The sequence below is a fragment of the Zea mays genome, chromosome 1 (genome assembly GCF_902167145.1).
Source record: "Zea mays cultivar B73 chromosome 1, Zm-B73-REFERENCE-NAM-5.0, whole genome shotgun sequence".
NCBI lineage: Eukaryota > Viridiplantae > Streptophyta > Magnoliopsida > Poales > Poaceae > Zea > Zea mays.
The window spans coordinates 43,599,782-43,669,974 of NC_050096.1; the positions used below are offsets into that span (position 1 = coordinate 43,599,782).

The 70,193-nt window shown below is 48.2% G+C and overlaps 3 protein-coding genes across 8 annotated transcripts; 2 read left to right on the plus strand and 1 right to left on the minus strand.

The window, feature by feature from the left end:
- Positions 1-22,808: 22,808 nt before the first annotated feature.
- LOC100281744 (uncharacterized) lies at positions 22,809-30,378 on the plus strand. Of its 6 annotated transcripts, XR_564775.3 has the most exons (14): positions 22,809-23,285; positions 23,391-23,452; positions 23,561-23,653; positions 25,030-25,230; positions 25,326-25,409; positions 25,565-25,660; positions 25,744-25,821; positions 25,909-25,998; positions 26,086-26,150; positions 26,282-26,363; positions 26,427-26,513; positions 29,822-29,865; positions 29,956-29,978; positions 30,053-30,378. XR_564775.3 is itself a non-coding variant. In XM_008677142.3 (12 exons), the coding sequence occupies exons 1-11, from the start codon at positions 23,015-23,017 to the stop codon at positions 26,484-26,486; spliced, it is 1,182 nt and encodes a 393-aa protein (XP_008675364.1). In that variant the 5' UTR covers positions 22,809-23,014; the 3' UTR covers positions 26,487-26,513; positions 30,053-30,378. The 6 variants fall into 6 exon arrangements, 3 of the variants coding, with proteins under 3 accessions (XP_008675364.1, NP_001338023.1, NP_001148136.1); XR_564769.3 differs by having other exon boundaries at positions 29,956-30,378; XR_564772.3 differs by lacking the exon at positions 29,822-29,865.
- Positions 30,379-33,352: 2,974 nt separating this feature from the next.
- Positions 33,353-36,482, plus strand: LOC100191287 (uncharacterized). The gene is made up of 4 exons (NM_001136721.1): positions 33,353-33,978; positions 34,843-34,946; positions 35,061-35,289; positions 35,922-36,482. Exons 1-4 carry the CDS (start codon positions 33,490-33,492, stop codon positions 36,072-36,074), a joined length of 975 nt encoding a protein of 324 aa, NP_001130193.1. The 5' UTR covers positions 33,353-33,489; the 3' UTR covers positions 36,075-36,482.
- Positions 36,483-37,393: 911 nt separating this feature from the next.
- Positions 37,394-39,968, minus strand: LOC100191956 (uncharacterized). The gene is made up of 6 exons (NM_001349819.1): positions 39,685-39,968; positions 39,343-39,541; positions 39,073-39,229; positions 38,356-38,395; positions 37,988-38,246; positions 37,394-37,725 (listed from the first exon to the last, which is right to left on the minus strand). The coding sequence occupies exons 1-6, from the start codon at positions 39,895-39,897 to the stop codon at positions 37,700-37,702; spliced, it is 894 nt and encodes a 297-aa protein (NP_001336748.1). The 5' UTR covers positions 39,898-39,968; the 3' UTR covers positions 37,394-37,699.
- Positions 39,969-70,193: the final 30,225 nt, after the last annotated feature.

Genomic DNA, 70,193 nt, shown 5'->3' on the forward strand with positions numbered 1-70,193 from the left:
CTTGAGCTTGATCCTCATCTTGAGTTGGTGGAGATGCTTGCATGGAGGAAGATGGTTGAACTTGTGCTTGTGGAGGCTCTTCGGATTCCTTAGGACACACATCCCCAATGAACATGTTCCTTAGCGCGACGCATGGAGCCTCTTCATCATCTAGCTCATCAAGATCAACTTGCTCTACTTGAGAGCCGTTAGGCTCATCAAACACAATGTCACAAGAAACTTCAACTAGTCCAGTGGACTTGTTAAAGACTCTATATGCCCTTGTGTTTGAATCATATTCTAGTAAAAAGCCTTCTACGGCCTTAGGAGCAAATTTAGATTTTCTACCTCTTTTAACAAGAATAAAGCATTTGCTACCAAAGACTTTAAAATATGAAACATTGGGCTTTTTACCGGTGAGGAGTTCATACGATGTCTTCTTGAGGATTCGGTGTAGATATAACCGGTTGATGGCGTAGCAAGCGGTGTTGACCGCCTCGACCCAAAACTGATCCAAAGTCTTGTACTCATCAAGCATGGTCCTTGCCATGTCCAATAGAGTTCTATTCTTCCTCTCCACTACACCATTTTGTTGTGGTGTGTAGGGAGAAGAGAACTCATGCTTGATGTCCTCCTCCTCAAGAAAGCTTTCGATTTGTGAGTTCTTGAACTCCGTCCCGTTGTCGCTTCTAATCTTTTTGATCCTTAAGCCGAACTCATTTTGAGCCCGTCTCAAGAATCCCTTTAAAGTCTCTTGGGTTTGAGATTTTTCCTGCAAAAAGAACACCCAAGTGAAGCGAGAATAATCATCCACAATTACAAGACAATACTTACTCCCGCTGATGCTTATGTAAGCAATCAGGCCGAATAGGTCCATGTGGAGTAGCTCAAGCGGCCCGTCGGTCGTCATGATGTTCTTGTGTGGATGATGGGCACCAACTTGCTTTCCTGCTTGTCATGCGCTACAAACCCTGTCTTTCTCAAAATGAACATTGGTTAGTCCCAAAATGTGTTCTCCCTTTAGAAGCTTATGAAGATTCTTCATCCCAACATGGGCTAGTCGGTGGTGCCAGAGCCAACCCATGTTAGTCTTAGCAATTAAGCAAGTGTCGAGTTCAGCTCTATCAAAATCGACTAAGTATAGCTGACCCTCTAACACCCTCTTAAATGTTACTGAATCATCACTTCTTCTAAAGACAGTAACACCTATATCCGTAAAAAGACAGTTGTAGCCCATTTTACATAATTGAGAAACGGAAAGCAAATTGTAATCTAAAGAGTCTACAAGAAAAACATTGGAAATAGAATGGTCAGGAGATATAGCAAATTTACCCAATCCTTTGACCAAACCTTGATTTCCATCCCAGAATGTGATAGCTCTTTGGGGATCATGGTTTTTCTCATAGGAGGAGAACATCCTTTTCTCCCCTATCATGTGGTTTGTGCACCCGCTATCGATGATCTAACTTGAGCCCTCGGATGCATAAACCTACAAAACAAATTTAGGCCTTGTTCTTAGGTACCCAAACGGTCTTGGGTCCTTTCACATTAGAAACAAGCACCTTGGGTACCCAAACACAAGTCTTTGACCCCTTGTGTTTGCCCCCAACATATTTGGCAACTACTTTGCCTGATTTGTTAGTTAAAACATATGATGCATCAAAAGTCTTAAATTAAATGTTAGGTTCATTTGATGCAATAGGAGTTTTTTTCTTAGGCAATTTAGCACGGGTTGATTGCCTAGAACTAGATGCCTCACTCTTATACATAAAAGCATGATTAGAGCCAGAGTGAGACTTCCTAGAGTGAATTCTCCTAATTTTATGCAGAACTAGATGCCTCAGTAGTGGGCGCGGAGCCCGAGTGGCCTGAGGCGGCCGTTAAACCCTTCCGAGGGGCCGGCCTTCGAACCTATGACCAGTAGTGGGCGCGGAGCCCGAGCGCTCTGAGGCGGCTGTTGAACCCTTCCGAGGGGCCAGCCTTCGAACCTCTGATCAGTAAGGGGGCTCGGGGCCCGCTTCCTTCATGGAGAAGGATCCCTTTCGGAATATCCCCTTTCCCAGTCCCTGTTGTAAGAGAGAGAAAGAGGAAAAGGAAAAGGATACGAAATCGAACGACGTGGCGCACCTTTTTTGACGCGGTCATTTTGGCGGAGGTGAAGCGTCGCCTGCCAAAGGTGTCGCATGTCCTGCCGCGGAGTTAATGCGACAGGACGAGTGGCTCGCGGGGCGACCGTTGTGCGTGCGCTAGCTGTTCGAGGAACGGAACACGGGCGCGTCGTCTTCACGCTGTGGGAGAGGGTTCTCTCGCTGTCCCAGGAGGGGACGTGAGCTTGCTGATGACTTGACCGCTGCTTCCGCCCGTCTGCCACCGCCATTACTACCGGCCCATTTCTGGCCGTATCGACTGTCGCGCCTTCTCCCGCGGCTGACTGACCCGTGACCGATGTGCTCGGTTGGCACTGCTGGGCCGTGCGCAGGGTCACCTCGAGTCGCGGCACTGGTTCCGCAGTCGAGGAGGCGCGGTACTGGCGCAAGTGGCGGTGCAGTTTCTCGCACGTAGTAACCGGCGCGCCAGTTACATGACGTGTGGGCCTAGGCCTCCACGCTGGACGCGTCGAAGTCGAAAGGGTGCGCCCCCTTGGTGTGGTTGCATGTCGCCTGCATGGCGGTCCACCCTTTCACCCGCTGGTCTGGGCGAAAGTGGAAGAATGCTCGTAACCGCTGGGCAGTTGCGCGCATCGCGCGCGGCGGTTTTGGCTCCTTCTGTCCTGGGCCAGCTTGCACGATGCGTGGGACCCAGCCCCCGTGTCGTAGGGGGAGGACCTTGGAGCATGTTGGAGAAGACTCAGTCCGCGACGGCTGAGGACGCAAGTGGCGAGAGTTGCCTTTAAAAGGAGGGTGACCCCCTTGAAAGGCAACCATGTCTTCGCGCTCCCCTCATGCACCGCGTCTTTCCAGCTTCCGTGCCCCCGGATGGGGGGCGCCCGCAGTTCTTCTGCCTTGTCGTCGTTGGAGGAACGCAACTTCGCGGAAGTTGGTACCTTTCAGCCATCGTTCGGCTTCAAGGATTTTCATCAGGCAGCCCGGCTGCATCCCCTCGCCGGTGGTCACCCAAGACGGTGACCACCAGTTCCAGGGTGGGGAGAAGCAAGCTGGGCTATGGCCTCTGCCCCTCCCTCAGCTTCAAGGATCTTCATCCTCTTGGCTGGGGTGGAGGCCGGGCTGAGCCGGAGCTCTACCTCCCGCGTGGGTTCGTGGGTCACCTTCTCCCTCAGCATTCAAGGGAGAGGGCGCTCACCGGCCTAGCGGGAGGGTCGGACTTCGACAACGTGGGGCTGGTCGGCGACGAGCGTCGTCAGCTTCAGCGCGTTGGGCTCGCTGGCACCGCTGGCTCAGCTTGGCTCCCGGTGCCCCCTCCTACCGCGGGAGCGGTTGTCGCGCCGCGCGCATCGGAGGACCGCCCAAGACGTCGCGCGCTGCTAGGGCGGCGTTCGTGTTCTGGGGCTGTCCTGCCTTTGCCCCGGTACGGCGCCTCTGCGCTCGTCCGGGAGGATCCGAGTGGGGATCTACCGGTGGGCGGATGGCTTCCATCGTCGGCGCTGAGGTGGTGGCGGCTGAAGAAGTCCTCGTCGCCGTCGGGATCACCGCCACCATCCGCGCTCCGGGCCTTCGGCTCTTTGGCTTTGATAGCTTGTCCTCGCCCCTCAAGCGGGGACGTGGGCGAGGGCCTTGTTGCAGCAGCGTCCGTCCTGAGGCCATCACTGCTGCTGTTTGGCCACCTAGAGCGGAGGTTGTTGTCGCTGCTGCCGGAGCGGGCGTCAGCAAGCCATCTGTCGGCCTTCTGTTGCTCCGTAGGCCCTCCAACGTGGGGGGTTGTTCGTACCTGCGGAGGTGGAACCGGAGTTCCGTTTGTAATGGCACCTTGAGTGCCGGTGTCTGTTCATTGTGGCTGTCGGGGCCTGAACATGTATGTATTTTTGGCACGGAGCCGTGTTTTTTCCTCATTTTGAGCACTAGGACTCGCCTGTCGGCTAACTGAACCGCTTCACCAAGCGTGAGTTGCCTCGTGCGAAGGTGACGAGTGAGGTATCCGTATCCCGGAGGCGTAGGAGTTCCTCGGCTCGGTCGGCCTTGCCGCCCGAGGCTTCTCTTGCTTAGTTAAAGGAAACCTCGGCCGCTCTTCGATCAGCCAAAGCCGGAGGCAGCGGTGTTAGCATGGACAGAGGCAGAGTTGGCTCGAAAAGAAGACTTCGTCGACCGGAGCCTGGCCGGGCCGTCCACTGGCGGGACCAGCGCCGGAGTCGAGTTGCCGAAGCCACGAGCCGGGCTGGTGTCCTCGGAGGACAGCTGGGTGAGGCTTCGGAGCGGCCGGTCGAGCCGTCTGCTTGGGCCGGATTCCTGGAGGAGACCCTGGCGGCGATGGCCCGGGCGCGGTGCTGACGTCGTCCTTCGGAGTGGAGACCCTCCGACCGTGTTGCCGTCCGAGGCTCGGTCGGACTTCGCCGAAGGTGGAGTCGACGCCGAGGGTGCTGCTGCTCCCCTTTCGTCGACGTCTGAGCCTGCAAGATCGATTCATCTTGTAGTGTGCGTATATTTTCTGCGGCCGCTGAGGCCCAAACATACCGTCGTCGCGTTGTAAAGCTGTGTTTCTTTTTCTCTTGTTTCGAGTATCTGGACTTATTCGTCGGTAACAGAATTGTTTGTCCGAGCAAGAGTTACTTTTCACGGAAGGTGATGAGTGAGGTATCCGTATCCCGGAGGCGTAGGAGTCCCTCGGCTCGGTCGGCCTTGCCGCTTACGTGTACTCTTACTCGTCCGTAGGATTCTGCTATCGATATAGTCGAGAAGGCACGAAAAATCGTTTTGGCAGAAGAGTTTTCGAGCGTTAAGACTTGTTCGGTCTGCGGAATCGCTTATCCGAGCGTGAGTTACTTATCGCAGAAGGTGATGAGTGAGGTATCTGTATCCCGGAGGCGTAGGAGTCCCTCGGCTCGGTCAGCCTTGGCTGCTTACGTGTACTCCGTCGTTTTCAGGATCCCACTTTTGAAGTAGTCGAAAAGCACGAAAGATGTTCTGTCAAAAAGACTTTTTCCGAGAAAATTTTGACGCATAGGGGTTGCCCCCCTTCTAGCCCCCGAGGGAGGGTCGAGCTTTGCCGAGGCAAGGCTGACCCTTCCTTGATGGTTAGACTTTGTATGTGAACGAGGTGTACGAACGACTTGAAAGCATCTTAAGGGTAGAAGCGACGTAGCTGTCGGATGTTCCAAGCGTTGCTGTAGACCTCGCCTTGACTGTTGGCCAGCTTGTATGTCCCGGGCTTCAGAACCTTGGCGATGACGAACGGCCCTTCCCAGGGAGGCGTGAGCTTGTGCCGCCCTCGGGCGTCTTGTCGCAGCCAAAGCACCAAGTCGCCCACCTGGAGGTCTCGGGACCGAACCCCTCGGGCGTGGTAGCGTCGCAGGGACTGCTGATACCGCGCCGAGTGTAGTAAGGCCATGTCCCGAGCCTCTTCCAGGTGGTCCAGTGAGTCTTCTCGGTTTGTTCGATTGCTTTGGTCATCGTAGGCCCTCGCCCTCGGGGAACCGTATTCTAAGTCTGTGGGCAAGATAGCCTCGGCCCCATAGGCTAGAAAGAACGGTGTGAAGCCCGTGGCTCGGCTCGGCGTTGTCCTCAGACTCCAGACCACCGAGGGGAGCTCCTTCATCCATCGCTTGCCGAACTTGTTGAGGTTGTTGTAGATCCTCGGCTTGAGTCCTTGCAGAATCATGCCGTTGGCACGCTCTACTTGCCCATTCGTCATGGGGTGAGCCACGGCGGCCCAGTCCACCCAGATGTGGTGATCCTCGCAGAAGTCCAGGAACTTTCTGCCGGTGAACTGGGTGTCATTGTCGGTGATGATGGAGTTCGGGACCCCGAAGCGATGGATGATGTTGGTGAAGAATGCCACCGCCTGTTCGGACCTGATGCTGTTTATGGGTCGGACCTCGATCCACTTGGAGAATTTGTCGATGGCGACCAGCAGGTGCGTGAAGCCCCCGGGTGCCTTCTGCAAGGGACCGACGAGGTCCAGACCCCACACAGCAAACGACCAGGTGATGGGTATCGTCTGCAGAGCCTGAGCGGGCAGGTGGGTCTGCCTTGCATAGAATTGACACCCTTGGCAGGTGCGGACAATTCTAGTGGCGTCGGCCACCGCGGTCGGCCAGTAGAAACCTTGTCGGAAGGCGTTTCCAACAAGGGCTCGAGGCGCGGCGTGATGACCGCAAGCCCCCGAGTGTATTTCTTGTAAGAGCTCCTGGCCTTCGGCGATGGATATGCATCGCAGGAGGATGCCTGAGGGGCTGCGGTGGTAGAGCTCCTTCTCGTCCCCCAGCAAGACGAACGACCTGGCGCGCCGCGCCAGTCGCCGAGCTTCGGCTCGGTCGAGGGGCACTCTCCTCGGTGGAGATATTGCAGGTACGGGGTCTGCCAGTTTCGATTAGGCGTGACCCCGCTCCGCTCTTCCTCGATGCGCAGTGTCTCACCCTCGGGGGCCGAGGGTGCCTCGGGCTGAGCCGATGGCGCCTCGGGCTGAGCCGAGGGTGCCTCGGGCTGGGCCGAGGCCTTCTCGGGCTCGGGCGTGTCGTCGGTCTTGACTGAGGGTTGATGTAGGTCTCGGGAGAAGACGTACGGGGGAACCGTTGTTCGCCCCGAGGCTATCTTAGCCAGCTCGTCCGCAGTCTCGTTGTATCGTCGGGCGACGTGGTTGAGCTCGAGCCCGTAGAACTTGTCTTCCAGGCGCCGAACCTCGTCGCAGTAGGCTTCCATCTTTGGGTCGCGGTAGTGGGAATTCTTCATGACTTGGTCGATGACAAGGTGCGAGTCACCGCGAGCGTCGAGGCGTCGGACCCCTAGCTCGATTGCGATGCGCAACCCGTTGACCAGAGCCTCGTATTCAGCCACGTTGTTGGACGCCGGGAAATGGAGGCGCAGCACGTAGCGGAGGTGCTTCCCGAGGGGCGAGATGAAGAGCAGGCCCGCGCTCGCTCCTGTTTTCATCAGCGACCCGTCGAAAAACATGGTCCAGAGTTCCGGTTGCATCGGAGCTGCTGGAAGCTGGGTGTCGACCCATTCAGCCACAAAGTCTGCCAAGATTTGGGACTTGATGGCCTTCCGAGGGGCGAACGAGATTGTCTCGCCCATGATTTCCACCACCCACTTTGCAATTCTACCCGAGGCCTCTCAGCACTGGATGATCTCCCGTAGGGGGAAGGATGACACCACAGTCACCGGATGAGACTCGAAGTAGTGTCGTAACTTCCGTCGTGTCAGAATCACCGCGTACAACAGCTTCTGAATTTATGGGTAGCGGATCTTGGTCTCGGACAGTACCTCACTGATGAAGTAGACTGGCCTCTGGACGGGCAATGCATGCCCTTCTTCTCGTCTCTCAACCACGATCGCGGCGCTGACCACTTGAGTGGTAGCAGCGACGTAGATCAAGAGGGCTTCTCCGGCAGTGGGGGGCACCAAGATGGGCGCGTTCGTGAGGAGCGCCTTCAGGTTCCCGAGGGCTTCCTCGACCTCGGGGGTCCAAGTGAAGCACTCGGCCTTTCTCAAGAGGCGGTACAGAGGTAGGCCTCTTTCACCGAGGCGTGAGATGAAGCGGAACAGAGCCACAAGGCATCCCATGACCCTCTGTACGCCTTTCAAGTCTTTGATGGGGCCCACGTTGGTGATGGCCGCAATTTTCTCCGGGTTGGCCTCGATGCCCCGCTTGGAGACGATGAACCCCAAGAGCATGCCTTGGGGGACTCCAAAGACGCACTTCTCGGGATTGAGTTTTACACCTTTCGCCTTGAGACACCGGAATGTCGTTTCGAGGTCGGAAAGGAGGTCGGAGGCTTTCCTCGTCTTGACTACGATGTCATCGACGTAAGCCTCGACCGTCGACCAATGTGTTCACCGAACACGTGGTTCATGCACCTTTGGTACGTCGCACCCGCATTCCTCAAACCAAATGGCACAGTAACGTAGCAGTACATGCCAAAAGGTGTGATGAAAGAAGTCGCGAGCTGGTCAGACTCTTTCATCCTGATTTGGTGATACCCTGAGTAGGCATCGAGGAAAGACAGGGTTTCGCACCCAGCAGTGGAATCCATGATTTGATCGATGCGAGGCAGAGGGTAGGGAACCTTCGGACATGCTTTGTTTAGACCAGTGTAGTCTACACACATCCGCCATTTCCCTCCTTTCTTTCTCACAAGCACAGGGTTGGCAAGCCATTCGGGATGGAATACCTCTTTGATGAATCCTGCAGCCATCAGCTTGTGGATCTCCTCGCCTATGGCTCTGCGCTTTTCTTCGTCGAATCGGCGCAGAGACTGCTTCACGGGTCGGGCTCCAGCTCGGATATCCAGCGAGTGCTCGGCTACCTCCCTCGGTATGCCAGGCATGTCCGAGGGACTCCACGCAAAGACTTCGGTGTTTGCACGGAGAAAGTCGATGAGCACTGCTTCCTATTTGGGGTCGAGCTCGGAGCCGATCCGAATCTGCTTGGAGGCATCGTTGCTGGGGTCGAGAGGGACGGATTTGACCGTCTCTGTTGGCTCGAAATTGCCAGCATGGCGCTTCACGTCTGGCGCCTCCTTGGAGAGGCTCTCCAGGTCGGCGATGAGGGCCTCGGATTCGGCGAGGGCCTCGGCGTACTCCATGCACTCCACGTCGCATTCGTACGTGTGTCGGTACGTGGGGCCGACGGTGATGACCCCGTTGGGGCCCGGCATCTTGAGCTTGAGGTAGGTGTAGTTGGGGACGGCCATGAACTTGGCGTAGCATGGCCTCCCCAGCACTGTGTGGTAGGTTCCTCGGAACCCGACCACCTCGAACGTGAGGGTTTCCCTTCGGAAGTTGGAGGGAGTCCCGAAGCAGACGGGCAGATCGAGTTGTCCAAGGGGCTAGACGTGTTTCTCGGGAATGATCCCGTGAAAAGGCGTCGCGCCTGCCCGGACCAAGGACAGATCGATCCGCAGGAGCCCGAGGGTTTCGGCGTAGATGATGTTGAGGCTGCTGCCTCCGTCCATGAGGACCTTGGTGAGCCTGACGTTGCCGATGACGGGGTCGACAACGAGCGGATATTTCCCCAGGCTCGGCACGCGGTCGGGGTGGTCGCCCTGGTCGAAGGTGATGGGCTTGTCGGACCAGTCTAGGTAGACTGGCGCCGCCACCTTTACCGAGTAGACCTCCCGACGCTCTTGCTTGCGGTGCCGAGCCGAGGCGTTCGCCACTGGCCCACCGTAGATCATAAAGCAGTCGTGGACCTCGGGAAACTCCTCTGCCTTGTGATCCTCCTTCTTGTCGTTGTTGTGGGCCCTGCCACCTTCCGCAGGTGGCCCGGCCTTGTGAAAGTGGCGCCGAAGCATGACGCACTCCTCGAGGGTGTGCTTGACGGGCCCCTGATGATAGGGGCACGACTCCTTGAGCATTTTATCGAAGAGATTGGCACCTTCGGTAGGTTTCTGAGGGTTCTTGTATTCAGCGGCGGCGACAAGGTCCGCGTCGGCGGCGTCGTGTTTCGCTTGCGACTTCTTCTTGCCTTTCTTCTTGGTGTCGCGTTGAGTGGACGCCTCGGGGACATCTTCCGGCCGGCGGCCCTGGGGCTGCTTGTCCTTCTGAAAGATGGCCTCAACCGCCTCCTGGCCAAAGGCGAACTTGGTGGCGATGTCCATCAGCTCGCTCGCCCTGGTGGGGGTCTTGCGACCTAGCTTGCTCACCAGGTCGCGGCAGGTGGTGCCGGCGAGGAACGCGCCGATGACATCCAAGTCGGTAACGTTGGGTAGCTCGGTGCACTGCTTCAAGAATCATCGGATGTAGTCCCGGAGAGACTCTCCCGGCTGCTGGCGGCAGCTGCGGAGATCCCAAGAGTTCCCAGGGTGCACGTACGTGCCCTGGAAGTTGTCGGCGAAGGCTTGAACTAGGTCGTCCCAGTTGGAGATCTGCCCCGGAGGCAGGTGCTCCAGCCAGGCTCGAGCGGTGTCGGAGAGGAACAGGGGGAGGTTGCGGATGATGAGGTTGTCATTGTCTGTTCCACTCAGTTGGCAGGCCAGCCGGTAGTCCACAAGCCACAGTTCCGACCTCGTCTCCCCCGAGTACTTTGTGACAGTAGTCGGGGTTCGGAACCGGGTCGGGAACGGCGCCCGTCGTATGGCCCGGCTGAAAGCCTGCGGACCGGGTGGTTCGGGCGAGGGACTCTGATCCTCCCCGCTGTCGTAGCGTCCCCCACGCCTGGGGTGGTAGCCTCGGTGCACCCTCTCGTCGAGGTGGGTTCGACGGTTGCGGTGGTGGTGCTCGTTGCCGAGGCGACCCGGGGCCGCAGGCGCTGTGTTGCGCGTGCGCCCGGTGTGGACCGAGGCTTCCCGCATGAATCGGGAAGTCGCGGCGCGATGCTCCGAGGGGTATCCCTGCCTTCGGGAGGCAGAGCTTTCGGCCCGTCGGACCGCGGCATCCTCCAGGAGATTCTTGAGCTCTCTCTGGATACGCCGCCCTTCGGTGGTCGATGGTTCCGGCATCGCGCAGAGTAGTATTGCTGCCGCAGCCAGGTTCTGGCCGACCCCACTAGAAGCCGGTGGCGGCCTTGCCCTGACGCCGTCGGCAATGCGGAGCTAGATGCCCTGGGGCAGATGACGCGCTTCTCCGGGCGAAGCTCGGTCTGCCCATTCCTGCCTGGTGTTCCGCCGGAACTGCTCAAGTGTTCCTGCTCCCTCGTCGAGCCTGGCCTGCCCCTCGCGGATTTGCTCGAGCTGTGAGTCCTGACCCCCCGTAGGGACTGGGACCACAGCTAGCTCCCGAAGGATGTCAACGCGAGGCGCAGGCCTAGGGGGATCACCGTTTTCCGGTATACCAAGATGGTTGCCTTCGCTGGGACCCCCTAGATCGACGTGGAAGCATTCACGACTTGAGCCGCAGTCCTCGTCACCGAAGCTGCGGCTACCGTTGGAACAATCGGAAAGGCAGTAGTCGCATGCGGTCATGAAGTCCCGCATGGCACTGGGGTTACCGAGCCCGGAGAAATCCCAACAAAGGTCGGGCTCATCGTCTTCCTCGGAACCCGAGGGTCCGTAGGTCGAGACGACCGTCAGTCGGTCCCAGGGTGACCGCATATGATACCCCGGAGGGTTTGGACATGCCTCTATGAAGGCTTCCACCGAAGCGAAGTCGCTTGGTGGGTCGAGGCTGAATCCAAAAGGCACGAGATGGGAATCGGTCGGTACCTCCTGGTCGATGGGCGGTGACAAAGTCACGTCAGGGGCAGACTGCACCGTCGTCCCGGGTACGAGGGTGACGCCCAGTAGGTCCTTTGCGAGCGTGCTGGCGTCGTCCGTCCGCTTGGAGTTGGCGTGTTGCGGGGAAACGGCGCTTGTCTTCGTCTCAGACGCGAGGTCGACGCCCGACGTGTCCCCCGTTGGGGCGCCGGTGCCGTCGACTCGCTCGATAGCCGACGAGGTGTCGCCTCCTGCTTGGCCTTGGTTGCCCCGCCTCCTCCTCCGTCGGCGAGGGAGGCGACGGGACAAACCCGGATGTTGTTCTTCCGCCACGTGGGAAAGACGTTGTTGATTCCGCCGCCGGCGGGCGGGTTGTCGGCCGCCATTGTCGCTGTCGCGCGGCGGAGGAAGGAGTACCATGTCGTAGCCGCCGTCGAGGGACATGAACTCGAGACTCCCGAAACGGAGCACTGTCCCGGGCTGGAAAGGTTGCTGGAGACTACCCATCTGGAGCTTGACGGGAAGCTGTTCGTCAACACGCAGCAGGCCCCTACCTGGCGCGCCAACTGTCGGCGTTTTGACCCCGGGGGGTCCCTGGACCGACGAGTAAATCGTCGCCGCGTGTCCCAGCCCAGATGGGTCGGCGCGAGACGGAGCACGAAGGAGGGCAAAAAAGGGGAGACAGACAAAAGGGGAAACTCGTGGCCTTCGTGTTGCCCTGCGCCCAGGTCGGGTGCGCTTGCAGTAGGGGGTTACAAGCGTCCGCGTGGGAGAGAGCGAGAGACTTTACGCGTCGTCCCGTTCCCCCGCGCGGCCAACCTTCTCGTACGAGAGCCCTGGACCTTCCTTTTATAGGCATAAGGAGAGGGCCCAGGTGTACAATAGGAGATGTAGCAGTGTGCTAACGTGTCTAGCAGAGAGGAGCTAGCACCCTAAGTACATGCCGTCGTGGCAGCCGGAGAGGTCTTGGCACCCTGTTCATGTGATGTCGTGGCCGTCGGAGGAGCACTGGAGCCTTGCAGAAGGACAGCTGTCGGGGCTGTCGAGTCTTTGTTGACGTCTTCTTGCTTCCGTAAGGGGCTGAGAGCCGCCGTCGTCATGGAGCACGTGGGGCGCCATCTTTATTTGTTTACCGGGGCGAGCCAGATGGGATGTCGGTCTTGTTCCCCGTAGCCTGAGCTAGCTAGGGGAGGATAATGATGGCCCCCTGTGACGTGGTCGGTCCGAGCCCTGGGTCGGGCGAGGCGGAGGCTCCTCCGAGGTCGAGATCGAGTCTGTCTTCTGAGGTCGAGGTCGAGTCCGAGCCCCGGGTCGGGCGAAGCGGAGACCATCGTCTGAGGCCAAGGTCGAGTCCGAGCCCTGGGGTCGGGCGAGGCGGAGTTCGTCGTCTTTCGGGGCCGAGGCCGAGTCCGAGCCCTGGGGTCGGGCGAGGCGGAGTTCGTCGTCTTCCGGGGCTGAGGCCGAGTCCGAGCCCTGGGGTCGGGCGAGGCGGAGTTCGTCGTCTTCCGGGGCCGAGGCCGAGTCCGAGCCCTGGGGTCGGGTGAGGCGGAGCTTCCTATGGCGCCCGAGGCCGGACTTGGCTATTGTCAGCCTCACTCTGTCGAGTGGCACAGCAGTCGGAGCGGCGCAGGCGGCGCTGTCTTCTTGTCAGGCCGGTCAGTGGAGCGGCGAAGTGATTGCGGTCACTTTGGCTCTGTCGACTGAAAGGCGCGCGTCAGGATAAGGTGTCAGGCCATCCTTGCAATAAATTCTCCTGCGATACGGTCGGTCGGTGTGGCAATCCGGCCAAGGTTGCTTCTTGGCGAAGACTGGGCCTCGGGCGAACCGAAGGTGTGTCCGTTGCTTGAGGGGGCCCTCGGGCGAGACGTGGATCCTCCGGGGTCGGCTGCCCTTGCCCGAGGCTGGGCTCGGGCGAGGCGAGATCGTGTCCCTTGAGTGGATCGAGCCTTGACTTAATCGCACCCATCAGGCCTTTGCAGCTTTGTGCTGATGGGGGTTACCAGCTGAGATTAGGAGTCTTGGGGGTACCCCTAATTATGGTCCCCGACAACCTTCTTCTTCTTGCCGTCCTTTGCCATGAGGCACTTGTGGCCGACGTTGGGGAAGAGGAAGCCTTTGGTGACGGCGATGTTGGCGGCATCCTTGTCGGAGGAGGAGTCGGTGGAGCTCTCGTCGGAGTCCCACTCCTGGCAAACATGGGCATCGCCGCCCTTCTTCTTGTAGTACCTCTTCTTTTCTCTTCCATTCTTGTTGTCGCCCCTGTCACTATCACTAGACAATGGACATTTTGCAATAAAATGACCGGACTTACCACAGTTGTAGCAAACTTTCTTGGAGCGGGGCTTGTAGTCCTTCCCCCTCCTTTGCTTAAGGATTTGGCGAAAGCTCTTGATGATGAGCGTCATTTCCTCGTTGTCGAGCTTGGAGGCGTCGATGGGGACCCTACTAGGTGTAGAGTCTTCTTTATTCTCCTCAGTTGCCTTAAATGCCACGGGTTGCACATCGGGTGTGGAGGAGGCGCCTTGCTCGATGATTTTCTTGGAGCATTTGATCATCAACTCAAAGCTCACAAATTTTCCTATTACTTCCTCGGGAGACATTAGTTTGTATCTTGGATCACGATTTAATTGAACTTGAGTAGGATTAAGAAATACGAGTGTCCTAAGAATAACCTTGACCATTTCATGGTCATCCCATTTAGTGCTCCCGAGGTTGCGCACTTGGTTCACCAAGGTCTTGAGTCGGTTGTACATGGCTTGTGGATCCTCCCCTTGGTGAAGCATGAAGTGACCGAGCTCCGCCTCAATCATTTCCCTCTTGATGATCTTGGTCACCTCATCTCCTTCGTGCGCGGTCTTGAGTACATCCCAAATCTCTTTGGTGCTCTTCAACCCTTGCACCTTGTTATACTCCTCTCGACTTAGAGAGGCGAGGAGTATAGTGGTGGCTTGTGAGTTGAAGTGCTGGATTTGGGCTACTTCGTCCGAGTCATAGCCTTCATCCCCCACGGATGGTTCATGTGCACCAAACTCAACAATGTCCCAAATGCTAGCGTGGAGTGAGGTTAGATGGTGCCTCATTTTATCACTCCACATACAATAATCTTCACCGTCAAAAATCAGTGGTTTGCCTAGTGGGACGGAAAGTAAAGGGGTGTGTTTTGAAATGTGAGGATAGCGTAAGGGGATCTTACTAAACTTCTTGCGCTCATGGCGCTTATAAGTGATGGACGGCGTGTCGGAGCCAGAGGTGGATGGCGATGAAGAGTCGGTCTTGTAGTAGACTACCTTCTTCATCTTCTTTTTCTTTTCACCGCTCTGACGCGACTTGTCGTGTGAAGGGGATCCCTTCACCTTGTTGCCGGACTCCCCGAATGGAGCCTTCCCATGGCTTGTGGCGGGCTTCTCGCCGGTCACCATCTCCTTCTTGGCGTGACCTCCCGACATCACTTCGAGCGGTTAGGCTCTAATGAAGTACCGGGCTCCGATACCAATTGAAAGTCGCCTAGAGGGGGGTGAATAGGGCGAATCTGAAATTTACAAACTTTAAGCACAACTACAAGCCGGGGTTAGCGATAGAATTAAATTCGAGTCCAAAAGAGAGGGCGAAAACAAATCACGGGCAAATAAGACAGATGACACGGTGATTTGTTTTATCGAGGTTCGGTTCTTGCAAACCTACTCCCCATTGAGGTGGTCACAAAGACCGGGTCTCTTGCAACCCTTTCCCTCTCTCAAACGGTCACCTAGACCGAGTGAGCCTTTCTCTTCAATCAAATGGGACACTAAGTCCACTACAAGGACCACCACAACTTGGTGTCTCTTGTTTTGATTACAAGTGAATTGAGCACAAGAAATAGAAGGAAGAAGAAAAGCAATCCAAGCGCAAGAGCTCAAATGAACACAAGTCTCTCTCTCACGAGTCACTATTTGATTGGAATGATCTTTGTACTTGGGAGAGAATTCGATCTTTGATTGTGTCTTGTATTGAATGCTATAGCTCTTGTAAGGTGTTTGAAGGCTGAAAACTTGGATGCAATGAATGGTGGGTGGTTGGGGGTATTTATAGCCCCAACCACCAAACTAGCCATTTGGTGGAGGCTGCTGTCGCATGACGCACCAGACAGTTCGGTGCGCCACCGGACACTGTCCGGTGCGCCAGCCACGTCACCCGACCGTTAGGGTTCGACCGTTGGAGCTTCTGTCTTCTAGGCCACCAGATAGTCTGGTGGTGCACCGGACAGGTCCTGTAGACCGTTCGGTGCGCCTTCTGGCTTTGCTCTGACTTCTACGCGCACTGTAGCGCATTAACTACCGTTGCAGACGACCGTTGGCGCTGTAGTAGCCGTTACTCCGCTGGCACACCGGACAGTCCGGTGCTACACCAGACAGTCCGGTGCTACACCGGACAGTCCGATGAATTATAGCGGAGCGGCTCCCAGAAATCCCGAAGGTGGCAAGTTTAGACTGGAATCTCCTGGTGCACCGGACACTGCCCGGTGCGCCAGATCAGGGCACACTTCGGTTGTCTTTTGCTCTCTTTGTTTGAACCCTTTGTTGATCTTTTTATTGGTTTGTTGTGAACCTTTGGCACTTGTAAAACTTATAATCTAGAGCAAACTAGCTAGTCCAATTATTTGTGTTGGGCAATTCAACCACCAAAATCAATTTAGGAAAAGGTGTAAGCCTATTTCCCTTTCAGGCGCGTCCTCTCCTCAATAAATGCAGAGATCGCATGGCCTAGAGGCCTTACGTCAGGCTCCGCCCGTTGGCTTATGTCACGGGCAACAAGCCACGTGGTAGCATCGGGTCTCCGCCTGAGCGGGGAGCGCAAGCGCACAGGATAAGGCCTAAACACGTGTCAGTACCGGACCCTCGCTTACGCTAGGGTCTCCCCTGTCCCGGGACCTCGTTGTGGCCCGGACCTTACTCGGAGGGATCTGGACCCTATCCAAGGGACCCGGCATGCTTACTTGGGAGTCCCATGCCGTAATCGGGGATCCGGGTTGTGCGTACAGGGGTCCGGTGCTCCCTCGTGGAGGTCCAGTCCAACTGATACATCCTGGGATGTATCATCTTTTCTCGCCACGTGCCCCTTGAGCTGCCCACGTGGTGGGGTCGGGTGTTGTTCACCGTGCGGCTAGGGAACGTCGTACAAGCACCGCGTCTTCATACTGTAGTAGGGGGTACCCCTGATTCAAGGTACCGATAGTACCTAAGAACAAGGCCTAAACTTGTTTTCTAGGTTTATGCATCCGGGGGCTCAAGCTGGATCACTGATAGCGGGTGCACAAACCACATGACTAGGGAGAAAAGAATGTTCTCCTCCTATGAGAAAAACCATGATCTTCAAAGAGCTATCACATTCGGGGATGGAAATCAAGGTTTGGTCAAAGGACTTGGTAAAATTGCTATATCACCTGACCATTCCATTTCCAATGTTTTTCTTGTAGATTCTTTAGATTACAACTTGCTTTCAGTTTCTCAATTATGCAAAATGGGCTACAATTGTCTTTTTACGGATATAGGTGTTACTGTCTTTAGAATAAGTGATGATTCAATAGCATTTAAGGGAGTACTCGAGGGTCAGCTATACTTAGTTGATTTCAATAGAGCTAAACTCGATACTTGTTTAATTGCTAAGACTAATATGGGTTAGCTCTGGCACCGCCGACTAGCCCATGTTGGGATGAAGAATCTTCACAAGCTTCTAAAGGGAGAACACATTTTGGGACTAACCGATGTTCATTTTGAGAAAGACAGGGTTTGTAGCGCATGTCAAGCAGGGAAGCAAGTTGGTGTTCATCATCCACACAAGAACATCATGACGACCGACAGGCCGCTTGAGCTACTCCAGAGGGATCTATTCGGCTCGATCGCTTACATAAGCATCGCGCGTGAGTAAGTATTGTCTTGTGATTGTGGATGACTATTCTCGCTTCACTTGGGTGTTCTTTTTGCAGGAAAAATCACAAACCCAAGAGACCTTAAAGGGATTCTTGAGACGGGCTCAAAATGAGTTCGGCTTAAGGATCAAAAAGATTAGAAGCGACAATGGGACGGAGTTCAAGAACTCACAAATAGAAGGCTTTCTTGAGGAGGAGGGCATCAAGCATGAGTTCTCTTCTTCCTACACTCCACAACAAAATGGTGTAGTGGAGAGGAAGAATAGAACTCTACTTGACATGGCGAGGACCATGCTTGATGAGTACAAGACTTCGGACCGGTTTTGGGCAGAAGCAGTCAACACCGCTTGCTACGCCATCAACCGTCTCTACCTTCACCGAATCCTCAAGAAGACATCCTATGAACTCCTCACCGGTAAAAAGCCCAATGTTTCATATTTTAGAGTCTTTGGTAGCAAATGTTTTATTCTTGTTAAAAGAGGAAGAAAATCTAAATTTGCTCCTAAGGTTGTAGAAGGCTTTTTACTTGGTTATGACTCAAACACAAGGGCATATAGAGTCTTTAACAAGTCCACTGGACTAGTTGAAGTTTCTTGTGACATTTTGTTTGATGAGACTAACGGCTCCCAAGTGGAGCAAGTTGATCTTGATGAGCTAGATGATGAAGAGGCCTCGTGCGTCGCACTAAGGAACATGTCCATTGGGGATGTGTGTCCTAAGGAATCCGAGGAGCCTCCACATGCACAAGATCAACCTTCATCTTCCATGCAAGCATCTCCACCGACCCAAGATGAGGATCAAGCTCAAGATGATGAAAATGGAGATCAAGAGGAGCCACCTCAAGAAGAGGACAATGATCAAGGGGGAGATGTCGATGATCAAGACAAGGAAGATGATGAGGGTCCAAGACCGCCACAACCAAGCGTCCACCATGCAATACAACGAGATCACCCCGTGAACACTATCCTCGGCGATATTCATAAGGGGGTAACCACTCGATCTCGTGTTGCTCATTTTTGTGAACATTACTCCTTTGTGTCTTCTATTGAGCCATATAGGGTGGAAGACGCATTAAGGGATTCAGATTGGGTGTTGGCAATGCAAGAGGAACTCAATAACTTCACGAGGAATGAGGTATGGCATCTTGTTCCACATCCTAATCAAAATGTTGTAGGAACCAAGTGGGTCTTCCGCAACAAGCAAGATGAGCATGGTGTGGTGACAAGGAACAAAGCCCGACTTGTGGCCAAGGGATATTCACAAGTCGAAGGTTTGGATTTCGGTGAAACCTATGCACCCGTAGCTAGGCTTGAGTCAATTTGTATATTACTTGCCTATGCTACTTACCATGGCTTCAAGCTTTACCAAATGGACGTGAAAAGTGCCTTCCTCAATGGACCAATCAAGGAGGATGTCTATGTTGAGCAACCTCTCGGCTTTGAAGATAGTGAGTACCCTAACCATGTCTATAAACTCTTAAAGGCGCTTTATGGGCTCAAGCAAGCCCCAAGAGCATGGTATGAATGCCTAAGAGATTTTCTTATCGCTAATGGCTTCAAAGTCGGAAAAGCCGATCCTACTCTCTTTACTAAAACTATTCAAATGATTTCTTTGTATGCCAAATTTATGTTGATGATATCATATTTGGGTCTACTAACAAATCTACTTGTGAAGAGTTTAGTAGGATCATGGTACAAAAATTCGAGATGTCTATGATGGGGGAGTTGAAGTATTTCTTAGGATTTCAAGTCAAGCAACTCCAAGAGGGCACCTTCATCAGCCAAACGAAGTACATTCAAGACATACTCACCAAGTTTGGGATGAAGGATGCCAAGCCCATCAAGACACCCATGAGAACTAATGGGCATCTTGACCTCGACACGGGAGGTAAATCCATAGATCAAAAGGTATATCAGTCGATGATAGGATCTCTACCCTATTTATGTGCATCTCGACCGGATATTATGCTTTCCGTATGCATGTGCAAGATTCCAAGCCAATCCTAAGGAAGTTCACCTTAGGGCCGTAAAACGAATCTTGAGATATTTAGTTCATACACCTAAGTTTGGTCTTTGGTACCCCAAGGGATCCACTTTTGATTTAATAGGATATTCAGATGCTGACTGGGCAGGGTGTAAAATTGATAGAAAGAGGACATCAGGGACTTGTCAGTTCTTGGGAAGATCCCTGGTGTCTTGGGCTTCAAAGAAACAAAATTATGTAGCTCTTTCTACCGCCGAAGCCGAGTACATTGTCGCATGCCATTGTTGCGCGTAATTGCTTTGGATGAGGCAAACCCTTAGGGATTATGGCTACAAATTAACCAACATTCCTCTCCTATGTGATAATGAGAGTGCAATCCGCATGGCAGATAATCCCGTTGAGCACAGCCGCACTAAGCACATAGCCATTCGGTATCACTTTTTGAGGGATCACCAACAAAGGGGGGTATCGAGATTGCTTATGTTAGCACCAAAGAACAATTAGCCGATATCTTTACCAAACCACTAGATGAGAAAACCTTTACCAAACTTAGGCATGAGCTAAACATTCTTGATTCTAGGAATTTTGATTGACACTTTGCACACATAGCTCATTTATATACCTTTGATCATATCTCTTTCATTTGCTATGACTAATGTGTTTTTTAATTGTATTTCATGCTAAGTCATAGATTGAAAGGGAAATGGAGTCTTCGGTGAAAACAAGGCTTCCACTCCACTCCATCGTATTGCTAAGGCTTTCATTCGCCCTCAATCCCCCAATGATCCCTGGTCACCAAATCAGCCATAATAGGGAAAGGCACCGGGTACTCGGGAGCTGGATACCCGTATCCGCTCGTGAGTTCTAGGTACTTACCCAGTATTGGACGTCCCATATATGTCATGTATCTGGTGAACTTTTATCCAGGTTGTACTCGTATCTGTCTCGAATGGGAAAAATACCTAAATCCGTATAAAAAATCGTCCCAAATTAATACTCATATCCGATACCCGACCCGGGTACCCATTGCGTTTTCACCCATATCTCTATTAGTAGAGCAACAACTTCAGTGGTCGCCTGGTCACTTGGTGTCTCTTCCCAACTGGGCAACTTGGTGTTAGGATGTTTTCCTCACCGGGCTAGCAGAGAATTGTCGTGATTACCAATGGTAAACCACTTGGCATGCCACCCTCTTTGTATTTGTTACCACAAATCTTAGATTTGCTACATTAGCTCAAGTTTACGAGACGAATGGTTCTTAGATTGTTTTAGGCTTTCGTAGATGTTTCCTTAGAAGAAACACGTGCCAAGACTAACTTTGATAGGGAATTCAAGGGATAAGTCTACACTTGCTGGTATTGAGCGATCCATGTCGCTTATTCTACATTTGGTGCGACTTCCGTCTTCTTGTCTTCTTTGGTGACGATGATTGTCTTCAACGGGGTTTGATCTTATTGTCAAGACAGTGTAATAGTTGTGTGCTTTATAATAATAAAAGTTACTGAGCCTTTCATAAAAGGAAGTTGTTCTTGTGAGCTTCTCTGTTATCACCGGATCAAGCATTGGCATGATTGGCAACGAAGATGAAGAACTTATCAACGATTCCTTAAGAGCTAGATGTGTTTGATAGAGATGACTTTAATTACTATATAAAAATTTGTTGTCATGTTATCTTAATAAGAGGTTTTGACTCATATTTGTATTAGGAGGTTGCAATCCTTACTATATAAAGAAGAAGTTTCATCGTGCGTCGCCCCCTCCCACGTATAGCTAGCGTCGCCAACGTTTCTCATGTGACAGCGAAGAACACTCACCTCTAACCAGTGCAACTCATTTTGTTTTTTACAACGAAACCATATATCATATATAGAACTGTAGCGATGCACGAGCAACTAACTAGAATAAATATATGTTGGTTACTATTACATATTGGATTTGTTTTTTGAGCTATATAAATTAAAAACTAGTTAAATTACTATATATGCAATAAATTTTAAGTATAGAGGAGCTCTTAACTTACACGAGAGATGTGTTACTAAAGTTATGGATGAAAACAATTTCGTAGTTTTTCGGTATTCTGCAAACTAATTTTAGTTTTTTTATTGGATTCCCCGGTAACGATGTTGTTTAATAAAAAAATCGATTTACAAAATTTTCTATCGAAATCAACGTGATATTTTACCGACCATTTACTTCAGTTACCGATTTTTTATGGAAATTACAGGATTTGTGTCTCAGAATTTTCCAAAATTGTGTCTTAGAATTTTTCAGAAGGCAAGCAACTCGGGCACAGCCCATAGGCGGACCAACCAGGTCCTCCTCCTCCTAAAGGTGATTTGTCGCACCGCATGTACGTCTCTATAGCCGGATTACTTCTTTTTGTATTTTTTGGACGCGTTAAGAATTTTTAGGGATAGATGGTGGAGGCAGTTGGAATAGGTGATTTGGTATATCGAACGAATCCACCCTTTTTTATGTAGATGTTATGTATTAGTAATATACTACTATATAGTCTATGTTAACGCTACGATCTTAGGGAGGAGAGGGGTCGACGGCGGGGGCAACAACAGCGCGAGTGAGGGGAGGGGGATGGAGTCATGGAGAGGCTAGGGGCGCCAAGATTGTGAGAGAATGAGAAGGAGAGGGATGGTAGAGGATCCAAAGAATGTTGTTCACTAGATTTGAGCGTGTGAGACTATCTTCAGCAGCTTACCCATCTCATATCCATATTCAAACTCCACCCTATAAATAGTGTAGTCTAGAGTGTAAAACAATGTAAAACAGTGTTTTGGATGACCATATGGGGTAAACTGCTGGAAACAATCTAAGGGAGAGAGGGTTATCCAGCGATCTGAACCATTGGTTTTGATGATATGTGTTAAGTCTAGTGCAATTTGTTTGGTGAATTTAGTGGAGGTTATGAGTGCAAGGGTGATTTGGTTGGGTGGGGTTTTCAAAGTTTAAATTGGTGGTTTATATAGTGATATAGATAATGATAGAGAGCCGATAGCCTGCCTTTTTTAGACACTAGATTTTAGGGTTTTCCTCTGAGGATACGACATATAACTCTTTATTTGAGAAAAAATATTTTATGCGAAAATATGCCATGTCAGCTGGAGCGAGTGGATATTATGAATTGTGAAGTTTGTGAACTTACCAACTTATAAACTTTGAGTCTGTGAACTTGTGATCTCTATGAACCGAACTTGTTATACTATTAACTTGCGATCTTTGTGAATTTATTATATTATGAATTTGTGATCTTTGTGAATTTGTTATATTGCGAATGGAGAACTTGTGGTCTTTATGATCTTTGTAAACTTCTTTGTATTGTGAACTTGTTATACTGAGATATTTTCATATTGGTATCTTTTCCGATTGTATTTTAGATTTCGATTGTTACTGGTATATTTTTCGTACCGAACTTTCGTTTTCGATGTTTCCGAAATACCAATATTGTTTTCTGTAGTAATCATTTTCGATTTCATGTTCTATAAAAAAATATAAAAACGGTATTGGTACTGTTTAGACCGTGTCCATCAATTCATCCATATGATTATTTAAAATATTGTTTTATACTGTTTTGTACTGTAGACTGTATTATTCGTAGAGTAAAATTTAAATATAGATACGAGGATGTGTAAGCTAGTATACACCTCCATCATATGGTATAAATTAAACCACGACATCCTCAAGCAAGGGCGAGCCTGAATTTGTTGTGCTGGGCTAGACAGACCGGCTCATGTTGGCAAAATATTCTGGGCCGTATCATGTTGGCAAAAATATACTGACTCCGGTCCGCAACTCCGGATGTGTCGGCGACCAGGCAAAGCTCCGTGTCCTCTCGTCTCGTGTGACTGACGACCAGGTGGGAGGGCCATAAGGCCTTTAGCGCGGCGGCGGCAATGGCGCCCACGGCCTGCCTCCGGACCCCCTTCTTCCCCGCCCGTGCCCGATCCACCAACGCCACCCCGTTCTCGCCACACCGCCGCTTTTCTCTCAAATGCAGCGCCTCCAACGGTGACAACTCCAACCCCAACTCCATCTCCATCTCTCCCACCTCGCCGCCTCGGCTAACGGTGTCGGACGGCGTCGAGTCTGTGGACGTTAACGGGTTGCGTCGCCCGCCAGCGCCCGCCTCCGTCCCCGCCGCCCGCGATCCCCACTGGCTGCCTCGTAAGTCGCGCGGACGCGACGGTCCTTGCGTTTGCTAATCTCGGGTTTGATTAATCAAACGGTGCTAATCTGTGATCTGCGTGTTTTTTTTTTGGCTGTGTTTAGGTCCGCTCACAAGTGCGGACGTCATGGAGGTGGACGGGAAGGGGCTCAAGGTTGCTTACCAGGTAGGTGCTCGACGAAACGCGTCTCACGGGTGCTGTTTCAATTTCCTTAGGACTGTGCTTGTGTGTTTCAGATAATTTAAGGGAGTTTGGTTATGGTGTTAAACTTAGGGTTGTGCTGGAGCGTACAGCGAAGCAGCAGCAAAGAAGGCGTACCCGAATTGTGAGACTGTGCCCTGTGAGCACTTCGACACTGCATTTCAGGTAACAAAGGGTGTTGCCTGTTCAGCACATCCTAGTTACTTTACTTGACTCATGTTGCGATTTTGGTAGGATACCAGATTGCAAGTGGTTAAATGTTGTCTTACGAAACCTATTGAGAAGTACCAAGGCTGAATTGCAGTGGCGTACCTAGGATTTTAGTGACGGGTGGTCTAACTAGATTTTTTTGACTATATAAATGCAACACATCGGTTTCTAAATAAAAAAATTACCAAATACAATATAATCAAATAAAAAGGTCTTATAATCATCTAACATATTAAAAATAAAAGTATAACAATTATACCTTACATACTAATGATGATAGTTTAAGAAAAAATATAATTCTACTTTTTTTGTTGGACCTACACCTCTTAATAGCCATGAAAGTATTTATGATATCATCTTCACCCACTTATAAGAAAATATATCGTTCGACAAAAAATGACGAGACAATCATCAAAAGACTATCTCCATCTTATTTCTTAATTTATTCTTGACAAGTATTATTGCAGAAAATACTCTATCAACACGTGTTGTTGCGACGGGTACAAACAATACTCGTTTGACGGGGATAGTGACAACAGGCTAATTAGCTTTGTCGGTTGGAGCCTTTACAAACGTGAAACGTCAAGTCGTACTTGTACCTGCTGCCTGCTAGACTGCAGCTTGCCGCCAGGGTTGCTCACAGTTGCGTCACAGAGATGCCTACAGCCTATGGCCACGTCCGCTGCCCCGTCTGCAGTAAATTTGTTGAAGTGTCGCTCCATCCGATTGTCCCAATTGTAGACTTGTATGGACTTTGGTTGTACTGAGCGCATGGTGGTCCGTGGCCCACAAGGACCACCATGTAGCTCCGCCACTGCTGAATTGGACTGGCTCCATATTGCTTTTGTTTAACACACTAATTGGTAGAAATAATCATCACTAACACATAATATGCATTAAATGCTTCCCATGCTGTGTTAGAAAAAACAAGCTCTAGCCAGCAATGTTGTTCATACCATTTTTTGGGGGGGCTATTGCTCATACGAATTTATCGTGCTTGCGGAATGTAAAAAATGCCACATATCTGCTCTTGTGTAGTTGTGTTCTTTGAAAATTGAGATAGATGAGGCTAAATTTACTTATCATGTCAATTTCCTGAAATAGACTATAAGGGAAGCACATTTTTGTGACTTGGTAGCAGTAGGGTAATATTTTTTTCTAGCACAGGAGAGATTTGTACCATTGCACTAAAAGTAGGTTAACATGTAACATAATTTTTTTTCTTCTAAAACTATTTTTCAGAGAGGTATATGTGTTTTGTCTTAAAGATACACTTCTCTAGTTAGTGTATTGATGTGACTTTTGTTTTATCTCATGTTCTCCTTTGACAGGCTGTTCAAAACTGGGTAGCTGATAGGGCCGTACTGCCACTTGAGAATTCATTGGGAGGTAGCATACATAGGAATTATGATCTTTTGCTTCGGCATAGTTTGCACATTGTAGGAGAAGTTCGCCTTGCGGTTCGCCATTGCTTATTAGCCAATCCTGGCGTGAAGATTGAAAACCTGAAAAGTGCTATGAGTCATCCCCAGGTGAACTGCTTGGTTGATCTGTCTTTACTACTCTCATTACTGCTTGTTTTCATCGGAGGTAATCTTGCAACCATATCATTTATTTTAATTGATAGGCTCTTGCGCAATGTGAGCACACATTAACATCACTAGGAATTGAGCATAGAGAAGCTGTTGACGACACTGCTGGTGCAGCAAAGGTAGATTGAGGGGTTTTGTTCACCTAAAAATCACCTTTTAATTCAGATATCCCTTTTTTAGCAACTCTTTTTTTATTCTTTTATAGATTGTGATTTCAGTTACCCATTATGTTGAACTCTCTGTTTTTAATCATAGCAATAGCATTCTTTCCTAGATTGTTGCAGAACATATGCTCCAGGACACTGGTGCTATTGCTAGTTCGTTGGCGGCTAAACTGTATGGATTGGATGTTCTTGCTGAGAATATTCAGGTACAGCGAGTTCATGCTAAAATATTTAAATAAGATACACATTCTGATCTTTGTTCTGAAAATTAACCTGTCAATTTATTTAGGATGACAAAGATAATGTCACCCGTTTTATGATGCTAGCTCGAGAACCCATCATACCTCGCACTGATAAACCATTTAAGGTACCCATATTTGTGCAAGCTCTTTTCCATTATCACTGCTTATCCTCATTGTCACCACAGCTGATTTGTTGTATGACCATTTTTTAGACAAGCATAGTCTTTTCACTAGAAGAAGGACCTGGACAGCTCTTTAAGGCACTTGCTGTATTTGCACTGAGGGACATCAACCTCACAAAGGTCTACCAAACAACTTTGTCTTGTCAGTTCCATGCATTTTGTACAAATGATTCACTATCTGTGCTCTGTTTTTGAATGGATGTGCAGATTGAAAGTCGTCCACACAAGGAAAGGCCTCTTCGGGTATCTGATGACTGTTCCTCACTCTTAAAGTTAGATGCTAAACCTGTGGCCTTCTAAATCATTCAATTTCACTACCTGCAGTTTTGCATGAATATGAGCATTACTTGTGCTGGGCAAGTGTTTATATCTTTCTAACCCATCCAATCCTGGATTGCACCAGGAACTTTGATTACCTTTTTTATGTTGACCTTGAAGCATCAATGGCTGATCCAAAGACTCAGAATGCTCTTGGAAATCTGAAGGTGCTCTTTCTCTGTTAGTACAATCTGGTGAATGTAAACTGTGCTCATGTTGCTTTATTTCAGGAGTTTGCAACATTTTTAAGAGTTCTTGGAAGCTATCCTACAGATGTGAATGAACCTTAGATTGAAAGTACTGCAGATTACATACTGGTGAGTAATGAATAACATTGTCTACTTTTTGTGCTTTGTTACTATAGTATGGTGAACGAAAGAACATTCTTTTATTTTCAGTTTCAACGACATAATATGTTGGAGTTGGGCAAGTCACTTGAGTGACATGCTTCTTTTATAAAATGTAATGCATGGTTTGACTTGGTGCACCTTAAAACGAATGGGGAGACTACTACTAGACATTTGTGGGTGAATATCCGTTCCTTAGTTTGCTTGGGTTGAGTAGATGTAGAACAACTTTTTGGTATATGATCAGAAGTATTCTAATCAGCAAAAAAACACACATTAAAAAGGAGAATTGTTCCACATAATTCAATTCTTCCAACCAACAAAAACATTGTTCTGTTAGATTGGACGCACTAACCAGTTCAACCCAAAAGTTTAAGCTGATGGGAGAAGGTAGTCAATCCACTTATACATTTCAACACCCCACTCACGTGCAGACAGAGAGAAAAGTGCAAACGTGGAAATAAATGGGTGAAGGCATAAATAAAGCCTCTGTCATGATTCGAACTCGAGACCTCTAGCTCCGATACCATGTTAGAGTGGATGCACTAACTAGTTCAACCCAAAAGCTTAAACTGATAAAAGAAGATAACCAATCCACTTATACACTTCAACATGTTTCACATTGAAAAGGTACTGTTCTAGAATTAAATTATTCTGAACTATAAAATTGTTAGGCATTGAAAAGAAATTTGTTCCAGACTTTCAGGCATAAAATCAAATTGTTTTTTTCTCGAAAGCGCAGGAGAACTACGCAATAATGTATTAAAGAAGAGGTACATATACAAGAACAAACTAGGGGCCCCTACGGCAGCCAATAACAGGCATACAGAAACCCATCCATGACTAAAAAACTAACAAGAACTACCACAATGCTAGCTAACTAGAAGGGAGGCCCGGAATGGGGGCGGTAAGCAAAGACAACTTCTTTGCACCAGCCATCTCCCAAAGGTCAACCTCCAACCCAACTCTTCTAATACCATCAGTAATACTGGGGCTCTTGTTGTAAAAAACACAACCATTGTGCTGCTTCCATAAGGTCCAAACTCCCAGGATTACTAGAGAATTGAGGCCATCCCTTGCGATTCCAGAGACCTTAGTACATAACATTCTCCACCATTCAAGGAAGGCACTATCCTCGGATTGGGGGCAAGAAGCTGAAGGTTCACTTGATGAAGTAGTTTGAACCAAAATTCTCGAGCAAAAACACATCCAATCAACATATGATCCAAGGTTTCTTGATCCTGATCACATAATGGACATCTCTCCGGATGGTCCGTGCCTTTTTTCTGTAGCCTATCTGATGTTCAAACCTTCCTGTGTGCGACCAGCCACATAAAAAACTTAGTTTTTGGAGGAGCCCAAGTTTTCCATATTCTATGAAAAGGCTCAAACTCAGAAGATCCAATAAAGGAACCCCCTATATGCTTCCTTTGAGGAGAACTTTCCGTTTGCAGCTAGGCGATAAAAATGCTTGTCTTCAACTTGAGGTCTTAGAACAATTGAGTCAACTAAATCCCACAAGATGAGAAACTCATTGATAATTCCAACAGAAAGAGCTCCCTGAATGCCAGAAAGCCAGCTCTGATTAGAGATAGCATCCACCACTGTTCTCTTGTTAACTCTTTTCTTAGGAATGATCCCAAATAATCGAGGGGCTAAGTCTACAATTCTGTGACCCAATAGCCACCTATCGGTCCAGAAAAAAAATCAAATTGTTCTAACCCACAAAAAGTTGTTCCATGCAAAAGATAAATTGTTCTAGGACATTAAATTGAATTATTCTAATCAACAACCAAAAAAATCAAATTGTTTTAACCAGCAAAAACGTGTTCCACACAAAAGATGAATTGTTCTAGGGTATTAAATTAGATTGTTTCTAATCACCAACCAAAAAACCGTTCCATGTTAAAAAATGGCTTGTTCCAGGTATAAAACCGAATGTTGTAAAAATGAAGAATTGCATAGAGAAGATGAGTGGGTGGTGTCAAGCAGTGGAGCTTGAAGCTTTGGTAATTGAAGGATGGAGGCTCAAGCAACGTGAGGATGAAAAAGGAGCAGGCAGGCTATCATGGCTGACATTGAGTGAATTGGGCTGACGTGATGGTCCTCGGTTCTGTGGATGGACTGCGTGGGGAATAAAAAGAAGATTGTCACGTGGATGACTTTTAGTTGCCGCAGCCAAATTCACGCCTTAGAGGACTTGTCATCTTTGCTTTCTTATACATAGTCATTTTGAGTTTACTGAAAGAATCCTATAAAACTTCTAATAAACTAGGCAACTAAGTAGCAGAAGTTGATGACCATGGTTATTAAAGCACTAAAGCACTACTGAGATGTTAAAGCGCTGCAAAGCTTCACGAATTGACGTAAAGCGCCCGTTTTAAGCGCTAAAGCGCCACTTTTTAGCGTTAAAACACTTTGGGCCGTAAAAAAGCCACATTTTGTCGCTTTTTCAGATTTCCAACCCAGCACAGGCCTCCTAACCTAAAACAGGGGGCATCATTCCTTTGTCACGCCTGCAGCTAGCCGTCACGGACTCACGCTACGCGTTCGTCCGACATCCCTAGGCTTCACCGCTGGCCGGTAAGAACCTTGCTTGAGCTCGCTGCCTCCCTCCCCTCCTCCCTGAGTTGCTCCCTGCTCGCGCCACGCTCCCTCTCCCCCGCGGCCGCGCTCGGCGCTCGTTGCTCCTTGGTCCCTGCTCGCGCTCGGCGCCGCCGCTGCCTCCCTGTGATGCACTCCCTGCTCTCGTTCGGTCAGCTCGCCGGTCCTCGCTTAGTTGCCTCCCTGCTCTGCCTCTGTTAGCTTGCCAAGTCGCCTCTCTGCTCTGCCTTTGTTAGCTGCCCCTGTCCCTGCTCTCATCCTCCTCCCCTTCCCTGCTCACATTCTCCTCTGATTTTGATTATTTGCAGACTGAAAATGGCAACCAGTAGTGATGCTAATGCATCTGTGGTCGTGGACATTGCATTCCACTTTAGTTGCTTTTGTGCTATGTTTATGATTGTGGACTACTGCACATTTCATTCCACTTTGTTTGTGGTTGTCGACTTGCTAGTTGCTATTAGTTGAACACTTGAACTTGTGTTATTGTGGATTTGTGGTAGAGTGGTTGTGGACATGTTATAATTTTACGTGAAATTATGTTATATTCGTATTTTGTCCATGTTCTTTAAAAAGACGTTTTAAAGCTCGCTTAAACGTTTTAAAGTCAAAAAGTTCTCATGAGCGCTTCAACGTTTTATCGCTTCAATAACCTTGTTGATGACTACTATTTGTAGGAGAAAATACCAGAAAATAATAGATATGGAAAGGTGTATTGCATGTAATTTCCCTTCAAGAGCAACAGAAGTTACTATATTATTTGTTTATTCTCTCAAGGATCTAATTTGTTCTCAAACGTTTTCTGATCCAGGATTAGCAGGAATAGGCAAAATGGTTAGAGTTGGTTTCCTGAGCAAGTTAAAATGAGGAACTCTATTAAGGTGATGCTAACTTTTAGTCTTTTACAGAGTAAAAGGATCTACTCTAGACCAGTAGGGACCGGTGCATTCGAGGCTCACATTTGGTTGTGATATTGAGAGGAAAGTCTGATGTTTTGCTGGTGATTTTTCTGATGATTTAAGTCTTCTCCAATCTCCTATGGATACCAAAGGGTTGAATATTCGGAAATACTTCAATGTACAAGGTTTATATGTTTCATGTTGGAGAATCTGTGTCATGGTAGCATGCAGGTTGCTAAAGCACAGTTACAGTGAAATAATGGGACAATGTCTAAGAACACCGCCCTTTTTTTGTGACAATATAATAAGAACTGAATAACTGATGTTTCCATGTCTGGGCGATTGGGCCGGCGTTCCTCAAAAATCATATTTGCTGTCATTACGCGCTCCATGCACATACATCTGGCGGTGGTCACGTTGGCCAAGCATCGCCAAACTTTCCTTCTGTAGAAGGAAGTCATTTGGCGCTTCTTATTTTTTTCTATTGATGGAACGGATTTTGGTGCTCCTTGATTGCCTTGATCAGTGCCAGGTCAAATTCGGCAGTTCAAGTTTCGAGCAGGTTAGTCGGTTTGGTTCAGGTTCCTGTGAGGAGCTTTTATAAGAATCTGGGTATCATAGAGATTATATGCAGAGAAGAGATAAAAATGTTTATTGTGTTTAGGACGTAGAAACTGATGGTAATGAATGGTTTTGATTAAAGTGATTATCATAAAATCGGGTTAAAAAGGTAGACGTTAAATGATACAGAGCGGCGAATATTCCTCTAGAGACATTTTTCTGGTAGAAACATTCGAGAATATCGCATGTGATGATCGCTTAGGATATTGTTATGCTCCTGCCCATGATCTACCATGTGCTCCAGGTCCCGGTTGATTCTACTTTTGGAATCTCTGGTTGTTTTTACAGGAGGTCAAAGAATATGTCAGGGCTTACCGGTTTCCTAATGGCTGTGGGCCGGTCCCCGCGTGCGACATGACGAGGCATCAGCCAGCACCGAATATAAAAGAGAGCGTGCCCGTGCAGGGAGAGAGATCCGAATAGGGCTGGAAAATTAGCTCGAGCCTCGCGAGCCGGCTCGAGCTCGGTGCGGCTCGCGAGCCTCGAACGAGCCGAGCCGAGCCTCTTCTTCGAGCTTGTTTTTTGCAGCGAGCCGAGCCGAGCCGAGCTAACTCGCGAGCCGGCTCGCGAGCCTTGCAAAAATGATCAATTTATGGAATAATAATGAATATTAGATAATTTTATGGATAATAGATCATTTTTTAGTCTTTGATGATGAATATATAATGTTAATTCACCAAATAATGCAACGATAAGTACCAGAATATGGCTCGCGAGCCGAACCGAGCCGGCTCGCGAGCCAAGGTCGAGCCGAGCCTCTTTCGCCAGCTCGTGAAATGGACGAGCCGAGCCGAGCTCGTTCAGTCACCGAGCCGCACCGAGCCGAGCCGAGTCGAGCTCGGGTCGTTTCCAGCCCTAGATCCGAAGGTATGTTTGGTTTGTGGAGTCACTTTATTATTTATGAGATGATGCATCATAAGTTTATTTCATCAATTTTAGTGGAATCAACTCACTCATCATGTATATACTAATTATTAGCTTATGAGAAATGTGATGGTGATGAATCAAAACATTATATTTCACAAACTAAATAAAAAAGTAAAGAGTGAGAAGAAGATAGATCACTTCATTCCTCAAACTAAAAGACACTCTTAGAGTTGGAAGAAAGCTGAGTCAAACACAGGCTCGGCAGCCCTGAATGCCTGATGACCTGGGTTTCTCTGGGTCGCGTGAAGAAATGGTTCATCGTCACCCTTGATGGCGTCCCGTTTGTTTGCGTACATTTGGATACATTTCTTTTCGTTCCTGTGTTTTTTTCTGTGAAAAATAAACAGATCCGAGCCTGGAGCTGACCCCCATTTCACACGTAAAGGCGATGCAGTCCGTCCGAATATGCCTCCCTCTCGGTACTCCCATTCCTCCGGGCCTCTTCTCATCACTTGAGCTTCTATCGCTTTCTATGATGCCGAAATCTTCACCCGTAAGTTCTTCCTGATTCCCCTTCTCGTGTACAGTTGGAACAACGAACGGGCCATGGTCGCAGCCTATCGTGTACGTACTCCAGAGGGCCTCGGACACGTCAGTACGTCACCGTTGACTCGCATGAGATGAGTAGGAGTAGTAGGTGCAGCGTAGCAAGGCACCTTCCTTGTTTCCCTGCCGATGGATGGAACGGCACGCACGCGGAAACCGAACCGAGTGACGCGACACGGCGCACAGTCACCTCGCCGTGGGGCCGGGCCGGGTCGGGTCGTATTCGGCGTAGCGTTTTGTCTTGTCTTGTGCTCTGCTCCAGCACCTTCCTGCTCCGCTCGTGCGAGTGCGACCGTATCCGTGCCATCGAACGGGGGCGACAAGGTCCACGAATTAGGCAGGCCGGTGCTGAGCAAATCGTACGTAGTCGTCGCAAACGAGACCGGTGCTGCTGTCATGCTCGTTTCCATGTCGCTGCCGATTTGCGCCTCCCTGCCAAACTTCTGAGTTCTGACCAAACGCACCTGTAGATCTTGTGGCCGTAGCAGCTAGTTAGGATTAGGAATAATGATCGCTATGAGGCTACTGGCATCAAATCTATGCTTGTACTTATCCTAGTATGAGTGTATGCGGACGTTTTTTTTTTCTTCTGAAGCGATCTTACAGATGGTAGAAGAAAAGAGCTGAGGAAATATGATTCATGATGCCATTGTCGCTGTGTACCTCCAGATCTATAGAACGTTTATCTCATGACCTTCTTTAGATTAGATACATACATACATACATTAATATCAATCCATACGCTCCTTCAACACATCTGTATTGAGATACATTACATCTAAACAAGCACCCTTAGGCCCTGTTTAGATCCATATGTTTTGCCGGCTAATTTTAACACATTGGTCTTCAAACGCAGACTGATAATAAATTAGTTAATTGTTAATCGGAGAGCTAGCAAACTGTTTGTTCATTAGCTATTTGATCTTGCTAATAGATTATGTAAAGAGAAAAGATATTTATAAGCTAAGACTCTAAACATATCCTAAGCTATTTGTTGCTAGCTAATTATTTGTCGGTTAAATTGGCAAACAATTAGCCCGAGTATCAAACATAGCCTTATTAGGTTCGGAAATAAAACTGTACCCTATCTATATCACGTACATTATCTATACGTCATATGTATAGATAGATGAAATGATCAGTATCCATCTCCTCTCCGTTCTCACCACCGACAGGGGCGTCTGTCTCCTCCCCGCTGCCATAAACGCAGGCTCACGCGGACGCCTCCCTCCCGTGCCAAGCGCCCAAGACCAAACCCACCAGCACAGCACCAATTCAACCGCGACCCAACCCACCGCCCCGCACCCCATTCCCGCACCCTCCTCCCCCAGATCTCCGGCCGCGACGACGCCATGACGGCCAAGGGCGGCGCCACGCCGTCCCCCGGCGGCGCGGGCCCCGCGGCGGGGAACGGCCGCCTCTTCACCGTCGGGCTGGTCACCGCCTGGTACTCCTCCAACATCGGCGTGCTCCTGCTCAACAAGTACCTCCTCAGCAACTACGGCTTCAAGTACCCCATCTTCCTCACCATGTGCCACATGTCCGCCTGCGCCCTGCTCTCCTACGCCGCCATCGCCTGGCTGCGCGTCGTGCCCATGCAGCTCGTGCGCTCCCGCGTCCAGCTCGCCAAGATCGCCGCGCTCAGCCTCGTCTTCTGCGGCTCCGTCGTCTCCGGCAACGTCTCGCTGCGCTACCTCCCCGTCTCCTTCAACCAGGCGGTCGGCGCCACCACGCCTTTCTTCACCGCCGTCTTCGCCTACATCATGACCGTCAAGCGCGAGTCCTGGGTCACCTACCTCACCCTCGTGCCCGTCGTCACCGGAGTCATCATCGCCAGCGGCGTGAGTTATTCTGCCGCTTCTGTCTCATGCTTTCTCAGTAGATCTGTTGGAGTCGGGATTGGATCTGAGTCAGGGAGGAGTGGGATGGAGCTGACGAAACAACAGGTGGATCTGTCATCGACCGCCTCTGTCTCGGTTCGTTGGATGGTGATCCATCCCTTCGTTAGGAATAGAATTTTGGGATTATCAGATGGAAACCATTAACTGTGTGGCGTCGGCTATCTGATGCGGCCAAGTGATCAACTGGCATAACAGCTACTCGTTAACTGTGTGATCAGCTGGAGACTAATCCAGTTAGCCTAGCCAAACTTTATCACCGGGTCCAGCTAGACCGAGCTTTTACAGGAGTAGCACTTTTTTTTTTGGAAAAACATTGTCTGGAGCTGTGTTTACAAGTCAATTTTTCAAAATTGTTTTCTGGGAAGTAATCAACATTTTTAAATTCGATTGTAGAATATCCATTCTTTAATATTGAAGTGTTGGCTCACCTTTTGGAACCGACCTGATAGATTTCTATACATTCGTTGAACATGAACCGGGCCGTTAATTGCGCCATTGTTAAGTTGATTCTCTTGCATTATACATAATGTATAGCATCGTGTTACAGCTCATTTGTACAATATATGACATACTGGAGGTGGGATGTGGGAATCTTATGTTAACGTGTAGCATCTCAGTCTAGCAAGTTTATGGCTGCTATGAGGAATCTTTAGGAGGTATATGTTTCACATCAACTAATATATACATCGAAATCGAATATGAGTCAAGTGGAACCTAGAGCTTTGATTGCATACGGACTAAAGCTGCTGTTGGACCTAAGTTTCTAATACTTACTGATATGGTGCTTGCAAATCGAACTTACAGGGCGAGCCTAGCTTTCATCTGTTTGGATTCATCATGTGCATAGGAGCAACTGCAGCAAGGGCGTTGAAGACAGTATTGCAAGGAATTCTTCTGTCTTCCGATGGGTAACTTCGTCTTCTCTTTTTATATGTATTCACTGTTTACACATTTCCTTGGGTTCGTTTACTACTTTGCATTTGTGTGGATGTTGAGTGTTTCTCTGTTCTGATGCCCTGCAGGGAGAAGCTTAATTCTATGAATCTGTTGTTGTACATGGCTCCAATCGCTGTTATCTTCTTGCTTCCTGCAACTATCTTTATGGAGGATAATGTTGTCGGCGTTACAATTGAGCTTGCAAAGAAGGATTTCACGATTGTTTGGTTGCTTTTGTTCAATTCTTGCTTGTCGTATTTTGTCAATTTGACCAATTTCTTGGTGACCAAGCATACTAGTGCACTGACTCTACAGGTACCAAATGCTTTCTGACTCGCAATTCAACTTTGTGTGCATGATGTAGTTTTACATATGCCTTTCCTTGCATTATCTGTTACACTCACTATATTTAAGATGGGTTAGATAATGGTACTAAGATCTACCAGTAAGTTTTGACCTTTCTAGCCCCCTGAGTTTTGCTGTTTCTGCTGGGCTAGAAACATGCTGCTCTTATCTTGTGCAAGTGTGTTGTCTGAAGTCTGAACTTTAAAGTACATAACAGTGACTTCTAAACATACAAAGATGGGGGAACACCTTTGGTACTTTGATTTTTTTTATTCGTTGAAAAAATATATTGGAAATCTAAGGGATTAGTGGCACGTCAGAATTGAATATAAATGTTTTGTAATCGGTTTGAGCAAAGTAACATATTTACCTTACTGTCCTACGGGTTTTGAAAAAAGTAATGTCTATACTTTGCTGTCCTGCGAGTAAAGCTTTGTACCCATCTTTGTATTTTAGATGCATAAGCATCAGACTACTCTATCTTGGTTTTGTTGATCACTTGGTATGGTAGTCGTTTGTTTACCATGTTACCTTACCATCGTTGTTTTGTTTTAAGATTTTAAATCCTTCAGCTATTGACATCCATATCCATGCCCCTTCAGGTTCTCGGAAATGCAAAGGGTGCGGTGGCAGTTGTCGTCTCGATTATGATATTCAGGAATCCCGTGTCCATAACAGGAATGCTCGGTTATACTCTCACAGTTTTTGGCGTCATTCTTTACAGTGAATCGAAAAAGCGCAGCAACAAGCCATGAATACCCTAGGAGACAGTAAATATGGGAAATCATTTCTTTGTCCTGTCAGTGCCTAGAGCTAATATATGATGAGAAATCACATCGGTGGCGACCACAACAAATCCTATGCCATACTGCCTCAGCAATTGGACATCAAGGATAGAAGTCCAATAACTACCTTGGCATATGGGAGGCATTTTGTTTTATGGCGTTGATGGATAGAATATAAATATTTTTTTGTGTGTGTTAGAGAACTATGGCTCACACTGCCAGCATTGGTTGATACGTTTAGCTCTTGGGAAATTGCCTCTTGTATTCATCTTCTGCTGCTGCAGTTTCCATTTTGTTTTGTTGTGAAGACCACCTATACCACACTTTGATCCAGGTTCCGGGACCTAATTAATATATTGTGACACTGAATTGATGCTCAGTTAGCGGACTTTTGGTGACACAATGTTGTCCCATCATGACTGCCAATGTAAAGTCTACATGACTACATAGCTACATTGTTGGTTCAGATTTGCATGCAACTGCCCAGCTGTTTTGACTGTGAGTATCGTTATTCATTTTTTTTAAAAAAAGGGATGAACATCTGTCTTAGAAAACGAAGACTACGGTTCACATCATCTTGCTGGGACACCAGCAGCAAAGAACATTCAACCGATTGCATTCTCAAGAACGGAATAAGGAGCACTGACAGATTACTGAGAAACCTTCCACCCGCATTGCCTTCAATCAAGTAACAGGTGTGATAGGCCGGACTTCATTGCTTCCTCCCAGTCTTTTCCTGAACTAAACATCTCCACCATTTTGAGCTCTGGTCCCTCCCTTCCACCTGTTCGCTTGCTTAAACAACCATGCCTCCACTTGATTCTCCCACTTCTACCTTCTCAAAATACTTTCTGGTATTAACGCTAATAGCTTCATGATAAGCTCCTTTCAACAAAGATTCGCTTACTGTTTCTTCTCCTGTGCGAGTGTCGATACTGCATGATAAGAACGTTTCCAGTGTGAACTACCAACTGTACAATATTTGAACATGCAAATTTGTTCCATCAGATAACCGCGCAACGAGTTCCCCATGTGTTTGCGTTTTTTTTCCTGATACTGCACGGTACTGGAGCATTGTTTGTTGTGAAAATTGTTGAAGCAGTCCAAGGAATTGAAAGAGCAACGCTCGACTTTCTCAGCCCGTGGAGAAGAAGGTCGGAGTGCGGGCGTGGGACTGCGAGCCCACAGAACCGACGGGATGGGCCGGCGAACCATTAGTGTTCTGCTGACGCACATACATGCACGCAAAGCAGCACAGAGATGAACGGCGAAATATTATGACGATTATTATTGGGGTCCGCTGCCCCCTACAGACACTGGTAACGGGTTTACCATTGGAAAAAAATACGGTTGGTAAACGAGAGAGAGACGAATCGAATCATTTGTTACAGACTGTTCTTGCCCGGCACGGTGGCCGTGCAGCCACGCACGAAGTCAGAGGGGGGATGTAGCAATGGCCTAATGGGGGCCCGGGCCTTGCGTCGCTTCGGGCCCTCCCGACAGACGGACGACACCCTTCATGTGCAGCTCAGCCTGTTTGGCCTGCTCCTTTCGTTCCGCCGCTCGTCGTCGCCATCATCGATCGCCTCGTGCCTTCAGCTGCAGCCTGTCACCTGCTCCACTGCGGTACGCAGTACGAAAGAAAGACGAGGGGCCATTAGCTGGACTGGATCTCAATGCTGCTTTACTTAGTACTAGTTGCGTGCCCCTGCCAACTTGGCACGGCCAGAAATGTCATGGCACCGCCGGGCACATGCAAGGCAAGGCTGCACGGGTGATGCCGCATCGGCTGCACGTGCGACGTGCTGCTAGCCTGCTACAGATGCAAACTCCTTGCCTAGCTTGATAGATCTGGGTGCTATTGCTATAGTACCCCCGCTCACCTTTGGGAGCGGCCATGACGGTGTGCTTGGAGACGACGGCGGGGACGGCGGCGGCGGAGACCGGGGGGAAGAAGTGCGCGGCGGCGACTCCCCCCTGCGAGGCGTGGTACTGGTGGTAGTGGTAGAACGGGTACACCGGCACCATGCCGTTGGGCGCCGCCGCCACCATGCCGCCCTGCGCTGCCGCCGCCGCCGGGTACGCGAAGTGCCCCTGCAGGTAGGACCCGCCCGTGCCGCCAGCTGCCGCCTGGCCTACCTTCTGCACCCAAATAACATCACGATTACCACTTTGCCCCCTCCCCAAATCTGGCAGTAGCATTGTTAATTGTTACTACTCCCGAGGAAGAGGATGGGAGGAGTGCCTTTACCGCATTGTAGCTCAGGTCCGCGACGTAATTCGGGGCGTACCTGAACGGAACAGCACAGATCGATCGATCAGTACGAGTGGGGTGGGGGAGGGGCACGTAACAGTGGCGCGCCGCGCACAGTAGAACCCGATAAAAAATGGCAGAGAACAGGGACAGATCAGTCGTCTACTACTTTTATAGTAGTAATTGTTTATAACTAGGGTAATTAATGTGCCGAGTCTTAACACATGGCCATGTCCAGTACGTAGCATTGAAATGTCCACCTCCTCTCTCTTTTTTTTTGTGCCGCCGTGCAGGCCGGCACGTGGGCACGTGCGAGCACGACGAGGCAGCGCGGTCCGGTCCAGGTCCAGCCTGTGCGCGGCTGTGCCTGCGCCAGTGCCTCCCGCCAGTCCCGCCTCGCGTGCTCGGCTGCTCCAATTCCAAACCAAAGCAGCCGCTCTGCCACGCATGTGTGCGCGCGCCCACTGGACTGGTGACTGGTCCCCCTCCCCGCCCGCCGCAAGCTCGCAAGGAGCCAGCCAACCCGAAGCCAACGAGCAGAGGACACGAAATCCTCGTAGCCTCGCGCGACGTGCAGTGCAGATAGTTTGGCGGCGCTCGAGGTGCGCGAACGCCGTGCCGTGCCGGTTTCTTTTTCAATTGGGCTAGCGAAACGTACCTTGTCGCGGGCGGGGGATTGGAATTCGGAGCTGGGAGCGGCGTGCGTGTACGTACCCGTAGGTGGCGGCGGCGGCGGGGTAGAACGGGAGCACGCCGTGGTACTGCTGGTGCGCGCCGTGGGCGTAGTGGTGCGCGGCCGGTGGCGGCGGCGTCGTGGAGGGGTGGTAGTACCACGGCACCGGCGACACGCCCCTGGACCCCACGGCGATGGCTGCAAGTGAATTCGCGCCAGAAACATGCATGTGATCTCTTGTCCGGATCGGAACGCACGCTAATAATAAGAGGCACCTAGCTAGCTAGTAGCTAACTTACGTACGTACGTACCTGGCGTGGGCTGGTGTTGCGAGGGGAGCGCGGGCGCGTGCGGCGCCGGGGTGGCCGGCGGCGAAGGGCGGAGGATGTGTGGCGGGGGGCGCGGCTTGGCGCCGAGGGCGGCGAGGTTGCAGTTGGCGCGGCGGCCGTTGATGACGGGGGTGGCGTCCTCGCACGCCTTCTTGGCCGCGTCCGCCTCCTTGAACGTCACCTGCCGTGCATGCAAGCAAGCTAGGTTGGCGACGTTTCGCATATGGGTCGACCTCGCTCGTCCAGATGAAGAAAAAAAAACAACAACAACAACAAACAGGCGGAGCTAGGGGCCGGGAACGGGAGAGGAAAAGGGGGACTGACGAAGCCGTAGCCCTTGGAGCGGCCGGTGAGCTTGTCGGAGATGATGACGGCCTCGAGGATGTCGCCGTAGCGCTCGAAGTGCTCGCGGAGGGCGTCCTTGTGGGTCTCCCACGCCAGCCCGCCCACGAACACCTTGGTGAGCGTGGTGTCCCCGAACGGCGCCGGCGGCTGTGGCAGCGGCAGTGGCTGCGGATGCGGCGCCATCATCGTCATTGTCGTCGCCTGCCCGCCTTCCTGATGTGTGCGGCAAGGGGTGAATGCAAAGCAAACGGAGAGGAGAGGCGAGGCGACTGGGTCACAAGATGGGGCTGTTGGGTTTTATATAGCGCCAGCGGAGTTTGTAATTCGGTGGTAGCAGTAGGGGATAACGGACGCAGGAGAGCCTACTCTACTAGTCTGCCGTCTGGTCCGTCCTATAGCCTGGCAACAATTGGCGTCTGGGCCCTGTGAGTCTGTGAGTAGAGCGCCCCCATCTGCATCTGGCCTGTCCATCTCTCTCCTCGCCTCGGTCCTCACCTGCAGGCTGCAGCTCAGCCAGACGTACTGCAACTGTAACAGAAAAGGCAAGCATGTCGTCTTCTCCCCCCAGATCATCATAGATTAACCACAACCCTCTTATCTCGCGGCTGTGAGGAGTAGCAGTAATTACCGGCTGGCACACATCGTGACACTGCCAGCCAGGAAATAATCATCGCTCATTTGATCATTCGGGCCGGCCGGGGCGGATACACGAACAGATGGGCGAACGGATCCGCGAGGTGGTGGTGGGCGAGCTGTAAGAGCGGGGGTGGGAGATCGAACAGCTGGCCTCGCAGCTTGCCATTACCACACAACGTGCTGACGCCTTTCCCTTCCCTTCCCTTCCTTGCATTAATCTAGCGGCCGCTCTGAAAAGAAATCCTTTTTCCCGTGTGCTGCTTTCTCTTTCGCATGCAAGTAGCAGCAGCAGCAGGAGCCAGGAGGAGGGTATTATACTAGTATGTAAAGCGCCGACGCGTATTTGAATGGGGGAGTACATGTACACGGTATACACTACACTGCAAAAAGGAGACGCGCATAGCAAAAGTGCAGCACCACGTGTATGGGGGTAGGCTCGTTTGCTGACAAGAAAACATGATAGACTACTGGCCGGCCGGGACACCCAGCAAGGCTGTGCGTGCCCGTACGTGAAGTATATAGCTACACGTACGTACGGGTACGGTGGTACGATGATCCAGAGGCGTCCGCGTATATACCATGCGTGACAGCATAAACTGCATAAACGCGGGTTTATACGTAGTACTGACGACGACGACGACAACAGCCACTCTATATACGTTCGCCCGGACACGGGTGTCAGCCGAGAACGGAGGAGCTGCTGCTGGCTGGCTCTTTATTTTAAACCTCGGGCGCCCGGGCCGTGCCACAAGCGTCTATTCCCGTGGATGTGTGGATCACAGGATCAACGCCGTTTCGTCCCACGGTCCCTTGAGCATCCGTTTGGTTGGTTGGTTGGTTGGCAGGACGAGATCTGGCGTCAGCCACAGTGACAGTATGGCGTGGCCAAAGTCAGGCAGCGGATGTAGGCCGAAAGCAGATCCATGGAAGCACTTCCGGTGACGCCAACGCGGGGCCCTCCGAGGTACGCCCGCCCAGCCCCAGCCCCAGATGCAGCGCGGACGACGGACGGTCCCGGTCGGAAAACCCTCGTCGATCGATCGCACGTGAGAGGGGGGGGGGGGGCAAGACGGGGTCGCGTGACCGTCCTTTCCCTGTCCCTCTCGCTGGTAGATGGACGTAAGGATCCGTCGCTGAATCGCTGCAGGACATGCGACAGTGCGTAGCGTATACGTACTGCGCCCCGGTTGGCTAAACGCACGCAACTGCTGAAGATCCATCCCCTCGTATGCAAACTAATAAGCAACTGTTCCGTTGAGAGGCCATATGCATGCGAGACCGGCGTCCTTTTGAGAAGGCTCGTCGGCGGCGGCGGCGGCTAACGAAGCTCCAGCTATTTCAGTTTCGAAAGTGAGAGGTCAAGAGCCGACAAATCGTCAAGCGATCATATGCAGATATGCGGTTTCTTCGCTCAGATGGGAATAATCTCGATTTTAATTTTCTTAGGCTTACTATATATTAAGGCCGTGATTAAAACCCCGGCCTGCTGCATGCATGTGTTACGGAGCAAGAGATCGAGTTACATCGTACTATCAGAAAGATACGACGCAGCATGTGGCTGGAGTTTGGCTCGCTCGATTACTCATCCTTCTTTCTTGCTGCACCACCACCACGATGCATGTGGCAGCCTAGCTGTTGGATTGGATGCCTGTGTACTACACATGCATGTGGATGTGAATCTCTCTCTCTCTCTCTCTCTGGCCTGCTAGTGCTAGACTCTCGTCTAGTCTAGCTCATCAGCGCGTGCCGTCTGTTTAATTACGTCTTCCAATGCATCGGTCAGTGCCATTATTTTGACCGAGTAGTATAGTAGCGTAGACATGCAATATATATATCCTATCAGCAATCCAAAGCGATGGATGCAAATCGGCGGCAAGCAAGAGCCCAGACAGACAGCCTCCTAAAAATAGCAAGCGCCTGCCCCGCAGACCGCAGCACTATACCCTGGGTTCTGGTTCGTTAGCCATGTGTCTCATGCCTACGACGTACCTTGGTCACGTCCGTCCGATGCATGTGGTGCTGGCGCCCGACCGACAGCAGCGCAGCATCGATCGCATTCATGAACAGAGCTGCAGATCCACGAGCGTACTGCGTACGTACGTGGCACTCGATATCGTCTTCCAACGGTGCAATACAACGGCCCCTCTCCGCCGCGGTGGAACGGTGCCTGGCGCACGCAGCAAGTGGGGCGCCGGGGCACATGCATGCTTTCCCTTCCCTAGCTTGGTTCGCGAGAATAATCTCCTCCCTACCACGCCACCGGCCACCGGCGCCATCTCCCTGTCGTCCTCGATCGGCTCTCTCTTGCCTCCGCCGCGCGCCAGCCCGGCCATGCATGCAGCAGCGCCCACCCGCACTGCATGCTGTGCCCTCTCCGCCTCGCGTGGCCGCAACGTGGGACAACTGTAACTCCTGTCTACATGCCTGCCTGCCTGCCTAGACCGGATCATCATCAGCTAGCTGCCTGGCAGGGCATTACCGCTGGACTAGTGGACTGCACTGCACACACACTGGATGAGAGACGGACCGACCGATCGACCGATCACGGTGGTAGGTTTGACTGGACCGGCCGGCCAGCCGGGATCGATCACGGTGTGGTAGGGACAAGGGCGGGCTGGGAGCTAGCTGTAAGACGAGAGCCGTGAGCTGGCGGCGAAAGAAGGGCAAAGGGGAAGAAAGAGAACATTAGTACTTCCTCCGTTTTATTTTAGTTGTTGTTAGATAATACAAAATTGAATTATCCAGCGACAACTTAAAAAAAACGGAGAGAGTATTGCACTAATCAACACCAGGGTAGTAGTAATCATCATCAGATGGGGATTAGAAAAGCTGCTGCCGCCAGGACGGGCGCTGTGGCCACTGGGCATGCCGCATGCATGCAGCAGCCAGCTAGCAGGCCGATGCTGTCTTTTTTTCTGTTTACAATGTTGCGTTAGATATACGGACATGCGATGGCCCAGCCCATGCATGTATGTTGGCACATTTGGATCTCATGTGCTAAACTTTAGTATGGTGCTAATAAAGTTTAGCACACTTTGAGGAGCTAAATTAATTACTGTTAGGTGCTAAGCATCATCGATCCAAACAAGCCGTGCACCGTGATGTAACTTTTGTGCATGGTCTCTCTCGCTGATAGACTGGTGCGGTGCAGCGGTGGTGCCAGTGTGTGCCACCCTTCCCCCCCCCCCCCCCCCCCCCCCCCCCCCCCCCATATCAGCATAGTTCGTTGCCCTCGGCTAGTTGCGCTGCTGAAAGTTTTCTGACCGGTGTCTGAAACTTCTCAGCTGCTTTAACGTGCATGTAATCATGTAGGTAACTACGTGCGTAACTGTTCTGCCAGTCTGTCGCGAATAGATTATAGCGAAATAAAAAGGGTCAACTTGCATGTAGTATGTATATGTTGTAATAATAAGATCGAACACACAGAAGCTTGACGAGGAAGAGAGGGGGTATCATGGATGATGCAATTAAATTAATCCATATGGTGATGATCCCATGGCCATGGCCACACGTCGTCGTCGTCGTCGAGGCGGGCGCTCTCGGCGTGCGTGCCGTACGTACGTCTGGACTTTTAGCTCCATCGATCAGGTACCAGATGGTGCTGCGCATGTGTGAGCAAGCTGGCCGGCAGGCATAGTGGACGTGGGAAGGCATCATCAATCTGATGTACGCAATCGCATGTCTGCGCCGGCCGGCCGGTTCTGGCCACCACGTTGGAATGCACATGCATGTATATGCGATGCAAATATGGGTGCCGCTTTGAGGCCTGCTGCCACGTTCGGTCATCGGTCCACCAGTACGCATACGCATTGGTATAGTGCATGTACGTGGTGTGGGTGCACGACTGCACGCTTCTGCTTCACGGCCGGCCGGTACGAGAAAAAGAAGAAGAATAAACAAGTGGAGAGAGAGCTCAGTGCATCGCGTGTGGAGGGAGCCTGCATGCATGCTGCTGCAAGCATCGGCCGGTTTATGTGGTAGACAAACAAGTGCCAGTTAAGCCAATGGTTGGTGTCGATCAGTTCGCTCATCGCGGTCACTTGCAGTTGTTTGCCCGCCGGCTCCTGTGTGGCCTGTGGGCTACATGATGAACTGGTGGATCAGCGTGAGTTTTATTCATTTTTCAATTATGTTTATAACAATTATTTAAGAATATATCATTTAATTTGTTTAAAAGAATTATCAGCGTCAGGAATGCCGATAGAGTAGGCTTACAACAAAACTAATGATATAGAATAGGATTTATGACGTTGTCATTTCACGTATAGCCAATTAATAATAGATCACCACTTTTTTCTCATAAACTATTTTGAAGTCTGTGAGCATCCCGTTTTGCCTCCTTTCGCTCTCTTCATATGATCATAAATTTAATGTGACACATTTTAAAGCATATCTACGTCATTTTACTATACTTTCTTATCTAGATATAATAGTAGTGTTGGGGTCTGCTTCTTCACCGAAGGTACTCTAAGCAAAAACACATTCGGCAGGACGGCACATAAGCAGACACAGCACGAAGGTACAAGCCGAAGCTACGATCCAGGGAGCTTCGGCATACTGACATGCCTTGAGACGAAGGGCTGCATCGACTTAAAGAGGAAAAAACTGATTAGTCCATTGTTGGGGGTATGCTTCGTAGCCGAAGATACTAAAGAAAGAGAATATCTTCGGCAGATCCTATCAGAAGCAGCGCCGAAGCTATCACCTATAAAGCTTCGGCACAGTGACAAATCTTAAGACGAAGGGACTTAAAGATGAAATGACTTAAAGACCCATGATGTTTTGTGTCATTATTGTAATCGATTGTAAATGGCGTAGATGTCATTTTACACAGGCTGCGCCCTGTGCCTATAAATAGGTGAACAGTACCCCTGTACTGTTATGTCTGTTCACGCAATCTTGTAATCGCCGGCGCATTACGCTGGAATTATTGCTTTCTGCTAAGACGAAGGTATAAATGTACTTAAATATTATGTTTTAATATTTAGGTTCATATAATAAAATGTGCGAATTATATTATCTATTTTTGGTACATCTTTCTATAATATTTTATATTTTATATTTCATTTTACATTGTCTTATAAGTCGGATCACGAAGGTGTGACCTTCGTGGTATTTTTACTCAAGGCCTTCGTCCGAAGTTCATTAAATCCTTGGGGAGATAATGCTTCAGCGGACGAAGGACATTAACATTTAACATTTTATGTTGCCTTGTTCTTAATTCGAAGCATTTGAGAACAAGTCCCCAACATTGGCGCCCACCTCCGGTGAACTCACTTCCACTTTTTGAGCTGATGGCTTCGTCCAACAACCAAGCTGGAGCTGCTTAGGCTACGAAGCTGGTACTCCCGATAACAGGCGGTTCATGCTCAGAGCCAGCCAACAAGAAGCAGAAGAAGGAGACACAGAGAAGGGTACAACATGTCGGGGTGCAGGGACCCTTCATCAAGTCAAGATGGTCACATATCCCGATTACCTTCTCCCAAGAGGACATTCAGCTCAAAGATTACCCTCACAATGATGCTATGGTTATTTCTTGCGTTATCAAAGGGTTTCTGGTCCACAATGTTCTGGTTGATACAGGCAGTGCAACAGATATTATATTTGCTAAGGCCTTCAGACAGATGCAAGAGCCAGAGGACAAGATTCATGATGCTACACACCCTCTTTGTGGCATCGAAGGAAGGCATATTGTAGCGCTCGGCAAGATCACGATGCCAGTGACCTTTGGATTTGTTAACAATACAAGGACTGAGCAAGTTGTGTTTGATATTGTCGACATGGAGTACCCCTACAATGCAATTATTGGTCGTGGGACACTCAATGCTTTTGAAGCAATTCTTCATCCAGCATATCTTTGCATGAAGATACCTTCGGATCAAGGGCCTATTGCTATTCATGGTAGTCAGGAAGCTGCCAGAAAGGCAGAAGGAAACTGGACAGATTCAAAAGCAATCCATAATATAGATGGAACCAAAGCTTGTGAGCAATACAAGTACAAAAGGGAGAAGGCTGCTTCGGCCAATCAGCCGAAGCCCATGCTCTTATGTGAAGATATAGCAGAGCAGAAGGTGCTGCTGGGATCTCAATTGTCTGAGGAGCAGGAGAAAACCCTAACAAGGTTTCTGTTCAACAACAAAGATGTCTTCGCATGGTCAGCCAATGATCTCTGGGGTGTCAACAGGGATGTCGTTGAGCACTCGCTCAATGTTGATCCATCCTTCAGACCCAGAAAGCAGAGGCTTCGGAAAATGTTTGATGACAAAGCCGAAGGTGCTCGGAATGAAGTGAAAAGACTTCTTAGTGCTGGCGTCATTAGAGAAGTAAAGTACCCAGAATGGTTAGCCAACACTGTTATGGTGAAGAAGGCCAATGGGAAATGGAGAATGTGCATTGATTTTACTGATCTCAATAAGGCTTGTCCGAAGGATGAGTTTCCATTACCAGGAATAGATTTTGTAGTAGATGCAGCAGCTTCGTCAGAGCTCATGAGTCTACTAGATTGTTATTCAGGCTACATCAAATCTAGATGAAGAAGGAAGATGAGCCAAAAACCAGCTTCATAACCCCCAGTGATACATATTGTTATCTTCGGATGCCTGAGGGGCTCAAGAATGCTGGAGGAAGCTTCAGCAGAATGACAGCGAAAGTATTTCATTCTCAGATAGGCAGAAATGTGCTGACATATGTTGATGATATCATAGTAAAAAGCACGAAGCAAGAAAGTCACATTGCTGATCTGCAGGAAACATTTGCTAACTTTAGGCAAGCTGGCCTGAAGTTGAATCCAGAAAAAATGTGTCTTCGGAGTAAAGAAGGGCAAATTCCTTGGTTGTCTAGTTTCAACAAAAGGGATCGAAGCTAATCCAAACAAAATTAAAGTCATTCTTCGGATGGAGCCGCCAAGCACAAAGAAGGGGGCTCAACGACTGACAGGGAGATTGACATCTTTGAATCGATTTATATCTAGATCAGCAGAGAGAAATTTACCATTCTTTTAAGTGCTGAAGTCGGCCGAAGTCTTTCAATGGGGATCAGCTCAGCAGAAAGCCTTCGAAGAACTGAAGCAGTATCTGATAGATTTAACGACGCTAACTCTACCAGTGCCAGGGGCTCCTCTACTACTGTATGTGGCAGCCTCGCACTCTGCAGTGAGTGCGGCGCTTGTCCAGGAGAAGCTTGAAGGACAAACTAAAAAGCAAGCCCCAGTACTTTGTCTCTGAAGTTCTCAGTTTATCAAAGAAAAACTATACAGAATTGGAGAAGGTGCTATATGCTGTCTTAATGGCCTCCAGGAAGCTTCGACACTACTTTCAAGCATACCATATAATCGTTCCTTCATCACAGCCTTTGAAGGATATTATGAGGAACAGAGAAGCTACTGGAAGAATTGAAAAGTGGGCTGCAGAACTCAACGAATTCAGCATTGATTATGTGCACAGATCCTTGATTCAGTCCCAGGCGTTAGCAGACTTCATCGCTGACTGGACGCTAGGGGCTCAGGAAGAAGAAGCAAGTAAAGATGCCGAAGCCTGGACAGTGTTCTGCGATGGTTCCTGGGGAACCTTCGGGGCAGGTGCAGCAGCTGTTTTAGTTGCACCTTCCAAAGTTAGAACATGCTATGCAGTGAAACTTGATTTCAGCTGCACAAATAATATTGCTGAATACGAAACTTTACTTTTGGGGCTTCGGAAGTTAAAGGCAATGGGGATAAGAAGGGCGGTTCTCATAATCGATTCCCAAGTTATTTCTGGTCATGTTGACAAGAGTTGTAAAGCAAGGGACCCGAAGCTTGAGAAATATTTGGATACAGTTCGAAGATTGAAGCTTCCTTCGAAGGGTTTTCTGTTAAGAATATTCCACGAGGAGAAAATGAGCATGCCGATCTGCTAGCCAAGTCAGCGGCACAGGGGCTGCCTTTACCTTCGGAAGTATTATTTGAAACAATAAAAGCACCTTCGGTGGAACTTCTTGAAAGAGCAGTGCTCAATATATCCCCTGTTTATAGTGAAGATTGAAGAACCGAGATCATGTCTTTTCTCCAGGGCAATTTCCTTTCAGTTGATGAAGCTTATAATAAGAGAATAGAGGCAAGAGCCCGACCATATGTAATAATAGAAGGGGAGTTATACAAGCATGAAGTCTGTTCTCCATTGCTCAAATGTTTATTCAGAGCTGAAGGTATAGAATTGATGAAGGAAATACACGCAGGCCTGTGTGGATCTCACATCGGATCTAGGCCCTTGCTGGGAAAAGTTTTTCGTCAAGGATTTTATTGGCCGAAGTCAGCTTCGGATGCAGCAGAATTAGTCCAAAAATGCGAAGGCTGTCAAAAATGTGCAAGAGATCAAAAACAGCCTTTGTCTCTGACTCAGTTAATACAACCCACTTGGCCGTTGCAAAGGTGGGGCCTTGATTTGCTAGGCCCACTTCCACCAGCACAAGGAAATTTAAAATATGTTGTGGTGGCAGTAGAATATTTTTCTAAGTGGATCGAGGCGAAGCCTTTAGCCACAATAACTTCGGTCACCGTTTAGAATTTTTTTTGGAAAAATATTGTTTGTCGCTTTAGAGTGCCGAAGGCTATTACTGTGGACAACGGAACACAGTTCGATGCCGAAGCTTTCAAGGAATTTTGTGAACAAATTGGCACGAAGATTCATTTTGCATCGGTTAGACATCCAGAGTCAAATAGACTTGTCGAAAGAGCTAATGACATTATAATGACAGGAATAATGAAGTTAATCTTCAATCAGCCCAGGGGAAAGTGGCCAGATGAATTAATCAAAGTGGTGTGGAGCCACAACACAACAATGTCAAGGTCAACAGGCTTTACACCATTCAAGTTGCTATTTGGTGACAAAGCAATAACCCCAGAAGAAGCTAAAGCTGGATCAATAAGAACAGTGGCTTCGGCGGAGGACGAAGCTGATTATTCTGTGGCAAAAGATGCTATAGAAGGGATCAGGCTTCAGGCTGTGGAGAATATCAACAAATATCAAGCCGAAACAATAAAATGGCGGGACATAAAAGTTCGGTTAAAAAATATCAAACCAGGGCACTTGGTACTTCGGAGAGTTGCTAACCCAGATACAGTAGGCAAGCTAAAATTAAAGTGGGAAGGACCTTTTCTGGTAGTATCTTCGTCAAGACCCGGTTCTTACAGATTGAAGGATATGGACGACAACGACATTCCTAGATCTTGGAATGCGGATGAGCTTCCGCGATATCATGTGTAGCTTGATGTAATCTTTTTTATTTTTTCCTATGGCACCCTTTTCCTTTTCAAAGAGGGAGAAAGGTTTTTAATGGGGCCATAGCATGTAATTTCTCTTTTTCTTATTTCAGCTCTACAAGAGCAATATTCCCCAAAGATGTAAATGTAAAAGTTGAGCATGCACCATCGACTGCAAAGAGAAAAGAAAAAACAGGGAGAAGCTCGAAAGACGTCCCTAAGGGGATGCAGAGCACGACGAAGCTACAAAAGCCATTCCTAAGGGAGCGCAGCGTAAGTTTTCTGCTAAAAAGCCGTTCCTAAAGGAATGCAGAGCTTACAACGAAAAGTCAACGCTGATTCCACCGAAATATAAGGCGAAGCGCGAAAAGTCAACGCGATACCACCGAAATAGAAGGCGAAGAAGTTCAAAAGACGTTCCTGAGGGAATGTAGAACTTACAGCGAAAAGTCAGTGCTAATACACCGAAAAATAAGCGGTGAAGCCGAAAAATAAACGGCAAATAGACTTTTTGATTATTCCTAAAGGAATAAAGGCTTTGGTTGTGGCTTCGTATATGTGTATTTGGACATTCATTTGCACGGTACATTACATCATACATTTGCATTCATAAACATTCATTTAGACATACATAGGATCATCATCATCATAACACAGACAGTTGCTTCGGCTCTAAAGACAAAGCTTCAGAAAAAAGAAAAATAAGCAGTTTTATGCTTCGCTGTGTACGAAAACAAAGGAAGGTGTTTTTCGCCTTTGGCTCAAAAATGTTAATTTCGCTCACACCAAAGCATTTTATACATTGATGGAAAGGTAAGAATATATTACAAGGTATGGACAAAGTCCACAAAGTAAAATTTAATTACATCATTCTTTACACAAGTTATTACAAGAGTTTTTAGAGTTTTTTCTACAGACATCTATTCAAGCTTCATCAGTATCCAAGGAGCTTCGGTTTCGGCTTCGTCATCTGTTAAGCTTTGGCTTCGTCTCCTTACTCCTCAGCTTCGGCCTTGGCTTCGTCATCCTGCATGAATCAAAGTATGGTAAGCAAAATTTAAGCTTGAAGGAAGAGGTAGGCACAATGTATGATTTTGTTACTGGCTTAAGATGACTTCGAGCTTCATCACCAGCTTTGCTTCGTCCACCCTTTGTCCATACCAATTTTATAAATCTATTGGCTATGCTTCGGGCAAGGTTCGGAATGTTATCCAAATCTGCTGGTGATAAGCTGAAATTGGGTCTATTGATAACCGTTCCGTGTTCGCAGCCAGACTTCAGGAAGGCAACAGCTGTGCCCCGAGAGGCTACCAGGGCACAGAAGTCACCATGTCCAGCTATAACTTTGTCAAGGTCATCAATTTCACCTTCGATATGTTCGAAGGCCCATGGCAGGTCTTCAGACGAAGGATTAATTTTTTCGCTGCTGGCTCCAACCGAATAGAAGACCTGCTTTAGCCGTTGAACACATCGATTACTGAATTCCAAACATTTGTTTTGAAGGCTTGTCAATGATTTTTTCAAATCTGAATTTTTCTGGACTTCGGCCTCAAATTTTGCATTAAGCTCTTGCTTTTCTTGTTCAAAGTGTTCTGATTGGCAGAGAAGCTTCGTATTTAATTCTGCTATTCTAGCTTCAGCTTCTGCCAATAAGCCTTCGGTTGTCTGAAGCTCGAAGTCTTTCTTTTCAATAGCAGCTGTTTGCTTTTTATTTTTCTCTCTAAATTCTCAATTATAACCTCGTGTTTTTTATCTTCCAAATCCTGCTGCATTTTCAAAGCTTTGCTCAGCAACATACTCTGCACACAAACAACCTTCGTTAGAAAACATGAAAGGGAAATGTGCCCTTGGGCCATTTCTAAGTATTTTGGTGATTGAGTGCCAACACAAGTGCTTAAATGTGAATCTATACCCATGGATGGACAAAGTGCAAATCAAGAGTAAAGGTATGTTTCTAAGCCTTAGTACATTGTTTTGAAGACTAATATATTGTGTCTAAGTGCTTGAAACAGGAGAAATCGAGTCAGAGAAAAGTTGGCTATGTACAGCCAAAAGGCTGTTCGGTCTGGAGCACCGGACTGTCCGGTGGTGCACCAGACAGTGTCCGGTGCGCCAGACTGACTCGGGCGAACTGGGCGCTCTCAGGAATTTACCGGCGACGTACGACTATAATTCACCGGACTGTCCGGTGTGCACCGGACTGTCCGGTGAGCCAACGGTCGGCCGGGCCAACGGTCGGCCGCACGATCTGCGCGGGACACGTGGTCGAGCCAACGGCTAGAAGGGGGCACCGGACATGTCTGGTGCGCCAACGGCCCTCTGGCGGCCAACGGTCGGCTGCACCGTTTAAGGAAAGGAATCGGGCACCGGACAGTGTCCGGTGTGCACCGGACTGTCCGGTGCACCAGTCGACAGAAGGCAAGATCAGCCTTCCAAATTTGCTCTCAACGGCTCCTAGCTGCCTTGGGGCTATAAAAGGGACCCCTAGGCGCATGGAGGAGAAAACAAAGCAACCTTAGAGCATTCTTGATCATCCACACTCAATCCTTGCGCATTCGTTTGTCATTCTCAGTGATTCGAGCTCTGTTCTAGTGAGAACTTTGAGATAGTCTTTAGAGCTCGATTCTTGGCCGTGTGTGTGCGCATTTTGCTGTGGATTTGTGTGTGTTGCTTCCCTCCCTTACTCCGTGCTTCTTTGTGAACTTTAAGTGTAAGGGCGAGAGACTCCAATTTGTGGAGATTCCTCGCAAGTGGGATAAAGATAAGCAAAGCAAAACATCGTGGTATTCAAGTGGGTCTTTGGACCGCTTGAGAGGGGTTGATTGCAACCCTCGTCCGCTGGGACGCCACAACGTGGAGTAGGCAAGCGTTGGTCTTGGCCGAACCATGGGATAACCACCGTGTCATCTCTGTGATTGATCCTTGTTGGTTATTGTGTTTTGTTGAGGATTCCGATCTAGCCACTTGGCAATTATTGTGCTAACGATTAACCAAGTTTTGTGGCTTAAGATTTTGAAGTGTTACAGGATCACCTATTCACCCCCCTCTAGGTGCTCTCAATTGGTATCGGAGCCGTTCTCTTCAAGAAAGGGACTAACCGCCCGAAGAGATGGATCCTAAGGGCAAGGGGATGGTGATCAACGACAAGGAGAAGGAGACCTTCTTAAACGAGCCCAATGATGACAAGCCCACCGACTCAGGCTCGGGCCACAAAAGAAAAGACGGGAGGAAGAAGAAGACAAGGCGCATCAAGGAAATTGTCTACTACGACAGCGACGAATCTTCCTCCTCCCAAAAGGACGACGACGACCATGATAGACGAAAGACGGTTAACTCAAACTTTTCTTTCGATTATTCGTGCATCCCGCATAGTTCAAATGCTCAATTGCTCCCCATTCCACTTGGCAAGCCCCCTCACTTTGATGGAGAGGACTACGGATTTTGGAGCCACAAAATGTGTACTCACCTATTTTCTCTCCATCCAAGCATTTGGGAGATTGTGGAAAGTGGAATGAAATTTGATAGCTCGGATAGCCCTATGTTTATTAATGAACAGATTCATAAAAATGCACAAGCTACTACTGTGTTGCTAGCCTCTTTGTGCAGGGACGAGTATCACAAGGTGAGCGGCTTGGACAATGCCAAGCAGATCTGGGACACCCTCAAGATCTCTCATGAGGGAAACGACGTCACCTTGCTCACCAAAATGGAGTTGGTGGAAGGCGAGCTTGGACGGTTCGCGATGATAAGGGGCGAGGAGCCGACACAAACATACAACCGGCTCAAGACCCTTATCAACAAAATAAGGAGCTACGGGAGCACGCGATGGACGGACCACGACGTCGTCCGCCTAATGCTAAGGTCATTTACCGTTCTTGATCCTCATTTGGTGAACAATATTCGTGAAAATCCCAGGTACACCAAGATGTCGCCCGAAGAAGTTCTTGGGAAATTCGTTAGCGGGCGAATGATGATCAAGGAGGCGAGGTACGTGGACGACGCCTTGAATGGTCCGATCAACGAGCCACAACCCCTTGCTCTCAAGGCAACACGAAGCAAGGAGGCGCTACCTAGCAAGGTGGCACAGATTGAGGCGGCCGGACTTAATGATGAAGAGATGGCTCTCATCATCAAAAGATTCAAGACGGTGCTTAAAGATCGCAAGGGACAGCCAAGCAAGACCAAAGCCAAGGGGAAGCGCTCATGCTTCAAATGTGGTAAGCTTGGTCATTTTATTGCTAACTGTCCCGACAATGATAGTGATCAGGATCAAGGGAACAAGAGGGAGAAAAAGAAGAACTATAAGAAGGCAAAGGACGAGGCTCATCTTGGCAAGGAGTGGGATTCAGACTGCTCCTCGTTCGACTCCGACAATGAAGGACTCGCCGCCACTGCCTTCAACAAGTCATCCCTCTTCCCCAACGAGCGTCACACTTGCCTCATGGCAAGGGAGAAGAAAGTAAGCACTCCTAATACTAGTACTTATGCTTCTTCAAGTGAGGATGAGTCTAGTGATGATGATGAGATAGATTACTCATGCTTATTCAAGGGATTAGATAGAACTAAGGTAGACAAAATTAATGAATTGATTGATGCCTTGAATGATAGGAATATACTGTTAGAAAAGCAAGAGGATTTGTTGTATGAAGAACATGATAAATTTGTAGAAGCTTAGAAATCTCTTGCTCTAGAAATTAAGAGGAATGAAATGCTCTCTAGTGAATTATCTTCTTGTCATAAAACTATTGCTAAGTTAAAAAGTTTTAATGATGATTTAAATGCTAAACTAGAAGTAGCTAGTAAATCTAATTCTTGTGTAGAAATTGTTGAAACTTGTAATAGGTGTAAAGATTTTGACATTGATGCTTGTAGTGATCATTTAGTTTCAATTTCTAAATTAAATGAGGAATTAGCTAGTCTTAATGCCCAACTTAAGACTAGCAAGAATGAATTTGACAAGCTAAAATTTGCAAGGGATGCCTACACGATTGGTAGACACCCCTCAATTAAGGATGGACTTGGCTACAAGAGGGAAGCCAAGAACTTGACAAGCCATAAGGCTCCCATCTCCGCCAAGGAGAAAGGAAAGGCCCCTATGGCTAGTAGTGTGCAAAAGAACCATGCTTTTATGTACCATGATAGGAGACAATCTAGAAATGCTTATAGGAGTTGTAATGCATATAATGCCTTTGATTCTCATGCCATGTTTGCTTCTAGTTCTTCTTATGTGCATGATAGAAATGTTGGTAGGAGAAATGCTGTTCATAATTTGCCTAGGAGAAATGTTGTTAATGTTCCTAGGAAAGTAAATGAACCTTCTACAATATATCATGCTTTAAATTCTTCTTTTGCTATTTGTAGAAAGGATAGGAAGATAGTTGCTAGAAAATTAGGGGCAAGATGCAAGGGAGACAAAACTTGCATTTGGGTCCCTAAGGATATTTGTGTTAACCTTGCAGGACCCAACATGAGTTGGGTACCTAAGACCCAAGCCTAAATTTGCCTTGCAGGTTTATGCATCCGGGGGTTCAAGCTGGATTATTGACAGCGGATGCACAAACCATATGACGGGGGAGAAGAAGTTGTTCACCTCCTACGTCAAAAACAAAGATTCCCAAGATTCAATAATATTCGGTGATGGGAATCAAGGCAAGGTAAAAGGGTTAGGTAAAATTGCAATCTCAAATGAGCACTCTATCTCTAATGTGTTTTTAGTAGAGTCTCTTGGATATAATTTGCTATCTGTTAGTCAATTATGCAATATGGGATATAACTGTTTGTTTACAAATGTAGATGTGTCTGTCTTTAGAAGATGTGATGGTTCACTAGCTTTTAAGGGTGTACTAGACGGCAAGCTTTACCTAGTTGATTTTGCAAAAGAAGAGGCCGGTCTAGATGCATGCTTAATGGCTAAGACTTGCATGGGCTGGCTGTGGCATCGCCGCTTAGCACATGTGGGGATGAAGAACCTCCACAAGCTTTTAAAGGGAGAACATGTGATAGGTTTAACCAATGTTCATTTCGAAAAAGATAGACCTTGTGCAGCTTGTCAAGCAGGGAAACAAGTGGGAGGCTCTCATCACACCAAAAATGTGATGACAACATCAAGACCCCTGGAGCTGCTACATATGGACCTCTTCGGACCCGTCGCCTATCTGAGCATAGGAGGAAGTAAGTATGGTCTAGTTATTGTTGATGACTTTTCCCGCTTCACTTGGGTGTTCTTTTTGCAGGATAAGTCTGAAACCCAAGGGACCCTCAAGCGCTTCCTAAGGAGAGCTCAAAATGAGTTTGAGCTCAAGGTGAAGAAGATAAGGAGTGACAACGGGTCCGAATTCAAGAACCTTCAAGTGGAAGAGTTCCTTGAGGAGGAGGGGATCAAGCACGAGTTCTCCGCTCCCTACACACCTCAGCAAAATGGTGTGGTAGAGAGGAAGAACAAGACGCTCATAGATATGGCGAGGACTATGCTTGGAGAATTCAAGACCCCCGAGTGTTTTTGGTCAGAAGCCGTGAACACGGCTTGCCACGCCATCAACAGGGTCTACCTTCACCGCCTCCTCAAGAAGACGTCGTATGAGCTGCTAACCGGTAACAAACCTAATGTATCGTATTTTCGTGTTTTTGGGAGTAAATGCTACATTCTAGTGAAGAAGGGTAGGAACTCCAAATTTGCTCCCAAAGCCGTAGAAGGGTTTTTATTAGGTTATGATTCAAATACAAAGGCGTATAGGGTCTTCAACAAATCATCGGGTTTGGTTGAAGTCTCTAGCGACGTTGTATTTGATGAGACTAATGGCTCTCCAAGAGAGCAAGTTGTTGATCTTGATGATGTAGATGAAGAAGACGTTCCAACGGCCGCTATACGAACCATGGCGATTGGAGAAGTGCGGCCACAGGAACAAGATGAACGAGATCAACCTTCTTCCTCAACAACAGTGCATCCCCCAACTCAAGACGATGAACAGGTTCATCAAAAGGAGGCGTGTGATCAAGGGGGAGCACAAGATGATCACGTGATGGAGGAAGAAGCGCAACCGGCACCTCCAACCCAAGTTCGAGCGGTGATTCAAAGGGATCATCCCGTCGACCAAATTTTGGGTGACATTAGCAAGGGAGTAACTACTCGATCTCGATTAGTTAATTTTTGTGAGCATTACTCCTTTGTCTCTTCTATTGAGCCTTTCAGGGTAGAGGAGGCCTTGCTAGATCCGGATTGGGTATTGGCCATGCAGGAGGAACTCAACAACTTCAAGCGCAATGAAGTTTGGACACTGGTGCCTCATCCCAAGCAAAATGTTGTGGGAACCAAGTGGGTGTTCCGCAACAAACAGGACGAGCACGGGGTGGTGACGAGGAACAAGGCTCGACTTGTGGCAAAAGGTTATGCCCAAGTTGCAGGTTTGGACTTTGAGGAGACGTTTGCTCCTGTGGCTAGGCTAGAATCAATTCGTATCTTGCTAGCATATGCCGCTCACCATTCTTTCAGGTTGTACCAAATGGATGTGAAGAGCGCTTTCCTCAATAGGCCAATCAAGGAGGAGGTGTACGTGGAGCAACCCCCTGGCTTCGAGGATGAACGGTACCCCGACCACGTGTGTAAGCTCTCTAAGGCGCTCTATGGACTTAAGCAAGCCCCAAGAGCATGGTATGAATGCCTTAGAGACTTTTTAATTGCTAATGCTTTCAAGGTTGGGAAAGCCGATCCAACTCTTTTTACTAAGACTTGCGATGGTGATCTTTTTGTGTGCCAAATTTATGTCGACGACATAATATTTGGTTCTACTAACCAAAAGTCTTGTGAAGAGTTTAGCAGGGTGATGACGCAGAAATTCGAGATGTCGATGATGGGCGAGTTGACCTACTTCCTTGGGTTCCAAGTGAAGCAACTCAAGGACGGCACCTTCATCTCCCAAACGAAGTATACACAAGATTTGCTAAAGAGGTTTGGGATGAAGGACGCCAAGCCCGCAAAGACGCCGATGGGAACCGACGGACACACCGACCTCAACAAAGGAGGTAAGTCCGTTGATCAAAAAGCATACCGGTCCATGATAGGTTCTTTGCTCTATTTATGTGCTAGTAGACCGGATATTATGCTTAGCGTATGCATGTGTGCCAGATTTCAATCCGATCCGAAGGAGTGTCACTTAGTGGCTGTGAAGCGAATTCTTCGATATTTAGTCGCTACGCCTTGCTTCGGGATCTGGTATCCAAAGGGGTCTAACTTTGACTTGATTGGGTACTCAGATTCCGACTATGCTGGATGTAAGGTCGATAGGAAGAGTACATCGGGGACGTGCCAATTCTTAGGAAGGTCCCTGGTGTCATGGAACTCTAAGAAACAAACCTCCGTTGCCCTATCCACCGCTGAGGCCGAGTACGTTGCCGCAGGACAGTGTTGCGCGCAACTGCTTTGGATGAGGCAAACCCTTCGGGACTTTGGCTACAATCTGAGCAAAGTCCCACTCCTATGTGACAATGAGAGTGCTATCCGAATAGCGGAAAATCCTGTTGAGCACAGCCGCACAAAGCACATTGACATCCGGCATCACTTTTTGAGAGACCACCAGCAAAAGGGAGATATCGAAGTGTTTCATGTTAGCACCGAGAACCAGCTAGCCGATATCTTTACCAAGCCTCTAGATGAGAAGACCTTTTGCAGGCTGCGTAGTGAGCTAAATGTCTTAGATTCGCGGAACTTGGATTGAATTGTAGCATACATGTATTTATGCTTTTGATCATGTTCCTTTTTGCATTTTGTTGTTTAGTATGGTGCTCAAGTTGTACAAACACTCCCTGGACCTCACAAGTCCATTGCAAAGTGATGCACAGTTTTAGGGGGAGGTGTGTTACAACTTGACCCTTTGAGACTAACCATATGCTTGAGTTTGCTTGTTTTAGTCTCGAAGGAGAATTAAAAGGGAAAAGGTGGACTTGGACCATGCAAGACTTCCACTGCACTCCGATGAAAAGAGTAACTTTTCCAAGTTCATCTTTTAACTCTTATTGCCTATTTGCTCTTAATTGAAGATTTTGGTGAGGCAATAGGGTTAAAGGGCCAAGATTGATCCCGTTTTGGTGCTTGATGCCAAAGGGGGAGAAAATAAAGGCCAAAGTGATAAATGGATCAGCTACCACTTGAGAAATTTTGAAAATAGTAGAATAGAGTTTTTTGTTTTGTCAAAACTCTTTTATTGTCTCTCTTGTCAAAAGTTGGCTTCTTGTGGGGAGAAATGTTGATTATGGGAAAAAGGGGGAGTTTTTGGAATCCTGAATCAAATACTCCTGAAATGACTCTCTTTATGACTTAACATGTATGTTTGACCTAGAGATAGAAATTTGAGTTTTGATTTGCAAAAACAAACCAAGTGGTGGCAAAGGATGATCCATATATGCCAAAATTGAATCAAAATAAATTTGAGTTTTATTTGAAGTGATATTGCACTTGTTCTAGTTGCTTTATGTTGTGTTGGCATAAATCACCAAAAAGGGGGAGATTGAAAGGGAAATGTGCCCTTGGGCCATTTCTAAGTATTTTGGTGATTGAGTGCCAACACAAGTGCTTAAATGTGAATCTATACCCATGGATGGACAAAGTGCAAATCAAGAGTAAAGGTATGTTTCTAAGCCTTAGTACATTGTTTTGAAGACTAATGTATTGTGTCTAAGTGCTTGAAACAGGCGAAATCGAGTCAGAGAAAAGTTGGCTGTGTACAGCCAAAAGGCTGTTCGGTCTGGAGCACCGGACTGTCCGGTGGTGCACCGGACAGTGTCCGGTGCGCCAGACTGACTTGGGCGAACTGGCCGCTCTCGGGAATTTACCGGCGACGTACGACTATAATTCACCGGACTGTCCGGTGTGCACCGGACTGTCCGGTGAGCCAACGGTCGGCCGGGCCAACGGTCGGCCGCGCGATCTGCGCGGGACACGTGGCCGAGCCAACGGCTAGAAGGGGGCACCGGACTGTCCGGTGTGCACCGGACATGTCCGGTGCGCCAACGGCCCTCTGGCGGCCAACGGTCGGCTGCGCCGTTTAAGGAAAGGAATCGGGCACCGGACAGTGTCCGGTGTGCACCGGACTGTCCGGTGCACCAGTCGACAGAAGGCAAGATCAGCCTTCCAGATTTGCTCTCAACGGCTCCTAGCTGCCTTGGGGCTATAAAAGGGACCCCTAGGCGCATGGAGGAGAAAACAAAGCAACCTTAGAGCATTCTTGATCATCCACACTCAATCCTTGCGCATTCGTTTGTCATTCTTAGTGATTCGAGCTTTGTTCTAGTGAGAACTTTGAGATAGTCTTTAGAGCTCGATTCTTGGCCGTGTGTGTGCGCATTATGCTGTGGATTTGTGTGTGTTGCTTCCCTCCCTTACTCCGTGCTTCTTTGTGAACTTTAAGTGTAAGGGCGAGAGACTCCAATTTGTGGAGATTCCTCGCAAGTGGGATAAAGATAAGCAAAGCAAAATGTTGGGGACTTGTTCTCAAATGCTATAAGAACAAGGCAACATAGAAAATGTTAATCGGTTAAATCCTTCGTCCTACGAAGCATTATTCCCCTTAGGATATAATGGTTTACGGACGAAGGTTACGAAGGGCATACCTTCATAAATACATTATATAGCGACGAAGAATGAATTGTAAGGAATATAAAGAATAACATAGATAATTGTATATTATTATTATATATAAACAGAAATAACATTGAATTACAGATGTACCTTCAACTTGAGGGAAATGAGAGTACAAGCGTGACGCAAAAGTGAATGCCAAGTCAGCGTGAACAGTACGGGGGTACTGTTCACCTATTTATAGTCACGGGGCACAACCCATACAAAATTACATTCATGCCCTTTACACTTGATAATGATTCTATAGTAATCTATCGAGGTCTAAATAGCCTTTTCATCTTTAAGTCGGTTTCGCTTTTTGTTGCCACGCCGAAGCTTTCCTGCTCACACCTTCGGCGCTGTATCAACCTTCGTATTATTCTGGTCTACTGTGATGCCGACTTGTGTCCGAAGATACCTGTTCACACATTATACTCCAGAAATACTGTTAAATCCTGTTTTTGAGGACCTTCGGAAGCCGAAGGCCCCCAACAGTAGCCCCTCGCAATATTAATTTGTTTAAAATAATAAATTTAGATTGCGACATGGACGAAGGCTTTACGCCGAAGGTCCGAAAAAACACCTTCCCTTTGCTAGAATAGCAACATTCACTGACAAGCAGGGTCTGTCAATTTTCAACGCATTTGGCGTATAAATACGGTCATACCGCAAACTCATTTGACACGCTCTCTGGCCATCTGCTCCCGCTCACTCAATTTTTAGCTCTTGTGCACTAAGATTTGCTAAGCTTTTAGTTTTGAAGCTTCGGCTTTGAAAATAGTTTTTTAGTGTCTCCGAAGATGTCTGAAGATAAGAAGGCTGCCGCTGAGATGAAGCTGAGCCTCGACGAAGAGAAAAACTTGGGGTTTCTTATAGCGATGTCAAAGACCAATACAGAAAAAATCACCAAGGAGATTCTGGAAGGTTTGTCTGAAGACACTGGTGACAGTGACAGTTATGATGTGGACAGTGGTGGTGAAGACTCCGAAGATCGTCCCTAGCGACCAAGCCATTCAGTTTATGGTAAATCAACTATCAAAGAGAATCATCTGGTCAACATGAGAGGAAGGTATTTCCGGGATTTGTCCATTGTGAGGGCCGACGAAGGGGAAAAAACTTGTCCACATCCTGAAGAGAATGAAGTCGTAGTGTACCGAAGCTTTTTGAAAGCTGGACTGCGATTTCCCTTGAGCAGCTTCGTCGTGGAGGTGCTGAAAATCTTCGAAGTCTATCTTCATCAACTTACCCCCGAGGCAATCATAAGGCTAAATATCTTCATGTGGGCCGTGAGAAGCCAAGGTCTGAAGCCTGATGCAAAAAGCTTCTGCAATATGCACGAATTATCATACGAAACAAAACCTTGGGGTAAGGAACAGTATCACAATAATTTTGGCTGCTACAGTTTCGTTTCTCGGTCCGGGTCAAGCTGTCCCGTGCCAACTTTTCGGAAGAGATGACCCAGAGAGTGGATGACAGAATGGTTTTATGTGAAGAATGACCTGTCAGCACGAGAAGATATCAAGGGTGTAATTATGCGCCCTATTTGGCAAAGCTTCGGCCTTCGGAGGCCGAAGGTTGAAATGAATGAAGCTGCCGAAAAATGCCAAAGAGCCTTCGGCGTTATCTGTTCTTTTATTGGAACTAGAGATTTAGTACAAGAGCACATTGCCTTCAGGGTATGGCCGCTCGCGGAGAAATGGGAAATGCCGCAGGAAACCATAAAGGAGGCCGACGAAGGTGGACTAATCAGGCTGAAGTACACTTTTAAGTTCGGAGATAAATTCGTTGAGCCAGATGATGACTGGTTAAAGAGTATTGAAAATTTAAGTGATGAACTGCTTGGGGCTTATTCGAAGGCCGAAGATACTGCAATGTCAGCAGCCTTCGGAGGCCGAAAAAAGAAGAGGCTGAATCGGGTATTTGATGCAATCGGGTTTGTCTACCCTGACTATTGCTATCCCATTCGAAGGCAGAAGAGAAAAAACACAACCTCTGCAAAAGAAGAAGCTGCAACTGCTCCTAGCGAGCCAGAACCGAAAAGAAAGAAGATAAAGGTCCTCACACATCGGCCGCGCTATATTGAACCAGCTTCGGTGCCTGAGTTTACCGGAGAAACTTCTTCGGCCACCGAGGCTAAAAAGCCAACCAAACCAACCTTGCTGCCAGAAGTTGCAGAAATGGCCGAAGCGCCAACGAGGATAGAATTGGAAGAACCGAAGATTTTGCTACCAAAAACCGAAGAAATGGCCGAAGCGCTATCCACAGAAAAAATGGAAAAAGTGAAAAAACCAACTGAAGAAAAAACATCTGAAGTTGCGAGTCCTGCAGCAAATGTTGAGACAGTAAAAAATCAAAAAGTGCCAGCAGTGACTCCGAAAAGAAAGAGAATGGCTAATGTGCTAGATGTACTGGAAACAATCAAATCTTCAATCACACCTCCGAAGAAGGCTGCTGCCATTCCTGAAACAACAACTGAAATTTTTGATACTAAAGCTCCAGAGCAAGAAACTGAAGCCGAAGCTGGGTCCTCAGAGCCCGCGAAGATAGAATCCCTGGAAACTAAGGAAGAAAAAATAACAAAGCCAACTTTTGCTGAAGAAATCAGCGTCATTACCCCCGAAGCATCCTCCAAAGTTCGTGATTATATTATTCGTCATGCTTCGGGGAAAAAACTATCAGAAAAAGAAGAGCAAGAGGTCCAGCGCTACGCCCAAAAACTGAAGTATCCAAAGGGGGCGTTAATATTCAATGGCAGTGGAGAAGAAGACTTTTTGTATTGTCTCCCTGACAGCAAGGAGATTTCTGTCTGTCGGGAGATGAGCAAGAGCTTCGGATTCCCAACTTTAGAAGACGGGCTCTCGGTGCTGTCGAAGAACGATCTGGCCGACAGCCTGGCCTATAATAGCTTAAAGGTATGACAAATGAGATCCTTGTATTTTTGTTGAGACCAAAATTTTTCGTTTGTTTAAATCTATTGACACACACATATTTCTCTTTGCAGGGCCTGATACTTAGCAATGCCCTTAGGGCACAGAAGGATGCTGAAGACGAAGGGTGCGCTATAGCCCTGAGCAACCTTCGTTCCGAAGTAATCGAACTGAGGAACGAAGGTCTCGAAAAAGATAAAATATTACACTCATTGATAAATAAAATAAAGGAAGACGAAGCTGCTTTTAAAGGTCAAGCTGAAGCTCAGAAGCGCGAAATTGAAGATCTTCGGAAACAACTGGCCAGAGCCAAGGAAGAACGCATACTTGAGGAAACAAAGCGAGAACTCAGCGACCAATGGGCAGATCACCTAGAAGGAACCGTTGAAGAGCTTCGTTCGTCCAAGAAGAGATGCTATAACAAATCTATAGAGTGTGTTAAGAAGTTAAAAGCTAGCTTCGCCAAAGTCGGCGCATTCTCAAGCGAAGAGAACTTTACAAGAGGCAATCCCGAGGGTCCCATCGAATGGATCGACCACGAAGCTGAGGCCTTCGAGGAAATTTTAAATAGCCGTGGAGATATATGTGCTTTCTCGGGTGCCAGAGGGATTGCCACAATTTTAGAGAAAAAGGGCTGCGAACACGTAAAGATTCTAGCGCAATCCGAAGATGCTCTGCCCTTCGAAGATGCAAGGGATCCTTCGGCCGAAGCTAGCATGGCTGGTGGAAAATTTTTCACCGATATCTGGGATAATGGTAGCCGAGAGATGGCCCGAGAAATCATTCGAAAAAAGCGAAAAGGGCATCCACGACGCTAGAGAAGTAGCTGAGACTGCTGAGAAGAGCGCAGAGCCCGAAGGGCAATTAGGTATTAACTAATAGTTTTTATTGTGTTGTAATTTTTGATTTTAAGCTTCGTTTGCCATTTGTAATAGCAATGTAGCCGTATCCTGTCCTACTTCAGATCCTGCCAAAGCGTCTCCGGGCCCTCAGCCGAAAGGAGACGACGAAATTAAAAAGATGGCTGAAGCCATTATGGACGAAGTCGTCAATCGGCTCCTGAATGAGGCTGCAGAAGTTGTTCTGAGAGAAGATTAAATACTATTGTAAATTAAACTTCTGAAATGTAATATGTGTGACATCTTGTAGCCCTGAATGTAATATACCTGCTTTTATCATTTAATTCTTTACGATGCATGAAATTTTACATACGTACCGTTTTTGAGTCTTTGACGAAAAAACACCTTCCCTTCTTTTCATGCTTCGTGAAGAATAATTTCCATTTGTCACAACAATATTCGTGGTGCTCTGATGAATAATATCCAAGCTTCGTGAAAATGTTCTCCGAAGCTACTTAGCATGATTTTCCCTTTTCAAAACATTCTTCCGAAGATCGATGTCATGTCCCCTTCTTGTGCCATATGCAACATGATGTATGATGCTTATGCTATGCGAAATGATGCGATGATGTTATGCTGTGTAAGATGGTGTTTATTCCGAAGATGCACACATTCCTGCGACAAAACACATAATTTTTTGAATCAGCATTGTCTTTTTACTATAAGCCTCCCTTAGGAGCTTCTTCGCCTTTTACTTCAGCGGAATCAGCGTTTATTTTTCGCTGTAAGCCTCCCTTAGGAGCTTCTTCGCCTTTTACTTTCAGCGGTATTCGCGTTGACTTTTCGCGCTTCGCCTTTTACTTAGGCGGTATCAGCGTTGACTTTTCGCTGTATGCTCTGCATTCCCTTTGGAACGACTTTGGAGCAGAAAACTTACACTGCGCTCCCTTTGGAACGACTTTTTTGTGACTTCGGTAAACTTACTCTGCGTTCCTTAGAACGACTTTTTGTTGCTTCGAAGAATTTTCGATAGTTCGAAGATCCTCTTTGTTATCACAAGTCTTTAAACTTCAACAATTTAAGCTTGTGAAGAAAATATATTTTCCTTGTGGGAATCAACGAAACTATTTACATGAAACCTAAACGATGTCCTTTATTACAGAAAATAAAACTGAATGAAAAAGATTGCTATTAAGGTAGGATATTTGTCAATAGATGTGCTTTGACTCTGGCACAGTGCTGTTAACTGTACGAGCTTCGGACTGCTCTCTGAAGTCCCTTTGGTGTGGAGCATACTGGCTCCCTTCTGGCTGCTGGCCTTGTTGCAGCGGAGGTGGAGGCGGAGGCTGTTGCCAGGAAGCTTGAGGTTGACTCGCCGAAGCAACAGAAACTGAAGGGTGGTTGCCCACATATTCTGGGATGTAGGGCGAATGATACGAAGCTGTATGCATGACCTGCTTCGGCTGAGCTTGTTGTGCTGCGGCTTCGGCTATTTCCTTTTGCTTCTGGATTGTAACATGGCACATCCTGGTGGTATGGCCTTTGTTCTCACCGCAAAACAAGCAAAAGATTCTTCTTGGTTGATCTCCAAATCTTCCGCCGAAGCCCCTGGCGCCTCTGCCTCTTGGAGCTGGTGGTCGGAAGGAGCCTTGCTGTTGCCCCGAAGCCTGTGAGGAATACTGTGGCCTTTGCTGTTGGCTCCCTCGATCATCATTTTGGGTAGAGTTATGAATTGATCTAACGTGCCTCGGATAGAACCTTCCTCCGAAGCCCCTGGTCATTTCAGAAAACCTGAAAGCCTCCTCCCTTCTTTGGCGAAAATCATTATCAGCCCGAATGTACTCGTCCATCTTCTGGAGCAGCTTCTCCAGAGTTTGAGGAGGCTTCCTAGCGAAGTACTGAGCTGACGGTCCTGGCCGAAGCCCCTTGATCATGGCCTCAATGACAATTTCGTTGGGTACCGTTGGTGCCTGTGCCCTCAAACGCAAGAACCTCCGGACATACGCCTGAAGGTATTCTTCGTGATCTTGGGTGCACTGGAACAGAGCTTGAGCAGTAACCGGCTTCGTCTGAAACCCTTGGAAGCTAGTTAACAACAAGTCCTTCAGCTTCTGCCATGAAGTGATCATTCCTGGTCGAAGGGAGGAATACCAGGTTTGAGCAACACTCCTGACAGCCATAACAAAAGATTTGGCCATGACTGCAGCATTGCCACCATACGAAGATACTGTTGCTTCGTAGCTCATCAAAAACTGCTTCGGGTCTGAATGGCCATCGAATACGGGAAGCTGAGGCGGCTTGTAGGACGGAGGCCAAGGTGTAGCCTGCAGCTCAGCGGACAGAGGAGAGGCATCATCAAAAACAAAATTCCCGTGATGGAAATTGTCATACCAGTCATCTTCGTTGGGAAAACCCTCCTGATGAAGGTCTTGGTGGTGAGGCCTTCGGTGTTGCTCATCCTGGGCAAGATGACGAACTTCTTCAGAGGCTTCGTCTATCTGCCTCTGCAGTTCAGCTAGCCTGGCCATCTTTTCTTTCTTCCTCTGCACTTGTTGATGAAGCATCTCCATATCTCTGATTTCTTGATCTATCTCGTCCTCTGGTGGTGTCGGGCTAACAGCCTTTCTTTTCTGGCTTCGGGCCTCCCGAAGGGAGACTGTTTCCTGATTGTGGTCCAGCGGTTGCAGAGCTGCAGCCCCAGTCGCTGAAGCTTTCTTCGGCGCCATAACGAAGGTTTATGATCGCCGAAGGTGTTCAAAAAAACTCAAAGAGTGGAAGTGAGTTCACCGGAGGTGGGCGCCAATGTTGGGGACTTGTTCTCAAATGCTATAAGAACAAGGCAACATAGAAAATGTTAATCGGTTAAATCCTTCGTCCTACGAAGCATTATTCCCCTTAGGATATAATGGTTTTCGGACGAAGGTTACGAAGGGCATACCTTCATAAATACATTATATAGCGACGAAGAATGAATTGTAAGGAATATAAAGAATAACATAGATAATTGTATATTATTATTATATATAAACAGAAATAACATTGAATTACAGATGTACCTTCAACTTGAGGGAAATGAGAGTACAAGCGTGACGCAAAAGTGAATGCCAAGTCAGCGTGAACAGTACGGGGGTACTGTTCACCTATTTATAGTCACGGGGCACAACCCATACAAAATTACATTCATGCCCTTTACACTTGATAATGATTCTATAGTAATCTATCGAGGTCTAAATAGCCTTTTCATCTTTAAGTCGGTTTCGCTTTTTGTTGCCACGCCGAAGCTTTCCTGCTCACACCTTCGGCGCTGTATCAACCTTCGTATTATTCTGGTCTACTGTGATGCCGACTTGTGTCCGAAGATACCTGTTCACACATTATACTCCAGAAATACTGTTAAATCCTGTTTTTGAGGACCTTCGGAAGCCGAAGGCCCCCAACACAAAACATCGTGGTATTCAAGTGGGTCTTTGGACCGCTTGAGAGGGGTTGATTGCAACCCTCGTCCGCTGGGACGCCACAACGTGGAGTAGGCAAGCGTTGGTCTTGGCCGAACCACGGGATAACCACCGTGTCATCTCTGTGATTGATCCTTGTTGGTTATTGTGTTTTGTTGAGGATTCCGATCTAGCCACTTGGCAATTATTGTGCTAACGATTAACCAAGTTTTGTGGCTTAAGATTTTGAAGTGTTACAGGATCACCTATTCACCCCCCCTCTAGGTGCTCTCAAAACATCTTCGTTATTAAAAACAATAAAAGTTAGAGGAAAGTTGTTTACCTTGAAATTGGAATAAAATAAACTACCGACGATGTGCTGTCGTCGGTAGCGGCTAATATCTGTTTCGAGCTTCGGGAAACCAATACTCTTTGATAGAGTACCGATAACCTTCGCACCGGTCTGATCCCGGACGCAGCCCAACCTTTCGTCATCGATGCCACCAAAGAGAAGTGCTCCCGGCCAATATCCGCAAGATATAGCATATTCTTTTAGCTCTTCTTTTTCAGCCTTTGTCAGCTCTTGACCGACTAAGTTTTGAAAGTTAAAAGCTTCATCTTATGAAGTGTCTTCGGCCATTTCTTTCTCCTTCTCGGGCTTTGGGGCTGTAGTCTCTTCGGTGACTACGGCAGCCTCTTCTGCGGCCATGTTTAGTAGTATTTTATCTATATCAGCAATCACGCTTTCTAAATGAATATCTTCGGCTCTGGTAGCTTTGGCATTTGTGGCTTCCGAAGGTGCAGCTTCAGTAGCTATCGTGCTTTCAACAGTCGGCGCCTTCAGAGCTGAAGCTCCTGGTGGTGTCCCTTTGATGACTTCTGTCACTGTAATGATTCTTTGCTTTTTTGGCTTAGCTGCCTTCTTCATTTTTGCGGGCTCCTTTTCCTTCTGAAAAAGCTTTATCAGATGTGGCCCCAATGGACTTAGCTTGACAGGCAAAGATTCAGTCATTACCTTTAAGATTTTCTCTACTTCGGTAGCAGAGGGTGTTGCAGAAGTTCCTTCTCCTTCATCAATTGCTTTTTGCTTCAGAGACGAAGCTTTTCTCTTCTTCGAAACACCTGTTTTCGGCTCAGACTCCAGTTTTTTCTTCTTCGGTTGATCTTCATCGTCTTTATTCAGAGCACCAGCTACTCTTTTTCTCTTTTGGCCTTCGACATCCTTGTCTAACCGCTCGTAGTCGGGGTACTCAAAATCCAGAGCATCCATTACTCGATTTAACCTCCGCTTCGGACGGGTGCCGAAGGCCGCAGTCATCAATTGGTTTTTTTAGAATAATTTCCGAGTATTTCATTGCACATTACTTCAATTGTGTCCAGCCACTCTTGGCAAGGCACTTTGAAATGTTTCTTGAATTTGTAATGGTAAGGCAACCGAACAAATTCTCCCTTCTTCTTTTCCCCCTTCAGCTTCGGCATTTCCCACTCCTTCAAAGTTGGGAACACTCTGAAGGCCAAAAATTCTTGCACTAAGTCCCTAGTGCCGATATGATCTGCAATAACTCGAAATTCAGCCAGGGCAACTTGGCTCGAACTCCCTGGTGTCATGTCGCACCGGGGTCTGGTCTCTTCGAAGGTCAATTCTAACGGACTCTGCACTAGCTTCTCCTTCTCTTCGTCAACTTTGACGTAGAACCACTTAGACTTCCAGCCAGCTGTCCACTTGCTTCGATAGCTAATTACTGGAAATTTTGTATTCTTGCGATAGGCAAAGTTGTAGCAGCCAAAATTTTCATGTAGCCCATGTCCTCTAGCCTTCGTCTGATAGTGCAGCTCGTGTACTCGGCAGAAGCCTACACCAAATGGCTCCACCCCTTGGCTTCGGAGAGCCTAGATATAAACACTAAACCTAACGATAGCATTAGGAGTTAGCTGATGAAGGTAGATCCCAAACTTATTCAGTACATCAGCAATCATCTTGTTTAAGGGGAATCTCAAACCAGCCTTAAAGAAGCTTTTAAAGACCACTACTTCATCCTTTCCTGGCTTCGGAGTAGTCTCTTCCCCACCAAAACGAATCAGCTCTTTCTTTGCTTCATTAAAATAGCCCAAATTCAACAGCTTAGGCAAATCATCTTCGGAGATGGTGGATTTCCCGAAGTCCAGATGGCTGGGTTTACTTGGCACTGCGCTATAATCATCTTCAGACTCAGTCTCCTCAATGTTAGCTTGCTCTGTTTCAGTGGCAGGTGCTTCCACCGATGCTACCAGCCCTGAGCGCTTCATCACTTCGGAGATTGGGACAGTCTCTGCACCTTCGGCTTCCTCTCCGTCGCGTGTAACCGTAGCTGTGGAACGCACTCTGGCCATCCGATGATTGAATTTCTTGTTTTTTGAATGAAGTTGAAAATTTTCCTTTACTTTGCCGAAGCTCTTTCTTGTTACGAAGCTTAAGCAAAGAAAATAGCTTCGGTTGAGGATGCAGCAAACAAGCTTCGACTTTGGTCAATATTTTGGCAGCAAAACAGTGCAATAGCAATGAATGATGTGGTAACTTCACACCTACCCGTCTGTTTATATAGTGCCGCAGGTGGGAAGGTGAATCGTCAAGGTCTTCCGCACCGAACAAACAGTCACCCGCACTCACTGAACGGTGGGCCACAAGGTCCGAGAAGGTGAATCGCCAGGGCGCGCGTAACTGCTACAAAATGGGGCCACCTCGCGCGCGGATTATTTTAATCGTTTCTCGCCAACGAGCTCAAGGAAGGTGTTTTTCGGATCTTCGGCATCCCGAAGCCTAGAAGACTT

Excerpts from the sequence above, each read along its gene's own strand:
- LOC100281744 (XM_008677142.3), top strand. The coding sequence starts at position 23,015 with ATGGCGCCCACGGCCTGCCTCCGGACCCCCTTCTTCCCCGCCCGTGCC. Across the intron at positions 25,661-25,743 it reads TTCTTGCTGAGAATATTCAG|GATGACAAAGATAATGTCAC; the intron begins GTACAGCGAGTT and ends CAATTTATTTAG. Across the intron at positions 25,999-26,085 it reads GGGACATCAACCTCACAAAG|ATTGAAAGTCGTCCACACAA; the intron begins GTCTACCAAACA and ends ATGGATGTGCAG.
- LOC100191287 (NM_001136721.1), top strand. The coding sequence starts at position 33,490 with ATGACGGCCAAGGGCGGCGCCACGCCGTCCCCCGGCGGCGCGGGCCCC. Across the intron at positions 34,947-35,060 it reads ATTCTTCTGTCTTCCGATGG|GGAGAAGCTTAATTCTATGA; the intron begins GTAACTTCGTCT and ends GATGCCCTGCAG. Across the intron at positions 35,290-35,921 it reads CTAGTGCACTGACTCTACAG|GTTCTCGGAAATGCAAAGGG; the intron begins GTACCAAATGCT and ends ATGCCCCTTCAG.
- LOC100191956 (NM_001349819.1), bottom strand. The coding sequence starts at position 39,897 with ATGACGATGATGGCGCCGCATCCGCAGCCACTGCCGCTGCCACAGCCG. Across the intron at positions 38,396-39,072 it reads GCCGCCGCCGCCACCTACGG|GTACGCCCCGAATTACGTCG; the intron begins GTACGTACACGC and ends TGTTCCGTTCAG. Across the intron at positions 37,726-37,987 it reads CGTCATGGCCGCTCCCAAAG|TGGAGCAGGTGACAGGCTGC; the intron begins GTGAGCGGGGGT and ends TGCGTACCGCAG.